Genomic DNA, 72,089 nt, shown 5'->3' with positions numbered 1-72,089 from the left:
AAAAACCATAGACTAAAGAAGCTTATTTTCTTGGAGATGATTTGTTGGTAGAGCAATATCTGACATCAGTGTAAGGCCAGGGAAACTTAGTATGCAATGCAGTGCCTACAGTACTGTACTAATTACACATTTGGCAGGATGTAACTCTGCATTTGTGAGGAGCCTGTGAAGTGCTAAGGCTTGGACAACCGGCCCAAGCCAGGGTTGACCTATAGATGAATCCTGTATATTTTATAACTGAAAACCATTGTGCTAATAGGTATTGTAGTAAGTTATAACAACCCACTTATGCTGATGTAAAAAGGGCTAAAGCATTGAAATACTGAAGCCTGAACAACAGGCCCCAAGCCGAAGCTGCTAACTTAGTATGTAATTACTCACAAAGTATGTAAACTCACTTGTGAAAGATGAGGCTTAGACAGAATATAATCAGTAGTGAGGACAAAATGCTGAGAGAATACATCCAGCTTCCCTTGTTTAGCCTTGTTCGAGGATGAGAACCCACGTATTTGGCCTTGTTAGAAACTCCCTTGGTCTCCCCCCTCGAGTCCTGGCCAGGCTTTGGGTGGAATCCAACAGGAGAACTAAACCAGAAATTTTCTGCTCAAAACAAAGGTGCCAGCTGTTCTGGCCTGTCGATCTCTGGTATGTAAGGCTGGGCCCGTTCACAGCGACTTTGGGTGCCTCACCTACGGGTGGACACACCACGTAGGATTTCCCCCTTGCCGGGACAGGCTCTGCAAACCCTCGCTGTAACCAGGGCTGCCCAGCCACTGCGGGGCTGGATGATGGTAAAGTATGCAAGTGGTGATGGATCTTTCTTAATCACTATTCTCTCTCTTGTGTAGTAATGATTTGATGCATTACCTTCTATTTTCCTGTTTTTTGCTTTAAGTGCACTATTCTGCTCTTTCTTATTGCAATTTTCTGTATTACACTGTTACATTATTTGGTTATCACCAGTAAAATATGCCTGCTCTTTTCACTCTGGTGTCTGAGTTTAATTGGTATCCTTAATCAGCAAAACAGCCTGTTAGTTGGTGTGCAAAATGTAAGGAGCACGGATCAACAAGCAAGATCAAATACCACATGAAAAAGTAAAAAAGAAACCTGTATGACTATAGCAGCAGTGGCCGAATGATCTGATCCCTCTGCATGTGGTAGAATAAAATCTGCAGAAGGCAAATCCCTTCTCATCTTTCTTGAAGCCATAAATACTAACCAGTGTTAATGTAAATGTTGTCAGACACCCAACCATTAGTTATAAAAAGAAACATTTCTGTAAGAAGTACCTTCCCCAGGTCTCCCAGCACAGTTTGTCTGTCTGTTGTGAGATTGCACACTCCTTGGGCCAGGAAGTGTCGTATTTACTGCCACTTACAGCGCTAAGCACATTATTGAAGCTTAGCATCCACAACTATGAAAAGCAAAGAAAAATCCCTCAAGTTAACTTTGATGTGGGCTGCAGATCTTAGTCCTGTTCTGACATCAGGAAACTGGACTCATGAAGGATTTGTGAAGGCTGTTAGAAAAAATGGTATTTAGGGCTCACCTACAGAGGGACAAATGGGAAAGTTAACATGTTTTACTCCAATTTATTTAACTGCATGAAACCTCTCCATGGACACTTAGCATTACAGTGTCATTAATTTGATTAAGGGAGGGTCTCTCTTCATAAGGAAGTTAGTGTACAATAAGCTGGGCTAGAAATTTCTGGATCTCTGGTTGCTCTGCACTCATTCCTCATGCAGTGACGACAGTCGAGTCCACTTATACATATACACAAATCATGCCCACGCAGGGAGTTAGCATGAGGAGGAGAAAAACAGCATGTTGTCGATTCACACTCTGCTGAACAGCACTCTGAAGTGTCAGATGATAGCGATACAAGTCAGATCTTCAGGGTGTGTGTACCTTTGTCATCAAACTTTAATCCAGGCATCCTCTGTCGCTTCTGTGCTCTCTGTTACTTCAGATGGTTTTCCTCCATGTAGCGTGGGGAACGTACAGCCTGGCATAGATGTTTTAATCTCGAGTTTCTATGGGGTGACAGTACCATACCATCTAAGAGCAGAATTAAAATGCCATCATGCTGGGTGCATGTATAATGCCATAGTAAGAAAGTCGGTCTCATCTCCTACTGTTGAATATTTATGCTGAAGTAGTGACCAGATTCCCTAATAAAGTTTGGGGTTCCACTGTGTTTGTATTTTTGTGCATGCCTGGAACAATTCAATCACAGGTCTAGAATATTTGTCTCATCTGGAGATGACAAAACCCCAGGGAACATCTACTTCACATGATCCAAACCCCACGTAACATACACTTCAGCACGACTGTATATTTCTCCTATAAATAGGTTTTAAGAGAAGCCAGGATTTTCATGTCAACTTTAACTTTTCCTAGAATACCTAAATCGCACTCCTTCTTGTCTGTATCCATTTTCAGTGCAGCTGGGAATGTTTTTAATATTGTGAAAGCTAGGACTTAAAAGATGGTAAACCATCATCTGGAAGATATCGATACCAATGTATACCTGGTGATACGGACTCTGGTACTGACTGTTGTATCAGGACTTAATCCTGACCTTCCGGAACAGGTCCACCCAGGTTTTGTCAGTGTTCTTTTAAAACATAAACCACAAAAGCCCACAGTATCAAATGCATGCTTAGCTACTTCATCTCTTTGGTGAGAGGAAACACAAATGATCTTTTCCTCTGGAGCTACATTCATAGTAGTCCTATTAAAAAGCAGAAAGACCAAACACTTTTATCGTGTTATATTACATATTCAACCATTCTATTAGAAGGAGACTGATTGGCTGTTCTCTGTCAATTCAATCCAATTCTCAAGCAATACTCTCCTTCCTTGCTATTAAGCATCTTAGCCTCCCAATCTGTAATAACCAGAATTGGAAACCTCTGTCTTTTACCACAGCATTTCCCACTGATTTAATCATTCTATTCAAATTTCTTGCTGACCTGATTTTTTTCTCCTTTCACTTTTAAATCCTCTATTGACTTGAATTAATCTTTCAGAGGACTGGTATGACTGGGAACTCACTGAGTTTTGAAAGCAAGCTCTGCTAGCTCATGAAAGGCCTTCTCACACATCTGTTTTTAGAAAAAGGTTAAATGTCTAGTGACAGAGGTAGCCAAGTGTCATTGAAAAAAACTGCAGCCCACCACATACACAAGAAGAGAATGAAAGTAATGGTTAAAGCAAATCTGTATCTGAGAAGAGGTTTCAATTCAAGTTAAAACTCATTTGGGGGAAACTGTACAATTTTGCATAGGAAGAGTAATGACAGAATTGCTACTAAAATAAAGAACCAGCCAGTTTCATGTATCCTACTTAGGTTCTGCAATTCACGCTGTGCTGTAGGTAAAATACAAATTATGCGCTGCATCCATCAAAATCTGTAACTAGCTATAGTCCTCATGCCTTAAACAACAACATGAAGCCATTTAACAGGATTTGATCCTGGGTTTATACTTTTCTCCCTGTCTTAAAACTGAAAATATTTACACAACAGCTATCTCTACCAACAAGGAGTCTTCAGTATGATATAGACTTATGCTGTGCACCCAATACAACCTCACTGAATAAAAACATATTGCAGTTATGAGACTGTGAACAGAGGGCATTTCAGGCTGCTGCAGTTTCTCGTGAAATATGCATTTATTTTTCCAGCTTAATTGCTCCTTCTTTGCTGCATTAAAGTGAGGCAAGAAAGAGGCTGTGATTTCATGATATATACTGAACCTTGCTTATATAATAATTAAGCACACTAGGAATACAAATTCAAAAATATTTTGTTATAATCTGATACAAGCTCATATATATAGTAGGAAAGAATCATCTCCTTGCAGTGAAAAGTGTGGAAACAAACATGCACTGGTGCCCAGAAAAATATGAAATAGCTCTTTCTCAGTAAAACAGTCATGCTGTGGAGTAAAATACTTATTCCGAGTACAGTGGTTGTACTTACCATTTCTACTACTGTTTTGTAGATAAGAACATTCTCTTATACTGGGATCAAGAAACAGCATGATACTACACTACTGAGCAACATAATACAGCTGTAATAGAAATTCCTACTATTATAATATTTGCATTTCATAGTTTTATGGTTTCGGGTAATGGTTCACAAAGTGTGGCCTATGGATCACGGTCATGTCAAGGGATCTATAGAGCTACTGAACATACTTGGTATTTTCAGTAAAGAATTTGACAGAAATTAAAGTATTCCTGAGAAATTTAGAGGCCTAATATTGATCCATAACTACATTCTCAACAATCAACCCCTCCTCTCAATTATAGTGGAATGTTAACAGAAAGCAGCATTCTCCATGTAAAGAACAAGGATTCAGGTTTCAGCTCAAAATAGAAAGGGTTATAAATGGCCACAAGCTAAACTTTCAGCCAGGGGAAGATACTCTTATCCAATTACAAGAAAACTTCTCGTCCCTTCCTGCGATTAAACCATTTGGCTGCACTATTAACACTACCACAGCAGTATTTTCTATCTAAAGAGGCAAAAGCCAGCACATGCAAACAGAGCAGTCATTTGTCAAGGGAAATAGTGCGAGTCTAAAGGCACAGAAGGCATCACTTCATAGCAGAAACATTAACAGATTTTTATCCCATGTTTTTTGCTAAATTTTTCTCTCCTTTGTACCGTGTTCTTGGGTTTTTTTTAATTAATTACTAAGGGCTTTGGGAGTTTCTGTCATGAAAAATATTGTGTAACTATTGTGCTAAGACAGAAACAAATGAAAACACATTTTTCCTTAGTTGCTTAGACAACCAGGAACAGGTACAGGAGAAAAGATTTTCAGCTGGAGTGACTACTGCATTTAATAAATGTGCATGTAAAAATATGATGATAAATTTCAGTTTACAACAAAAGGTACAGAATCTTTTTGCCTATATGGACAATTGTCCTCATTACAATACCAGATCTGTTGATAGCAGTTTTATGAAGGTAGGTATTACAGAAACTGAGTACATTACATCTCATTTTCCCTCTTTATGCTAGTACTGTGACCCTTGAAAATTAATGTAGATTCTTGAAGCGATTATATAGCTGTCTGTAAGTTTATGCCAGGTATCAACTGAAAATATCTGCAAATTTAAAAGAAATAATTTTCACCTTTAATTGCAGTAGCAAAACTATTATTACTATTCTTACTCACCATGAAAGTGGAAAGCTTGTGTGGGCAAATTATTCCTCTTGCTGCTAGATAGAAAACTGAACATGAAGCTGCTGAAATAATCTTGCAGTATGGGCATTTAAAAATGAAGTAAAAATGTTATTCACAGGTTCAGAGGAGGAGCAATAATGAACACTTACTGCTTTTAAAGGTATTTGGTGATTTAACTAATGCAATTTCTTTTACAAAACTATCTCATTGTTTTAAATGTCCTTGAGAGTTCCATGCCATTAGCTGTGAATTTGATAAAATGAGATGCTGTTTTCCATCAACATGTGCATTAAATCCATATCAGATTTTCCTTTAAGAAGTCTGTGTCAGTCAGTATGGGTTCTGTACATCACCCGCTGTTTTCCATACTGTACCAAATTAAAATGAATCATCTCATAAAAAGAACAAGATATGTACACATTGTTTTCAAGGACTTGACAAAGCACCATTAGCTGCATATTTTCACCGTGTCTTCACAAATCTGGGGTTAAGGAGTAAGGGGAACAAGAAGCAGAGGACAACAGAAATAAGAAGAGGAGGAAAAATGCATGTCAAAAAAAAAAAAAGATTCAACAAGGCATAAGAGAACTTAGACACCAATACCATAGCTTCCAACTCACTAGTAAACTATCCCTCAGAAGGATGCATGGGTACTCCTGGAGAAGTCTGGGAATTTATTCTCTTGAAAACTACTACTGTTGGTCAGGCAACTTGCTACTATTCTTACTTGTAGAGAGGTGGCCTTCACAAAGATCACAAGCTTTCTCTTGAGGTTCAGCCACAAGTATTCTACATGTCCAAGGGTTGCTCACCTGGAGTTTGAAGGAGTCAACCCCTTTCCATGAGTCCGAGCAAACCACAGGTCCTCTGAAAATGCTCCCCACAGAGAAGATCCTGTGTTGCCACAGCCTCCTTAAGTTTTATAGCAATGCAAGCACTGATGATTGCCTAACATGACAGTTCCAGTTTCTGGAATAGCCATATTTGACTCACCTGGCTGCCATGTTATGCTTTGCCCTTGAGACAGAAGAACACTAAGGTCAGGATCATTAGTCACCCTGTTGACTGGAGGAAAAGTCTGTCTGAATGAGCACAGTGTTAGGACCTAGTTCTATGAGAAGAGGGAGTGAAAAATAATTTCTGGTCAAGTAGATTTGCCACAATGCATGCATTGACTATTTGCCATTTAGCCTGATATAGTCTAAACAGAAGTGACAGCTAGAAAAGCTGGAGCTGGAAACTGAACCTAAAAGTGGGGGGGTGAACCACCTTTTGAACAGTGATCTTCCCATTGTACTAAAGTGATCAATTTAATATTTGCAGTGAATTACAATAATTACAGTTAACTGAAGAGCAGGATTCCTGGTTTTCCAAGTTTTGCTCAGATAAAAAGGATATCCTTCATTCTCCCATGCATTTATTACCTGAATTGTCAAGAAATCTTGGATCTATAAAAGAGGTACCCCTCCTCCAATTTCTCTTTTTATTTGAAATGTCTAACCTATTTGGTCCATACTCCATGTCACACTCAGTCAAAACAGATTAAAAAGAACTAGAGACAATAAACTTGAAAAAGGCATGTACCAAGCCTGAGACCATGAAGATCTCAGGTCTGTCAGATTTTTAACCATGATCACAATTTAATGCAGACTACAGACAAACCACCAGCTAAAAATCAAGTAGTTTAGTCTGTTAAAAGCAGTACAGAAATATATACTCAAGGATGCAGTTTCAGTATTATATTTGACTTAGTACAGTCAAACTATAACTTATTTGCAATTCCAAATCATGAAAATCACTTAGGAGCAGTTTGGTACGACATTTGGAGTCCATACAAGAGTCCTGATCACTGCAGGGATGACACAAGAAAGGAACACTCGCTGTTGTAATAATCATCTCTGGAGAACATGCGTTTCTAAAATGTACAGATCACATTATGAGAATTTTGCTTGCCACTTGTGTTTCAAAGTGAAAACTGAGCTACTGGAACATTGAAAAAAAAAGTCAGAAAGGAACCTTGTCTATTTTTCAGTTTTAGATCCCCATAAGCATTCAGATATAATTCACTTTCATATGTTAAATTGGAAAGGAGAAGATTTGAAGTTTCAAAGGCCTATTTATCTTCCTCCTAATCTAGCATGCTTGTTCCTTTTGCAATGAAACTTTTACTGTTATCTGCTCCTGTCTATTATCACATCATCCAACTTCTCTCCAGTGTTTCTGACCTTCACCTGCACTTGCTGCTTCTCTCATTCCAAGCTCCTCCAGGGGATGCCAGCTCTGAACTGAAACATAGAGCTATTTTTTTTGCAAACTCTTTTTTAAAAATGCACATCTACCGTGACACATGCAAGCTATGAGGTGACTAACAGCAGGTCTAACAGAGATAGTCTGGGAAATATTCGATAGTAAAAATAGCAATAGCAAAATTTATTCTTTTCTACTCTTAATTGATTAGTTTCTTAGGGCATGTCTGCACTGTACAATACTACAGGACACAGAGATACCTGAGCTACTACTGAATGAGCCAGCTCTGTGGGACAGAGCTAATTAGCCTAAGCACAGTGCCATGCTAGCAGTGTTACATTGCTTTAAAGAAGGAAGTTACTATGTCTTCACAATACTGCACTCTGCCCTATCATTGCACCAGCTTGCTCAGTGGTAGCCTGATGATTTCTGGATCCATCAGAATAGAGAATTTCATTAGCAATTGTGCAAATGCAAGTCCATTAGAGTCAGCAAAACTCGTATGATGACTTATTTGTAGACAGGCTTTTTCTTAAAGTCTTAGGTGTGTGCTAGCACTTTTTCTAGAAAATAACACCAGTTTTAAACTTCTGTCCATTAAATACATATACACATACCTATATAAAAGAAAAAAGGTTTCTTTGTGTGAGAAGAAAAAATATATTCAATTATAGAATCATAGAATGGCTTGGGTTGGAAGGGACCTTTTAAAGATCATCTAGTTCCAACAACCTGCCATGGGCAGGGCCACCTTCCACTAGCCCAGGTTGCCCAAAGCCCCGTCCAACCTGGCCTTGGACCCTGCCAGGGAGGGGGCAGCCACAGCTGCTCTGGGCAACACGCTCCAGTGTCTCACCACCCCCACAGGGAAGAATTTCTTCCTTAAATTTAATCTAAATCTACCCTCTTTCAGTTTAAAGCTGTTACCCCTCATCCTATCCCTACACCCCTGATCAAGAGTCCCTCCCCATCTTTCCTGTAGCCCCCTTTAAGTCCCAGGAGGCCACTCTAAGGTCTCCCTGGAGCCTTCTCTTCTCCAGCTGAACCCCCCAACCCTCTCAGCCTGTCCTCACAGGGGGTGCTCCAGCTCCTGAGCATCTTCATGGCCTCTGGACCCACTCGAGCAGGTCCGTGTCCTTCTGATATTGGGGGATCCAGAGCTGGACCCAGCATTGCAGGGCGGGGTCTCACGAGAGCAGAGTAGAGGGGGAGAATCCCCCCTCGCCCTGCTGCCCACACTGCTCTTCATGCAGCCCAGGACACGGTTGGCTTTCTGGGCTGTGAGTGCACATTGCTGGCTCACAGTCAGTTTTCCACCGACTAACACCCCCAAGTCCTTCTCCTCAGGGCTGCTCTCAATCCCCTCATGGCCCAGCCTGGATTTGTGCTGGGGATTGCCCCGACCCATGGGCAGGACCTTGCCCTTGGCCTTGTTGAACTCCATGAGGTTTGCACGGTCCCACCTCTCCAGCCTGTCCAGGTCCCTCTGGATGGCTCATCCCTTCCCTCCAGCGTGTCGACAGCACCACACAGCTCGGTGTCATCAGCAAACTTGCTGAGGGTGCCTCGATCCCACTGTCCATGTCACCAACAAAAATGTTAAACACCATCAGTCCCAACACTGACGCCTGAGAAATGTCAGTCATTAATTCTGAAGGAAATGAAGGGTATTGGTCACCCAGGAGTGGGTGACTTCGGGTACATGCATATAAACCAGCCATTTGGAAGACATGTAAAGGAACTTCTTGACATTCCTTGAAACAACTACAATGCAGAAATTATTCTCCTTTTATGCTCTTTCAATATTACAAAAATTTCAATACTGATAAATTTAATTTCCATTTACATTAAAAATATAGGAAAAAAGTGCTTCTATACATTGCAAGGTCATACTGCCTTGTGAAAATTTTTCTATATGCTAATAACAGAAGTCCACACTATGGCTTTGTACAAATACAACAGACAGAGCCAAGGAAGCTGTTCAAGAAGCACAGGCCTTAGCCAGTAAGTCTTGCTGACCACATTCTATAATTAAGATGATGACACTCAAAAAAGCCATGTTAGAAACTAGAAAAATAGAAGAAATAAACTTACAAGATGAAGGCAGCTATCAAAAGTGTTCAAAAGGCAAAAATATATGAATTAAAGTGTTTAGGACCAGCTTAGACACTGCTTAATCATATTATAATTATAATATAATTAGGAACACCTATAATCTAGAAAGGGAACAAGTGGACTAGACTAAAACAGTATGATTGACCAGTAAGATCTGTATAAAAAGTTATCAATAATGTGAGTTCTTCAAAATATAGAAAACTCCCTCAAGTCAGCCATATAGGACAAACCACAAGTAGTGACATGTAAAGTGGGAGCTCAGAAATCTAAGAATCTGAAGTCAAAATGGCAAGATTTGTAACTTAACAGATTTTGAATGTAAATCTTTCCTTCTTTCAGAGAAACGAAAACATGCTGAACTAACAGCTGAGAAAGATACAGTCATTATGTGTAATAAGGGATTTGAGATGTGTTCATATATAAAATATAGTTGTGGTTGGGACATTTTATCACACAACTGCACTCTTCCTCTCATGGCAAAACCTCTGAATTCACAGACAGCCTGATATCTCAGTTTAAACCAAACTTAGTTAAGCCAAGTTTAAACCTAGGCACTGGAAGCAAGGCACCAGAGGTCAGTCTGACACAGACTGTCCCTCAGCGCTGCCAGGGAGGCCAACAACCTGCAGAGCACAGGGCAGCCAGGACATGGCCCTAATGTCTCTTTATTCTATAAGAGCACCCTGCTAGGTACTAAGGATTGTTCTTATTGATAAACTGCTATTGGCCAGCTCACATAAAGATAGCTCGACCCGTTATCTGGATGTAGTAATAATCAGTGGGACAGATTTCTGTTTCCACCCTGGGGCACGCCAGAGTAGAGCAGCTAGAGGTCTTTTCCAGCCATCCAGGCAGATGTCTCCCATCTGCAGAACAGAAAACCTCCCAAGCTCAGCCACTCCATTTGCTCACAGCTAATCCACTGAGTTCTGAAATGCCACTTCCCACCTAGTGAGGCAGAACATGCACCTCCTGGTGCACTTCAAGGCACTCCCTCCCTCCCTCCATGGGAAGCTGCTGGTGCATGTGACCACTATCACAGGCTCCATTGTGTGGACAGCTCTGCACTATCACTATCTTTGAAAATGTAAACCTCCTAAACTAACAGGTTTATATGTAATGCAGCGTAGTGAAAATCACAAAATGAATTTTGACTAACTGCATGTCTTGAATTTTGTCAGGCTAGCCAGTTCCATAAATGACATTTTTAGAACGTGCTCATCCTTGGCATTTTTGCTCCTATTTTTCCCAGGTGGGTTGCTTAACGACCAATTTCCAACATGCTCCAAAGTGACTCAGGCATCATTTCTGCACTAGTCTGATCACCCTGTCACAAGTTTTCGCTCACACAGTTCACTACACCCACCTTCCATCTCAGAATGAGGGCCGTATCTTATTAGTGAACAGCAAGAAAGCATTAACAGTAATTACAGAAATGTTTTTCCTCTGCTCTAATTACAGTGACATCAGCATTCTATTAACCTTTAAATGACTGATATTTTTCCAGGAGAGACCTGTAATGAATAGCAGTTAAGAAAGAAGCGCCACAATTTCAGTGCAGAGAAAATGAGCAAGAAACAAAGCAGAGGGAGCCTGGTGCAGTAAAAATGCCTCCTAACAGAGCTCTTGTCCTGATGGACACCACTGCCTCTTATAGGCCAGATCCTCAGCTTTTATATATTGGAATAGCTTCACTGATTCTGGTAGCCCAGTAGCTATAAAGCAGTTTTATTTTTTGCCTTTGGATCTCTTGAGAAAAAAACACTTGGAATTCAAAGTGCTAAATGTGGTGGGGTAGGTACTTAGCAGCTGAAAACAAAGAGAAGTTACTGTCTTGCAGATGGTCCTGGACAGACAGAAATAAACATGGTTCTGAATTCACCTTAATAGCAATAAACAATGAAACACTGACAAACTCAAAAGAGAAATGGTTTTCTTTCTTCTGTACTAGTCTAATTTCATCTGTTATAAAATGGGTATTTTTTTTTATTCCACTGATGGGATTCCTTAATTTTTCTGCAACTGACCTCAGGATAGAAATATCTTTTTCAGAGAAGCTAAGGAAAGAACAGGTTGGCAGAAAAAAAATACTTCATGGAACAAGTCAAAAGAAGTAGCTGATATTTTTGTACATTCTGAAAATGATGTTTAACAATATAGGAATGCTTAGTTAGAGGAAATGGTTTTTGTCCTTCTAGGCTTTCCTCTAAAGGAATTCTGTGGAAATGCTTCACACGAGAATATGAATATTCAGGAAAAATAAGGAACCATTTCTGCTGATACATATTTTTTTGCTCAGTTGCTTCTGGCAGAGGTGCTTGTTCCCCAGATATACCTAAGCAGCCAGACATACAATGGCAAGCACTTCTACAGTGATATAACAAAAATTTCTGTTTACAGTAGCATATGCAGAGGCTTGGCATAGTAAGAACACAGGAGAACTAGTAATGGAATAAAACAACCTTACTACTTCATGCACAATTAGAAAAGAACCCAATGCGGATGATTCTTCATGGAAACAATATTGTTCTCTTCTTCTAATGACAAGAATAGCTTTCACAGACATGGTTCTTAACTCAGTCTAGAATTCTGCTGTATGTCCTTTGTAAATGTGTTTAGGACTATCATCTTAGGTTAAGCTTTCTCTGTTTTTTCTGGCTAACATATTTATGTGTGTGCACTGTGAACTTCACTCAGTCTGCCCCTGCAGAGTGAGGATTTGGGTAAAAAGAGTTCCCACTCAAAGGATTTTTTAAAATGAAAAGTTAATCCTCATTTCCTTTTTTCAGTGTCGTTCCTAAGGACTGTTCTAGTTCATGTAAATATTAAAAAAAAAAAAATTGGACCAGGTGAAGTGAGTGCTATGGCAAAACAGTCTCAACTGAGACTCAAATCCTTGATCTGAACCAGGCAGAGAAGGGACTTAAGCCAGCTTTCTTCTCTTGCTGTGTGACAGAGCCACCACACCATGGGTAATACTGGACTGATTTGCTATGTGTTTGAAATTTCAGGAAGGATTTCAGGGAAACCTTCTCTGACCGAGAACAACTGAAACTGCCCTTCTCAAAGGAGAAGTTTCAGCATTTCCTCACAACAGTTTCCTCAACTGAACAAAGTATCATGACCAGCAGACTTGACCATTTTCTAAAACAGCCAAGAGGCTTCAGGACTATGAGATTCATTTTCAAAACTTTATACCCTTAGAAGCCTTAATCTCCCTTCATTTCCTTGAGGGTAAGAACAGTCAGCATAGATTTACCACAGGTCAGATGTAGATTATAGAAAGCCAAAGGCATAGTGGAGCATGTAACAGCAGTCTAACCCCAGCGGCATTAGGAACGTAGTGCTTTCTGAGCCTTGGCAGAGGTGACTGACTCCAATACAGGAGCTCTTAAATCAGCACACACGTTTATTGAAAATGCATCTACAAAGAATTCAGTTCTAATGAAGCAAATAAAAAGAAATGAAATTGCTTAGTATATGCCTTTACAAAATCTTACTCATCTTAATATATTGGCACTGCTACAATTAATAGCCTGTTCGAATTTCCCTTACAGTTTCTATTAGAGGAGGTTTATAATTCAGGCATAAAAATCTTACTCTGGGCTGAAACTTGTTATTTAATGCCTTAACTCACTTCATGCAGCTTTTCTGCACAACTGAGCTCACCTCCCGCCCCCAAACAGTAACAGAAGCTGCTATGAGGCGTTCCTCGACCTAACGTGCTGCTAAGGGGTCAGCAGGCTCTGCTTGCCGTCTGGTGTAAGGTTTGCAAGAATATATTTTTAAAAGAAACACCTAGGTCTGTCCTAGACTAGGTGGGGAAAGAGCTCAGAAAGTAGCTCTTCTGGCTAAACCTTTAAACACAATCAGAGAATGTCCCTAGCAATTTACTCACTTCTTATTTGCCTATCACCAATATAAGGAATTTGAATCTTCCTGTCACCTTGCATAAGGATCCTACTTGCATACAGGCTTTTGAGAGGGAATGGTCTTACACTGGAGGCAGAATGAATATGAAATCTTATCCATTGAGAAAAGCAAGAACAGACCAACGACTGGAACAGACAGCTGCCTAGATGGCCTAAGAGAACCAACGGATATATAAAAAAAAAAAAAAAAGTTCATGGACAGGTCAAAGAAATGAGCCAGAAAGGGAATAGAAACAGAAGCGTGTCTGGATGAGACTTCCACCATGTAAAAGAAGTGATGACATTGGGATGCTTTCCAGATTGGTCATTACTGTTCACTCTGACCCCAGCTGTGACTCTACAAACACCAGAGCAGTACACTATCAAATCATTTTGCCATTTAAATCTGATCCACATCAGCCACACTGCAATTCTGTTGAATTACCCAGACCAATGATAATGTTCATGATAGTTTTCTACTAAGACATGAAAACAGGCAGCATCTTAACTAGCAAATGCAGTTTATGAAAGATGGCGGTTTGCAGCTGGAACACAAGACTTCTTTTCCAATCTGGCATTAGGAGTTCAAAATCCTCATTTACTACACCATTAAATCATCATCCCAAAGGAAAGGTGTTGTGTTACACACCATCACAACTCCTCTACACATTTTCTTTCCTTTAAGACATTACAGGCTGTCTACCCTCTCACTTTAATAACAATTTATTTGAATATTTTTGATAATTTACTGAATTCTGTATGTGTCCATTTCTTGGAGTCTCTTCTAATTTTTGAAAATTCAAAAGAAAAAGAATTAAGATCTGCATTTTTTGTTTTCTCCAAAACACTGCCAAAGTTATCACCTTCTACTATTTTGCAATAAAACTGCATGAAACTGCTAAACGTGACTTAATGCATTGCTTATCATACTATCTGAGAAAAACCACAAGGATAGTGACTTTAAAAATAAAAATAATTACTGAAAAATAAGGAATAGTAGGGAAGGGTTATACTGGGACCCTGCATCATCCAGTGCTTTTAAGCAAATCTATTTGGACTTTCTTATTACAGCTAGTCCAGTGTGCTGTAGAGCTCTGGGATAGGACAGGGTCATGCAGCTGAACTGGAAGCATATAGTTCTCAATATCTGTGGAAAAAGATGATGCTCGACATTGACTGGAGTAGGGGGAAAAACAGGATGGTAGGAAAGATACGGACTAGAACAGGCACCTACAGACTGGAACTGGAAGTTACATAAGCATCCTTAGTTTGTCATTTCATATCTTGTGAATGCTCGATTTTGCTCTGCTGAAGTTGTTTTTATGCAGCTCTGTGTGGGGATGGGGGGAACAGTGGTCTCCATCGATTAGAGTGGAACTAGCAATAAAGATTTCTGGTTTCTATTCCCAGCCTTGCCACTGACAGTACCACTCACCATGAGAGTCACTTTCCTTCTCTGTTCTTCAGCTTCCCCATTCATAAATCATGAATATCGTTATTCGCTTACTTCACAGAAAGTCTTAAGTGATTCATTTAATCAAAATGCTTAACTGAAAAATAATATATATATATATATATATATGAACTTCCTCAAGGAACAGAAAATAAAACCTGCAGTTAGCATAGTACCTGTCAAAAGGAATCACAAGAAGAAGAAAATGAGTAGCAAAATGGTAATTTTTAAGAACTTTACCAAACTGTAAAGGCTATCACCCATGACAGCATGCTAGAACAGAGTTCATATGAAAGTACAACCCTACAGATAATCGTAGATGAGTACTGAACAGGCAGCCACCAAGGAAGTTATGTTTATACTGAAGCATTTGATCAGAAAATTTTTCAATTTTATGCACAGAGATTCTATCACTTCTTGTGCACTGGTGCAGATTTCTCATAAACAGGAAAAACTCCCAGGTTAAAACCATATATTTTAAGTCAGAGGTTGGTAGAGTTTTTCATTAGACTTAAGACTATCTTGTTGTGTAGGGTCTTATACATATTCTCTCACAAGGGAGACAATAACCTCTCACCTGTACTGTATTTTTTTTCTAATGAGATCCACTGAGCCTGGAATCCAGATTCATACAGTATAGGTTATCAACTTCAGCCTGGAGTTCCCATTAAAGCATGGATGCTTTCTCACTTTGCTCTACGCTGACATTTTAATTTTGAAGACAGAACTAGTATGAAAGAATGTACAAAATTCAACTAATGAGGTACTCCAAAATTTGGTTTGGATTAATACAGATGTTTTGGTAGTATGTACTTGGATTAGAGTTGGATGGTGTATCACTGATATTCGAAGAGAGAGAAAAAAACCCCATCTGAACTAGAAAGGTTTATAAATTCTCAGATAAAATGATATATGATTCATTTGAAGGCATCTCTCTACAGCTCAGAAGCTGTCCTCTACTGTGACAGATTGAAAAACTCCAGTACAATTTGTCTTTTCAGGCTGTCCCTGAAAGAAGATTCTGGGGGAAGTTTTTCAAGTGCAGAAACATGTGCTGTCTTCTTAGCTTTTAGTTTATATCCAAGCTACTGAACTGGGAACATTTTATATTCTGTCAGTTTTAATGTTTGTCAGTCTACTTTTATAATTGTGCCACTTGTGAGATTTTGTTAGAACAGAGACTGGGGTTTGTAAAAATGTGAGGTGTGAAAGTAACACAGTAATTCACAGAGAGCTTTGTTTACATAAACATTCAAAAACAGAGGACTTGCAAACTCTCTGATTCTCCTAGACAGCTTTGTAAACTCCGGCTTTCTCCTGTCTCTCATGTGGAAAGTGGAATCAGTTCCTTATTCCAGAGCAGTGAATTCTGCCCAGTACTCACTATCAAGGCACATTTTTTCATTATTGTGGCACATGTCCCTTGATTCCCTTGGTGAAAAACTTATTTATTTGCCAAAATACTGGACAGAACCAAAGGTTTTTGTGATTTCAAGCCTAATTCTGTCTAGGTGTGTCTAAAAAAAATGGCAGGTAATGAGAGAAGTCAACACGTTTTGGAATAGTAGAAACATTCTGTGTCTGTTATACAATTCCTTAATTTTGGTTTTACATTAGGAAACATTTTAGAAGTAATTTTAAATTTTTTTTTTTTAAAAAAGAAAAAGAAAAAAGGTGAAATCATGTAACTTGATTATAGAAAAAAAAGTGAAACATTTCTATGGTGGGTCAAGCTGATGGCTCATCTGAGACAACTCAGCTAGTTTGGGAGGCAGTTTTCCTGGAAGATGGGGTATTTCTGAGCCAGTTGTTAGAAAAGTCAGGCAACAACATATCATCTTGCGAGGAATTTTTCTGATTGCCAGTCCACTGATCTCGCAGTGCTGAAGTTCTCTTCTCATGGTCACGTATCAGTTGCTTATCAGTGTTGCTGGAATAAGATTGCAGCTCTGCCACTCAGCCAGAACCCAAGTTATTCCTGGTCTTACAGCACAGAGGCAAATAGAGCAGTCAGCTTTTTCTGGATAATAAACATGCATATGGAAAATCCTGTCACACAACTTGTGTTCTTTCTTGGTAGTCTCGTCTCTGTATGTACTCACATGTGCTTCAGCTTTCACCTCCTTTAGGGAGCAAACACTGGGACACTTTTGCCCACACAACTCTCAGTAATATTTAAGCTAAGCATTTTACTTCCTGCCTTTTGTCTGTTTTCTCTGCATTGAACTGCAATGTCTGCTTTCTCAGATAGTGTCTGCCTATTCTGTTTCCCAGTTCCTTTACCTTGAACATCTGTATTTCTTCTGCATTAATGACTATTAATGTTTTGATCCTTTTTATTCTACAGCCTCATTCTATTTCAGGTCACAGTTCTCATCACACACTTATTACCCATTCCAGTATTTCGGGAGTTATTCCTAATAACAGTGTCAATCATTTTATGTCCTTGCTTCCCAGTGGGAAAGCATTGAAAGAAAAAAAGAAAAAAAAAACCCAAACCAACCCAGTTTTATCTTTATAATTTCATCATCATTTTAAAGGTTTATGGTAAGATTTAATTCTTGTTTCTGATATCATGCAAGTACTTTTTGGTCTGGATATCCAGGTGACCAGATGGCCGGTCTGTAGATGTTGCATTTTTGCCTTGATAACTGCATTTCCTGCCATGTTCTGGTGCCATGAATCTGTTCGATGACATCAAATTTCATCCAGGGAGTGCTTTACTCTCTCTTTAGGGAGAGTTCAAGCTTTATAGTCTTTGTTCTTTATCTACTACTTACAGAAATCCTAGAATTGTGGCAAACATCTGAGCCATGCGCATATAGATTTGTGCCGTCTCATCTATACTTGTCTCTCTTGCAACTTGTACTTCTCATCTAAGTGCTATTCAATTTATTACTTGCATGAAAGATTCCTTATAGCATATGAATTGGAAAAGCTTGAAATGCTTCAGGTTTTCAGCCATTATTGCTGCTCAACTTAAGCCTTATCTTCATGGCTAGTACTAACACCTTTCTTAATTTGCTTTTTTTCAGGTAAGACACAACAGTCAGCAACAGCACAGAAATGGGCCCTACACTTCAAAGGTTTCCTGGGTCTAGAAAGAGCTAATTAAGCCTTTATTAACCAACATGCCATACTGTATAATTGCAACTTTGCTATGAACTAAAATGTTGTAATATGAGGAGTACAGATTCTTCTCTTTCAGCGTTGTCCCTAACCGCTCCCAGGAACCATTCTGGCAGTTCTGTACCCTGAAGTCCTGGGGTCAGGTCCTCAGAGGCATCCCTTATCTGTATAAATGTGTTTGCACAAACCTCCACTCTTCTTGCATACTTTTTCTGAAAGTCCTGTTGTGTATTTGTACCGTATTATTCGGTGCACAGAGAGAAGAGCAAGTAATATTGACCATTCAATAACTGAAATACTCTGATAAAGAGGCTAACTGAATGTAAACCGCTGTTTTCTATTTATTTCAAAGAAAAATATTGATAGACTTATCTTTTTAAATAAGCCAGCAGAAATACAATGTCACCATCCACATTTTTCATAAGTAAATATATTTGCCACTGATGAGGAACCCTCATGAACTAGTTGAGTTTTTAAGTTCCTCTTGTGCCTGTTCATTTAAGTAAAAAAAAGTCAAATTCCCAAGCTTGGGTAAAAGCATTTGAGACAAGGTGCACACACTTACGAGATAAGACCTATTCACCTCTATGCACATGAGTAGTCAAGAAACTAAAAGCAAGTGAAAGGTAATATTGAGATAAACAGTTGGCAAGTACAAGGGCATTCTTTCCTTTGACTGGAAAAGTGATCATGCTGTTAATATCTGGGATATGCTAAGGAAAACAAGTCTTTGAAATTATTTTTCTTCATCATATCTTGGATAATTACTTAAAGTTTGCCTAGAATGAGCTTTCATGTCAGAGATTTTGAAAGTTAATTTAGAAGCAGATAGTACTGATGGAGTAAAAGCACAGTTAGTTCTCTGCTAAATTCAGGGCTCAGTGTTCAGTCTTTCCTTGGACTGAGGGCATGCAGTCCTGAGCTCACAAGGGTAGAAGCTAGGGATGCCAGAGTGAGTTTAGGGATGCCACTAGTGAGTTTAGATAGGACCATGTGTCTCGAAAACTAGTAGTTGGAAGTATTTAGAGGGTGTAGATCTTTATGTTAGGCATCAGAAGGCGAGAACTTACAAATTTCTATTAAAGGCAGAAGTAGATTCTTTACAATAGAACTGCTTCCTAGAGAGATGGCTTTTTTGCAGATGGATACACAGACATTTCTTAAAACTGTGGGCAAGCATTTAAAACATACTAAAAGCATTGCAGTATTCATTCTGGCACCAGCTCCAATTTCTCTTGATATTGAACTTCCTCCTGGATCAAATATTTGCCTTCACCGCCTAAAAATGTTCTTTATCTGCACGCGTGTACGAGTACAGTACACCTGGTGAAAAACTCTTGTCATTAGCTTTAGGTTTTCTTTAGGCTTTCTGCTTTCTCGGACTCATCTATGGAAGTTATTTCTATAGACAAAGATTTCCCTCACTTTCTATGCAGCTGTTCAAAGATATCATACCAACACTAAATTTCCCCCACTGTTCTAGGCTTTGAGTTAGCCTGTAACTCCAAGGTATTAACATATGTGTAAGGTCTTTTCCTTCCATAAAATCTTTGAAATAAAAATTGATGTACTTATTATCAATATAGGATTTTGGTGAAGTGTTACAAGACTTGACATAAGAATTATCTAATGAAAATCTGCAGACTGTATTCTGCAGGTTAATCCTATTTATTTTTCCTTTTCTTAACTTGGATAGACAAGGTCTTTGCTCAGGACCAGAAGAAACACTTTGGAAAGCATCTACTTTTATAGGTTTCTTTATATTAAGCAAAACATGCCATCATAAAACGTTTTCAGCATAGGTGACAGGCATATTTTCTTTTAAATTGTAGATGGAAGGTTTTCCTCTAGTGTGTTTTGAGCTGTTTGTTTTGCTTTTTTTCCCCATTGACGCAAACTAACCACTTGCATACAGGTTCTCGAAAGAGGCTTCAGAGAAACCACACTGACAATAGTATGTAGAAAAAATTAATCTCAGTAATGGTTGATGAAGCTTTGTCAACAAAGACTGATCAAAGTACTAAAACTAAATCATTCTCTATCCAGACGTTATGGAATTTATAGACTCCTTCATAGAGTACTGGATGAAAAATTAGAGCAGATTTCTAGAACAACAGAATACCAAAGCTACAAATCAAAAGTACTTCAAAGGCGCTTTGATTAACTGGAGTTATGTATTGTGCCAATTGATCTCTGTTTCCTTCTTGCCAGGTATTGTTTCTTGCCTCTCAAAATAAACCGACTGTATTCAGCAGTAACCTCAAAATTATCATTAGAGAGATATGACTCAGAGAACCTTGGATGGCCTCAAGCTATTCTATGTTTATGAGATCACGGCTTCCTTTGAATCTCTTCATTTTGAGGAAATGCTGATGTTTTCTGTTGTCTTAAAGCTTGCAGGACCAAACATGTTTTAAATGACAAATCTGATCTTTGTGTTCTTAGAAGACATTTTTTAGAGTTTCAGCCATGATTGCCAATGACTTTGAGATAACACACTTCATCTTCAAGTTTTTGTTGGCACTTAAAGGCAGTTCAAGGTAGTTACCCAGAATGAACATATTTAACTTTTTTCTTTTTAATTAACTACCATATATGCTTGTAAAACCACCTTGAAATACTAAAATTCAAAGGACATATAACATTCCAATTATGCAACAACTGAAGGGCAAGCTATCTGTCTGGTCTGGTAGCTATCTGGTCTTTATCACCAGGACTCACTAAGGAACTATTATTTACATTTTATGAATTTAAATACAGCATGTTGCAATTGTTCCACAGTGAATTTCTGCTTTTTAGAAATGACCATTACTGAGCCAACTTCTATACCACTACGGATAATTCTGTTGAAATCAATAGAGATACTCAGGCATAAAACAGCCACATGAAAAGATCAGATTCTAAATTTCAAGTATTTAATGCAAAGTAGTTGAAGTATAAAACAAGAAAGAGTCAAAAGAAATTAAGCGACTCAACTTCGAGTTGCAAGAAAATCGGGCTGTTAATATATGTATAGGAAAACCATGGAAAAATCTTTTTTAATGAATAGATACAGAATGAAACCTGCATGCAAATATGCTGTATCATGATGTATAATTACTGAAAATCTCACATCTTTCCAAATCAATGGTGTCAATAGACTGTTTTTTTAAAAAAAGAAGCTACTTTCACCTTTTGATAAAAGTGGGATTTTGACTTTGTCTAAGTGTAATGTGCATGAGAGTTTACTGTATAATTTTCTTCACCAATTAGCATTTGTGTTATGTAAATTTGGTAAAGCGGTTGAAAGCTAAAATCTCAAATGAAGTTTGCATCCAATTACATCTTTGCAAAACGATTCTAACAGTTTTATCACTTTATATTTCTTATACCAGAGAAAATCTGACTCAGAAGACCGTTATCTGTCTTAATCTACCTTTTCCTGACCAGCAGTTTTAAGCTATCTGCAGAGAAAGAATATTCATCTGAGCTTTTCCTCTAGGAATAGGATACTTCCATGCTGGTCTCTCAAATCCCACAGCAAAAAGAAGCCGTTCAGCTTATGAATGATAATATGTCTTGAGACACAAAATGCTTGCCAGCAAGGAGAAAGGAACTAGATGAAAACATCAACAGTGCAAAATCTGTGCTAATGAGAACTGCAGTACTTAAAGCACACACTGATCTGTAAAAAGGTGTTAAATCTAAATAGATGCCAAAATAAATAAAAATAGATAAGAAACCCTTGTATTGCCTTAAAATGAAAAAGTTAGCCATGTCAAAATTTCAAATATCAAGCATCTATTAGAAATCAACACTGGGCTGTTCTGTGTTCTCCACTTGGTATTTAGCATTTGCACTGGTATCCTTCCAATAATCCTGAAAGGTGTTTGATTTTTTTTACAGAATTTTTTTCTGGAATTCAGCATATGCTATATATCCTAACTTCTATTCCTAGCAAACAGTGAATCATTTATTGTGAAAATCTCCGCTATTTCTTGGAGATGAAAATCAGCGAGCCTGTATCTTTTCAGCAAAACTCAGGAACCATTCCACTTAGAAGATTTTCCAATAGAAACTCATACTTATTGCACAGGTTATGTTACTTTGACTACTGTTATACACATATATTATTATAGCTTATTATCTAGTGCACATGGTCCAGCACACTTTCAAATTAACTTTACTTGAAGGATAGCTGCAACATTACATTTTAACTGCTTAGACTTTATGAAGACTAGATCATGAAGTGCTAAGGCTTGGACAACCGGCCCAAGCCAGATTTGACCTATAGATGAATCCTGTGTATTTTATAACTGATAACCATTGTGCTAATAAGTATTATACTAAGTTATAACAAACCACCTGTTCTGATGTAAAAGGTGGGAGTACTGAAGCCTGAGCAACAGGCCCCAAGCTGAAGCTGCTAACTTAATGTGTAGTCATTAACGAAATATGTATGCTCATTAATGAAAGATGTAGCTTAGATATCATATACTCATTACTGGTGATGGGTGCAATGAAAACATGTCTGTCCCGAATGTATCTTTCTTCTTCTCTGTGTAGGGGTAAGTTAACAAAGCTGTAAAGCCAGCTGTCTGGCCTTGGGACAGACGTATGGCCTTGTTTTAAAAAGAACATAAATAAATCAGATAAGGAGGGAAACTCCCTTAGCTTCTCCCTTGAGCCCTGGCCAGGCTCTGGGGGGAACCTAATGAGACTGAAACCAGATGTTCCGCTCAAAACAAAGGTGCCAGCTATTCTGGCCTGTCGATCTCTGGTATGTAAGGCTGGGCCCACTTGCAGCGACTTTGGGTGCCTCACCTACGGGTGGACACACCACGTAGGATTTCCCCCTTGCCGGGACAGGCTCTGCAAACCCTCGCTGTAACCGGGGCTGCCCAGCCACTGCGGGGCTGGATGATGGTAAAGTATGCAAGTGGTGATGGATCTTTCTTAATCACTATTCTCTCTCTCTCAGGTAGTAATGATTTGATGCATTACCCTTTATTTTCCTATTTGATTAAGTGCACTATTCTGTCTTTTCTCACTGTATGTTTTCTGTATTATTCTGTTATATTATTTAGTTATTTTGAGTAAAATACGCCTGCTCTTTTCACTCTGGTGTCTGAGTTTAATTGATATCCCTGATCAGCAGAACAGATCAATAATAGCTACGGTGTTGAATAAAATTGTGGGAATTATGATTTTGGGGGGATGGTGAAATTGAAAAATTAGAAAAAACAGCCAGCAGAATGCTTGCATTTATCAGTAAAAAATATGAAAAACCAAAAGGAATTTATGGTCAAACAAACATGCTGTTTGATATACAGTAAAAGCCTGTTTCATTTAATTAACCATCTGAATGTATAGAGGTCAACTTCACTATAAAACATGAAAGCATGAGCTTTCAATTTAATATTTCTCCTCAAATCCATTTTTTCCATATGTATTATTTCCTACAAAAATGTGCATAACAGGGAAAAAGAAGAGAGTAAGAAAAATACAAGAATTTTTTTGTGAAATACGCAGAATTGAACAAAATAGGCACTTGCATGTGAACCTCATAGATCCATGGGTAAATTACATCAATTGTGCGAAAATCAGTAAATATCCAGTTACTTGTCCTGTATATTTGGAAGGTGTAAAAATAGGCCTTTGCTGAAATGACAGTGCTGGTTTATTTCAGTCATTATTCAAAGCTATACATTTAGTTGTTCCATGCTAAAAATGTTAGAGGTTCATAAAGTATGACAGCTTAGTCCTATAAAGCGCTAAATTAGAAGGAATATTGGGTATTTACTATGCATAGAGACAACTGAGCCACATCCTGTCATGAAACTCGAGAGAACTGGGAGATTATTGATGTTGAAAAGTACTCTTGTGAGGAGTATAATTAAGGATTTTGTTTATCAGCGAGGAAGCAGGAGGCCATGTCAAGAGGCAACACCTCAGAATCTCAAACCCAAAAAGGATAATAAAGTTTGAAACAATTTCTCTTCCTTACGTTCTGAATTGAGGTGTGGTTTTCCCCTTCTAAATGTACCTTAGCAAGTTGATCTTCTTTCAGTGAAGAATCTATTGATACTTCTGTGGATCTATTTGTATTCTCTCTGCGACAACTGAATTATATGCAGATGCTGGTTTTACCTGAATTTATAAATTATGATGTTTGGGGCCCACATAAAATTCAGAACTTCGTGGTTGTTCTTTCCTCTATGAAAGTGATTTTTAAAGGCATTTTAAGAGTTACTTGGTATTGAAATGAGGAAAGACTCTGCATTTGGCTTCATTATCAAATTTATGAGTATAAGCCACAAAGCAAAATTTGCTCTTTATTGTTGCTTTCTGGTATGAAAAGTAGCTTGCACACTCTCTGAAACAAAAATTCTGTAGAAGAATATGCCGCTTTGCGTTTCATTGCTTTTTGGAGAGCAGAAGGAAGTAGAGGAGGAAAGATTCAGCATCATGTTTAAAAATACAGAATTTGATTTTACTTCTCGTTGGGAAAGAAGAGGAATGGTGATTTGCAAAGAACTTAAAACAGGCTTTCTCCTCCGTTAGCAAGATCTGAAAAGAATATTGCATTCACAAAAATAAAATCATCTTTCCCACTTGAGACTATTACAAAAATTTTACCATATCCAGGAATGTATTTAGTTTCCACTTTACAGCCTGGGAAACTATACTTCTACAGAAATCTGAACAAAGCACAAAGGCTGTTGTAGTTCTTGTTTTTAATTGTATACACAGTCAGCAGTACAGATTTCTCTATTTAGACTGCCTATCACTTCCCATTATGAAAAAAAATCTCATCATACACGTGTGTGGGGGGAGAAAGGGTTGTTTGATTTGAAAGATCTGTAAACGTGTCATGATTGCAGCAAGGAACATGAACTTGGAAGCAGCAGTAGCTGTCAGGTATGTGTCTTCTTGAGCACATCAAATAACAGCACTGGTTTGCCATCTTATTTGTGATCCTCAATGACACAGCAATGGCAGTGAAGAGAGGGTACGGTAGAAAGAACCGGGGACACAGCGCACAGTTATAGTCACAGTTACGGAGTTCTAGAAAATATGAATGAATTCAATAACTTATACATGCATGAAGGAAAAATAAGGAAAAAAGTGGAAGATTTGTAGGGATAGATAACTGAATCTGGGAATTTTCTGGACAAGAAACTGGTGATAACGTGTTAGAGAACACTGAGGAGGAACTAACCAAAGATGGGTGGCAATTCGCAGCCCGCCATTCTGCAGAGAACTTAATGTCATGTAGTGCTGCAACCAGTCACCACTGACTTTTCTGTCATTGTGCATTAAAGAAATATCCATAGCAAATGGATGTATCCATATCCATATCATACCTGCTCTGAAGTCCTTACTATCTATTTTAAGAGGTAACAGTGAATAGATCAAATACAGAAACTGAAGGAAAGGAACATGACAATACAAAGCAAATTCTATTTAATAATTCTTTTTTAACGCTATTACTATATAAACTTCCCTTGAACTCAAATGTGTTGTAAAGCTGACTAAAACTGTATGGGAAACATTTGGCTGTCTTGTGAAAGTTAGAAAACTCAAATGTTTTCACATTTCACATTTTGCATGAAAATCCTTTAAGTGTTTATTTATTTGTTTTTGATGAAAGAAGAAAGGGAAGCTCACACAGAACAGCTGCTGAGCTCAGGCACAGACTGGAAGTTGCAAGTTCATGCCTCTGCTAAAATTAATGTTTGTTTATACAAAGTATAAACAGGGAAACAGAGGGAAGATTCCAACTGAGTGTCAGCCAGTAGTTTAGTGGTTAAGATCTTATGTGTGACGTGAAAGACAGGAGACCAAAACTCTCCCTGAATCAGGAAAAAGAGACTTGAATCTGACCCACCCAACACCGGTAGGCTCTTTGCTACAACCACCGGAATACTGTTTATTCATACAATCTCACCCTCCTCCCTCAGAAGAAACTGCATCTTTGCTAAAACCTTTCTGCCAAAAGTAGCGTATACTTTACAGTGAAGAGTGCTGGTTTCAAAACATTGACCTTTTCAAGTGAAGACCCATTCTGTTAAAACATTACTGAATCATTTTAGGGCTGTATCACTAACTTGTAAGAAATGAGTTGTTTACTGCAGCTTAACAGGTTTAATTATTTTCCTTTTCAGGAAGAAAATCTAGACGGAAACTATAAAAAGAAGTTAAGGTGGAAAAGTCAATCTAAATTGGGTAATGCCTTAATACCCTAGAAATTCTAATTCCAAAAAGCAATGCAAATTCCAAAGTTTTAGTCACCATATTATAAAGCCACTATATTATAAAAAGACAAAAAACTTCCCTGCTGAAATTTTGTACACTTTCAAAACTGTCCACAAAATTGTTACTTACACCAGGCTTTGCATTTACTTAATTCAAAATCACCCATACATCTTGGCAGTGCATTTGCAATGTTGTCTGTTTGCTCTTTTAAAAGTAAATAGGGTAGAATAAAATATTATGGATTTATCATGATTCCACTAGAAAGTGCTCTCATTTGGATAATGGACAGGAAAGAAAAATAGAAAGTATGTGACACTAACATGATCTTGGGTGTTTGCCATTATTTTTTCTACCATAAGTTTATAACAATTATTAACTTGATTTAAAAAAATAGATGAAATTAATATTCTTGTCTTGCATTTCTTTTAAAAAGCTTATTTTAGTGATACAACCCTGTTGTGAATCTTGAAAACATTGCAGCAATGTGCTTACACACATATGTGTGTGTGTATAATGCTTCCTTCACCAAAAAGATCTCAAAGAGGCTTACAATGAATCTGTAATCAGAATATATTATTTTGCCATTGAAATGTGGCTACCTGTTGGGTGGAGAATGTCTTCCACTTGTAACTTCATCTTGAAAATCATTTAAATGCACATTTACATACACAACTACTTCCTTTAAGCCTGTGGGACTGCTCATATGCTTAATACTGAAAACAATCTGTTTTACATGATCTGAGAGTTAACATCATCCTATACAGCAGCTGAATTCAGACAGTTCACCTCAATATCACAAAACAAGAGTGAGGAAATCTGGTCAATAACCTAGAATAAAATCTCTTTCAAACAGCAGCACAGGAAATCTGGTGTTTAATATACAGCGGACAGAATTTGTATTTTGAAGAGTTTATCTAAGGTGAAAGTCCCAACAGCCTGAAACTTGATCACCCTGGAAGGAGGAAAGACTGCATTGCCTGTTCAGACTAGAGCACTTAAAATCTCCAAATACTAATCCTTTTATAACGGTATGTTAATGTGCTTCCCTATTCTATCTAGGAGCATTCTTAAGCAAAATTATTCTGTAAAGAAACCCCTAAGAATTGTGAGGTAAGGTGTTTGGAAAAGTCAGCCCTCGAGAAGGGATCCAGACTGACTGTAGCAGAGGAATATTATCACTTGGACTAGATGATCGTTGCAGGTCCCTTCCAACTGAAATTATTCCTCCTCCTCCTCCCCCTCTCCTTCTCCCTCTCTTCTCCTTCTCTTTTTTTCTGATTTCCCAATGAAGGATAGCACTACCACAGTGCAGCGGTGTCCTAGTTTTGGCTGGGGTAGAGTTAATTTTCTTCCTTTCAGCTGGTACAGTGCTGTGTTTTGGATTTAGTGTGAGAATAATGTTGAAATATTGCTCTGTCCCAGTGGAAGTTGGGAGGAAAGAACATCTACAACAGTGTTTTTCTTCTTTGGGCTTTAATCTCTTTTTAGACAGTAAAGTAACAGCACCTTTCCCTGAAAAGCTTTGAAAAGTATAAATACCCCCAAGTTTCTGACAGAAAGTAGTGTATATTGTAAGTGTGTACTACTATGGGGCCTCCAGCCTGGTATGAGAAAGTACAATCCAGGGAATTCACTCTGGACCCAGAAAAGTTTGGTCATCCCTCTGGTCTCTGCCAGAATCTTTGCTCTGCAAGTGTGTTTAATCATTTCACTCCGTCTTGTTTTTCTCTACCATTTTCTGTCCTGTCTAATTAGATTACAAACTCTGTTTGTCTCATATGTTTTGTAAAATATCTGGCATAAAGGGCCACTTATCTCAACTGACCCACTAAGTGCTGCCATAATGCAAATAATACTGATCCATCCTGGCGTGACAGTATTTCACCTTAATGTGACACCAGAGGCTGGTGCTATGTGGTGCACTTTAATTTAGTGCTGAGGAGAAACAAATACAGGTACAAAAATGGGAATCTAAGGGGAAATAGGAGGGAATGGGACTGAGCAGTGGGTGAAAAGTACTGGAAAATAAATTAAACTTCTGATAAAACCAACTGGAGACTCCAGATCTGGAAAGCACTAGTTGCTTTGCTTAGCAACCATTTACACACCCTTCTGTGGCATTTGCCCACACACGCAAGAATATTATGGATCTGAGGGTGAGCAAAAAAACTTTTCAGCCCAAGGGATGCATGAGCTGTAATCTCACCTTTTGTCTGCTGACAAATACGCATATGTTTTTCACGGCTTCTGTTAATGATCCATCTTTGCAGGCTTTCTCTAAAGTGGGATTTAAGGGAGATGGTAGTTACTATATACAAAGATTCACTTGGCTCACTGCTTCTCCTGTGCGCTGTTACTCTATTTAAATCGTAAGATTCCCATTACCATCTCTTCAGTTACGAGTAGGAATGCACCTGATCTCCAGTAGCAGAGACTGAATTCTCTTGTGAAAGAGTGGACATTTTTCACTCCCTGCTTGCTAGAGTGTCTCCAAGCACTGAACTATTCAGCTCACAATACCAAGAGTCCTGATAGTCTACTGGTGTCTCATACAACCAACCAAGGTTTTCTTCTAAGGAATGGGACATCTAAGGGTAACAGCTCGGTCCTCCTCCAAACATCCTGTTCAGCTAAATGGAGTAAGTCCTGGCTGTAGCTGTAAAGATATTTCCTACAAGGACTGGTATGGAAGACTAAAACCAAACAAAAACTGCTGAGCCTTTTGAAAACACAATGCAATGTTGGTCAGGTTTCTGAAATAGTTCTGAGTGAACTAGTGATATCAAAAGCAGTATGGCCCTGCCACCGCAGTTTTTCTCTGCAGGATAAATTACCCAGGGCACTGTGCCTCCTCACTAATGCAGTCGTATTGATTTTGAGACCTGGCTGGCTTGGGTATCCTTACGCAGCACAATGCTGTGTGTATGTATTCTTAAGGCTCATTCTCAAGGGAGACAATTAAGGTGTCACTGAGTCTTAATTGTCTCCATAGATGGTATGTTCCTTAAAGACCTGGCCCTTAGAAAAAGAAAATAAATCGCTTAACTTTTATTTCCAAGCCTCCACAAAGAAGCTTGCAGTACTGTATACAGAATTTAGTTATAACACCATTCATTTTTAGAAGCAGCTAGGAAGGTGTGTCGATGATTTAGAGGAATTAATTCCACCAAGGTGGAAAGAAACAGATCTGAGCGACAACTGTTGGGTGGCGAACACCTGTGGGAGGGCACTGGAGCACCCCAGGCAGGGAGGTTTTCGGGGAAGGACTCGGAGCCCGCGGCAGGGACAGAGCGAGGAGCCGATCTGTGCTTCAGGTAAGATGCTGAGAAAACCCACCTCAGCACTGTCCGTGGGGCGCGGCGGCTGGGGGCTGGTTCTCGCCAGCACCCGGTAGCAGGTGGAGCTCACGAGTGTCGTTCCCAGGTTAACTTCGTCTGGGGAAAAATAAATAAAATAAGAAAGAGCCCTCACAACACCGAGGTCCGCCCCGCAGAGGAACCAGCCGGCGACCGGGGGTGACAACCGGGCACTTCCCTCAGGGAGGGCTCCCGGCCCCACCCAGGGCGGCACCGCCCGGCCCGGCCCGGCCCGGCCCTGCCCTCACCCGGGGCCTTCCCCGAGGCGCCCCGCCGCCTCCCGCAGCGCCGCGGGGGCCCGGGGGTGGTGGCCGCCCGCCCCCTGCGCCGCCCGGCCCCGCCCCCCTGCGCCGCCCGGCCCCGCCCCCGCCAGCGGCCGGTGCCGCGCCCCGCCCCGGGCGCCGCGGGGGAGGGGGCGTGGCCGCGCGCGAGGGCCCGGATGGAAGCGGCGCGGCGCGCGGCGTGACCCCTCCCTGCCCGGAAGTGGCGGCGGCGGCGGCGGGGCCGCACGGGAGCCGCGAGGTGCCGAGCGCGGGGAGGGAGGGAGGGAGGGGCGGCAGCGGGTCTACGGCGCGGGCAGCGATGCGGCTCCGCCACCGCCCGGCCTCGCCGCTTCCGCCTCCCGCCGGGCACCGGTGACCGTCACACCTTCCCTCGCCCCGGCAGTATGAGACCCGCCGCGCCGCCCAGCCCGCGCCGCGCTCCGGTACGTACCGCCCCGGCCCCCGGGGGGGAGCGCGCTGCCGCCGGGCGGGGCGCGGGGGAGGGGGGCGGGCGGCCTTTGTTGTGCTCTCCGCTGCCCATCGCCCGCGCCGGCGGGGCGCGGCGGGCCCGGGTCCCCCCGCCCGGGGCAGCGGCCTGCGGGGCCCTTCTCTGGGGAGGCGGGCGGCGAACCGCGGTGCTGCCGGCAGGGCCGCGCCCGCCCGCCGCGTCGCCTCTGCTCCGGCGGAGCCGCAGCTGGCCCGGCGCGCCCCCGGGCCCGGGGGTGTTTCCCGTCTGTGTAACCAGCACGGCGGGCTGGACGCGCTCGGTGCCGGTGCAGGCCCCGGCGTGAGCGCTGTCAGCAGCGCGGCTGCGGGGGGCGTTCGTGCGAGGCAGCCTTCAACATTTTTATTTTCCGCCTGTGCTCGTTGTTACCCGAAACTGTGAGGTGACAGTTTGTTCCGGGAAGTTCTCCTCTTAGAAGGAAAAAAAAAAAAAATAAATTTTTGGGGTTTGGCTGCTTCCTTTGGGCCGTGGCAAACTTTTCGGGGACGCTGTGGCAGCAAGTGAATAATGTTGAAAAGCTGCGGGTTGATTCATCTCTGCTGCGCGCACCATTTTATACGTGGTCAGGAAGTGGAGTTGACTAACACTGGTTTTCACCTGATGATGTCACTCCTGAAATTCACTGGAGTCCGGTGAAATTTGCATCACATGAAGGCAGCTCCGGAGCAGAAGTAGTTGAGGAGGAGCGTAAAAAACTGAAAAAAAAAAAACAAACCAAAGAAAACAGCATGAGAGCTGTCGATGCGTTCACGATATTTTATTTTAAAACGTAGCTTTGCTTTGTGAAGATCTTCTTAACGTGTTGTCTAAAATGGTGTTAAGAGTTATAAAAATCGTAGGTGTTATACTAAAGGATAACAAAAGGATTGTTTCTAACCTCCTGGCAGGAAGAACAAGCTGTGAGAGTCAAGCTGGGTCGTTCCTTATTCTTATCAGTTCTGCAGAACGCATTATTTTGATAGCTATCCCATATGGTTAGAGGAATTTGTACCACAGTGGTGCTGAAGCTGAGCCATTTGTATGACTGCCAAAGCGTTTTAACTGTTTAAAAGTTTTCTTTTTTTGTTGTTGTTTTTACTAAAAAATCTATTGTTTCTGGAAGTAAAAATCCATTCTTAGAGGGACACTTACCAGTCACTGTCATTTCTGAAAGTATTTTACCTGGCTTTTCTATCTTGGCCTTCTGGGATGTGTGACTAGGACAAACATAAATGTTTGTGAAGGATTTCCAGGGTGTGTTGACTGCACAGTATTTCCCCCTCTGCTCTGTCAATGGGTATTTGCTCAGGAAAGAGAAAATAATTTTTTTAACAATATGCCTTTTGTATATAAAGCCGCAAACATGGTAGGGTTTGGTACATCACCAGAAACAACTATTAACTCTCTTCTGGAAACGTGAGATTTTAAATATCCAGAAATATCCTTGGTGTTACATTGCCTTGAAACAGCTTTCTGCCAAACTTTTAACTTTGGTACTTTGTGGTCTGCTTGTAAACTGTCACTGAAAATACAGAATTTCATTCTGAACTTGCACAGGCTTTGTAAGCTACCTGTTGCTATTAAAAACTTGTATACGCTATAGACAAATATAAAATGAATTTGAAAAGCCACCGAGTTTTTTCTGGCCTACTGATTTCAGCTGTCAGTGCACACTGCTTGCAGTTCTTGGATGTTCAGTTGAAATATAAAACTACCTTTTTCTCTTTGTTTTTTTCTATATATATTATGTTTATCTGTTAATTTTTGTGCCTTTGAAAGCACCTAAACATAAATATACAGGAGAGATAATGAAACCAGTTGTCATTAACAGTCTAAGTGGAAAAGAAATAGCTGAGGGCAGTAATAGGTAGTGTAGTTAAAACTTGCCTGTAGATCTTGTTGTCGTCTCTTTTTATTAATTCTTCCTCGGTTTTCTGTCTGCCTTTGTTGTTTTCCCACTCTTTCATATACAATCTCTTCACAGCTCTACCTTATCTGTTCACTTTTTTTCTCTTTACCTCTTATGCCCTGTAGAAAAGATGGTAGATAGATATTTGTCCTGTTGAATTTGTTTTTAGGTTCTGGGGTATGCTCAGAAGCAGGCTTCTGTGTGTCTTGCATTACAAAACTACCCCATCCTATTTTGGTTTGGGCTTTTTGTGGGTTGTTTCGCCCCCCCTCCTGCTGATGCGAAGTGGATATTTGTGTGGGGTTTTTTTTCTGGCAGTTTTTTGTGGCAGGCTTATATGCTCCTTACAGGCATTTCTGTCTCTTTGTAAAAAGCAGTCTGCAACATGCTTCCCTTTCTGCTTCCAGTGTATTTGGCAAAATGTGGTTAAGAGTAAGGAAATCTAAATGAGATTGTTACACTCATCAAAAGCAGTAATCTAACACTCGTAATCATGAATTCCTGTGATCTTTAAAACACAGTGCCCTGGATCAAAACATGAAGACTCTGAAAAGTGTCAGCGTTGTTCCCTTCCCACTTTTTTATTTTACATCTTCCCTCACTACCTATGTTAGTTAAAACATTTTGCCCTCTGAAGAATCACAGTTAGCGTTTCCTTAACCATCTCCATCAAATCACCTAATATGCCACACAGCCCAACTAATGATAGGGCAGGAAAATTATGTACTTGAGGATATATTCACTTGTGTGAATTATGTAGTTTCAGAAGTCTGTTAGCATAGTGAAGTTGGAGGGACACGCAGCCCTCCTCTGAATCTGCGGAGGTCATCGGGCTGAGGAGGAAGAGCAGTTGGGTAGGCAGAAGGCTCTGTGTTTTGTCATGTGTGTCCCGGGCCCTGCATTTTGTAGGGTAAAATAGAAGGCCCTTGCCTCAGTGATTGTCTAATTCGGGCTCCATCACGTCAGAGATGTGCTCCTCAAGAGGTTTTCATACCTTGGCTCTTGGTTCCCTTTCCTCTCTCTGCAAAATGCATGCATATTAACAAGAGACTTCTTCCTTGCTTTGATTTCTTGAGAAGCTTCCAGTTAATGTCCATATGGTCCCTTGTTTCTCTGTCTTCTTGTCCCACCCATATCAAAAGGACTCCTATTGAAACTGTCCCTTCAAATGGAGATAAGAAATCTCTCCTTTCAGTTTTTGTTCAGTGCTTAGGGGGGAATTGTTGTGACTGGGTGAGGGCTGGAGACATTTTCATAGTGGCAATTTAGGTGTTGTAGTTGTTACTGAGAGGAGATGGTCACTTGCCTTAGTTTGGTGGGTTTCTTAAGTAGAATGTATACTGTGTTATAGGATGTGTATTGCTTTGCATAAATGTTTTAGTTTTTTTGGTAATGTTTTAGCTGTTCCACTTCTAGGGCAGAATTTTGGCAGGAGTATGTGTTCAGTATTGGAGTTAGCTTAAACAGAAAAAAACCTCAACACTCTTGATTCCATTTTACCCGAGTTGGAACAGCTTTCCAGTGTGGTTTTTGGTAACCTGGTTTAAAATTATTCTTTGTCAGCTATAAAGGGTTTTTTACGTTCTTTACAAGGAACCACTTTGCAAGCATGCATGTATCTGTCAACGTTGTTGTGATCAGTGTTTGCATATAGCGTTTTGGAAATGTAGTGGAAATGAGATACTCTTTCAGCTGATTCAGAAGCTCAGTGGCATGGAATAATGTAGAGAGCTCACAGGTACAAATTCCCTGAATTAGGTTACTTATCCTTAATGCTGCGTGGTATCTCCCATAAGCTTTTTTTTTTTTTGGTGAAAAATATTACACTTGCCACTTTAGTTACTTGTCTTTTTCTTTCTGTGGAAATCATCAAAAATAGGTGACATAAGCCAAATGTAATATGTTATTTCCAGAATTTGACGGTTGCTGTAGTGTGAAAAGCTAGTTTCTTTTCCATGCTGCTGCTTCAGGGATTAAAGATGGTCTGTGATTTCAAAGTGGACTTCATGTGAAGTTGAATGCTGGGTGAATGGGGAGAAGAATTTCTATGTTGAGCTCTCATCTTTATAAAAGAGGCTGTTGTATGCATTCATAACCTTTTTTTTTTTAAGCATTAGGAATGTCTAGTGTGCTCTCCCTTGATTTCATTGCTAAATATATGGAATGAAGCTGGTGGGTTTTGTGAGCACTTGCAAGATGGTAGTTTACTACTTGTGTGTCTGTGAAGGTTTTCTTGAGACAAGTTTTTTTTGAATTAAACTTCAGATCTCAGCTCACTTAGCTGGTAAGCATTATTGGAAGCTCTAGTTTGGTTGTACTCTTGCTGTAGGATTACTTTAGTATAGACATCTGCTTAGCCTTTAATTAGTAGTACTTTTATCAATTGAGTGGTGAACAGTCTGTGCCAGTTCCATCCACCTTAGTTTGTGTGACATTTGCTCTTTGCACTATATTGTGACTTGACTCCTTAAGTAGTTCAAAGGTGAATTATCACTTGATGTGTAATTTAACTGGCAGCTTTATAGAAAGAAAAAGTAATTGTGTGCCAGGGAGACTGCAGCCGAGTAGCTCTTGGCGTAGGCAGTGCTGCTGCTCATGGAGTAAATGTCTCCAGCAGTTGGGAAACTTCCAAAGTTCATGGGGTGGGAACCTCTTATTGTCATACCTGCCTCTGTTGTGCAGTGGAGAGGATCACTGGGTGAAACTTGGGAGCCAAGATTTCTCTTGGCCTCCTTCCTGGTTGTTCCTTTAATGTTTATCCCCTCCCAAGGCTCACTTACCAGTTGGTCAGGTCACTTGCAAAATCAGTTCGTAAGTAGAGTTACGAATGGAGATGAAGGGAATGAGGGGGAGTGGTGACTTACACTTGATTTCTTTCAAATGGCTGGTTTCCTTCTGTATTAAATGTTTGGAAAACTAGACTTGGGTGTTTCTAAAAGGGTTTGGAGTTAGTTGCATCAGCTCTTGCTTCCTGAACAACTGAGATGACGTGTAGGTACAGAGCTCATTATGGCCTGAGGAATTAGCTGGTATAACTTTCTCCTCTGGTGTCATACTTTCTAGTTCTCTGTTCCATGTTGACTTTTTTCTTTGGAAAACTACTTTTCCCAAAAGTTAATTTTCCTGGCTTGCTTTATTCATATTCAGTTTCTAATTGATGGACCTGTTTTCTCCATCAGCATGGTCTGTAGCCTGTGAAGGACAGCCGTTTTCAATATATGGAGCTGAAGTAAAAAAATCATTGGTGTAAGTTGAAATAAAACCTAAACACAAGTCATTTGATGTTTTGAGCGCTTAATGTATTAATCTAATGATTCAGATTAATTAGCTAATAATTTCTTAAAGTTCTTCAGAGGAGGTACTTGTTTACTGTCTGCAGCATTTAACACAATAGGGCTATGAATTACTTAATCCATAGACATTACCTCAGCAACAAAACAGCACGCTTTGGTGGCAATTTTTCTTAAACAGATGGATTCCTTGTTAACTGAGTTTAATTTCAGAGTCACTTGTTTGTTCATAATCGAAACTCTTGGAGGTAAAATCAGAACAGTTTTGTAATGAAATTAGATAACAAGTTCTTAATATAGTTTGCTTCAGCTTCTGGGATGGAGCAATATATCACGAAAATATTAAACTTTTAACTCCTTTTTATGAGCATCCTATGTACCAGTGCTCACACCGATATTTACATATCCTCTTGTAACGGAGGACAAAATACAGTCATTTCAACTAATATGTTGTCTGTGGTGTGTGAGAAGTTAATTGCAGCAATTATTTGCATGTATCTGGATTTGTACCTATTTTTAGGTGTTTTTTCACTCTTTCGGAAAGTTCTGCTTACAGTCTGTATGAACTAATTTAAAGACTTGAGTCATACTACTTCAGTTCTGGAACTGTTATATTACAAACCAAATTGTCTGAAATATCTAGTTTCTTTGGGTAACTGTAGGTTAGTATAATACACTGCTGTACTGGCTGTCAAAGTTGGTGCAATCTTGCCCTTAGGTCTGGGACTCCTTTTGGCATATGGTGGTTTTTGGAGAAATAGAATCTACGAAATCTAATTTAGATGTTTTTTTGATCTCCCTGCAGAATATGTCAAGGTAGATTTTCCTTGTTACTTATGTGCATATAGCATAAAACCCTTTTTAAATTAAAAATGGCAACAGAATAATATTTGTGTTCCAACAGGCGATATAATTTATAAAAAAACTGAAACGTCTTATGCTGAAGAATTTTGCATGTGTGTTTTCAGAATACACTGGTCAGGTGGTTAATCTGAGGAAAAAAAATACAGTAAATGCACCTGGAACACTTGAATTAATACTATTGTGTCACACGAGAGGCTTCTGATTAGGGCAGTTCCTGTCTTGCTTATGGCAAAAGATGTCTTATCAATAATGTTCTGCCAAAGTGTGCTAGCTCTCTTCTTAGGGGAAAAAAAAAAGTGGGAAGGGGAAAGAAAGCATGATATAAGTGGAAGAAAAGCTTACACAGGCAGTAGTCTGCTCAAAATCTGTATGTGGTAAACTTTGTATCCAGAGTTAGTTGCTATGATTACTTATGTTACTAAGATTATCGAGCAAAATCAACCTTTATTCTGTAGTCACTAGTTTTGAATATCGTTTTACAGACCAGGCGTAGTTTTTAATAATTCAAATACCAGTTGCGTTCGGAAATGTGCCGTCCCCTCCAACAGTTGTGAAACTCAGGTCACCTAGTGATGAGAGGAAAAATATATGGCAGTAGCATCATCAAATGCTAGTCTGGGTAACTAATAAATTATAGTGTCTAAGACTTCACAGAGTTTTTCAGTGTCACTTGTAAAGATGGGCTCATCACTTGGTGTTAGCTGACTTCTTGACTTCCTGATATTAAATTGCATTTTTTCCTTCTGTTTGTTTTTCTTTTTTGTGAAAGCAATTTTCTGTGGCGGCACCGCAGGCGTTGCCCTGCGCGACGTTTACCGTGGCGGCCTCCTCAGGATGATTCACACCGGGGTTACGTCTCACGTGGATTGAGGCAAAAAGCAGCAGGCTTGCGTCTGCCTTTGGTCTGTGTTATTTGACAGCACTGAAGATGAAACCAAATCTATTTACTTGCCATAGCCAGTGGAGGAGCTGGCAAGCCCGACTGTGCTAGGGCATCGGCAAAGCGTGGACAGATATTTGGCTTATTCCAGCGCAGATGTCAGCGGGCAGCACGGTTTCTGGAGGCCGGGCTCTGGTGATTAGGACTGAACCACTGGTTGCGGTAGTTGTTCATGGTGTAGTGGTTTGTGGAGCATGTTGCTAGCAGGGGAATCTTGAAGGCAACTGAAGCAGCTTGTGAAAAGAGAGTTTGGTCTGATGGAACTTAATGCCTTTTATCAACCTTATTGCTTTTGTCAAGCTGAAATTTGCTTAACCGTGCCTGGATTAGCCAGGCCACCCTGACAGCCCTACACCAGCCTGTTTGTGTTGTTTGCCTTGCTGTTGTTTTTAAACTTCAGTAAAGCAATCAACTTGTAGAAGAACAAACTGATGACATAAGGAGACTGTGCTGAGGAGAGGAGGGGGGGGGAAGCGAGCAAACATCCTGTTCAACAGGGTGTGAGTAAGGTTTTACATACTCATACCTTGGTAACTAGGGCTTTTAGCAAGACAGCATTTTACGTGTAGTTTTGAATGTGGTCTTAGGCCTCAGTTCTAACCCTCAAAGAGTTTTCACGGGTTTTGTCAATTTGAGTAGGTGACATGTTAGCCTTTTGGAGAAAGACCTCTAGCAGGGGAACCTGATGTGGCGTAAGCTGCGCCATCCCCTTTCCTTCTCACCCTGGGTACGCAGTCCGAGGTTGCAAATCAGAGCAGTGAGTTCCACAGTCTTGACTGCGGGAGAAGCGATGGGGCTTGGTGTTGCAGAGCAAAAAGTGGTTATTGCTGAATGGTTTTTACTTGTGAGGCATTAAATGGTTCTGTGGAAATGGAAAGCTATAGAAATCTTTCAATGCTCAAATTAATTTTAAAGAAATAACCTTTGTGAGGAAAAAATGTGAATACTACTTCTGGTCTCAGGACTTACTCTTTCTAATCCATAACTTTAAAATTTATGGCTGCTGAGTGATTTCAACTTTTCTGTCTAGAGAGATAAAAGATACTTTGAAAACACTTCTGTCTTGAGAAAGTAAGACTGCTGCAAGTGGGAAAAGTCATAGAAAACTGCAAAGGTTTGAATCACTTTTGTTGTAGAAAAACGGACAAGCAGAATATTTTAGAATTGTTCTTCAATCTAAAACTATGAACAAAATTATTGATATCCAGATGATTTTGAAACAAAATAGGAGAGATTGTGTACTTGTCTTTGAACTTCAGAAACCTGTCTCTGTTGGACTAAAGTTGGGAGCTGGACTCAATGATCCTTATGGATTCCTTCCAACTCGAGATGTTTTATGATTCTGTGAACTTTCAGGATTTTTTCTTTTCCCTCAGTGGGTGTGAACCTGTTTAGCTATAGTCCCAGACTGAGATGTCAAGTTTTGCTTGCTTTGATGGCTTTCATCAGGGCTTCACATAACTATGCTTTTAGAGATTCCAACTCCATACTGACCAAAGCAAGTGAGCATAAATCTCTACCTCTTGACCTACCTGTCTTTCCTAGGATGTTGTCTAACCAGTTGTTGTAGATGAAATTTAATCCAGTCCATTGATATTAGTTCAGTTTCGTGACTGTTTGGGTCAACTACCATCAAATGCAGGTTGGGCCACTGGCAGAATTGAGTTTTGGGGTTTGGAAATCATGTGTAGGTGTTTTCCTAGCTTCTAAACATCAGTTGTTTTTTTGCAGAGAGTATTAATACACTCTGTGACTGTTCTGGTATGAGGTGTAGAACAGGCCTGAGATGAGCTGTAACTCTAGCAAAATTTCTGTGAAGGTGCACCTGTGTGCACAAATGTGTCAACTGTTTGAAGTTATAGGTAACAAGGCAACAAATGAATGATCAGAACCCCCTCCTGATAACATCTGTGGGTATGAGTTTTTGGCTGCTGAAAGCCAAAATGAACCGTTTCAGTGTGAACTTTCCAGGTGATAACAATCTGCAGAGGTGACTGAGGAGAGCGGTGTGCTGCTGTTGCTCTGTACAGTCTCTCTGCAGCAAATGAAAGCATCTGTTTCCAGAGAGTATAGTCCAGTGCTTTCCACAAATCTGAACGAGTTTAAAAAGAAAATCAAAATGAAACACCCCAAACTAACTGTGAATCTGCTGGAGAAAGGTACTTTTTTTGTTACAATTGAAGTCAACTTTCTGTTGGCCAGTATGGGTATTTCTGTTTCATGTGCAAAAACGAAAGTCAAGATTAGCAATTTTAATTTGGTGATCTCTTGATTGTGTGTAACTGAAGTATTTAGGGAAAAAATGTCTTCATTTAATACACTTTCACATGTCAATGATCTGTTTGAGTAAGAATAATGGAGTGAAACTAAGGAGGGGAAAAGATCACTTTGGCTGTATACCAGGGAAAAAACCCAACAGCAATAGATTATTTGAAGAGAATAGCTTCCCAAGAGGAATTGTGGTGGAAATACCCATCTTCAGGGTCCCATAAAACTAGACTGGGCAATGAAATTGAAATACGCTGTAAGAAATAATCTTGCATTTCTTCTCCAGGGAAATGCATAGATGATTCGTGTAGCGAATGGTCTAGGTTATCTAATAAGGAGTGCAATGGTTTCCTATATTACAGAATGATAATGCAAGGCTGATGCTGAGGGATTTTTTTATTAATAAGCTTGACTGGTGTAAACTAGACAGTTATGGTTCAAGCTGTGCTGGGCACTAGGTTTTCTCTCACCTGTGGTAAAATTCAATGTTGTTTTTCAAAGATAGGAAAGAAAAAGCCTGAGAGCTACATGTACTCAGTGTTACAGCTTTTACAGCTGAAAGTATAATCTTGCTTAATTTTGATTGCTGACTTCAGTGTTATCAGTTATAGCAACAAACACCATCCTTATGAAAAGTTGGGCATTTGACATGTGCTGAGTTTTGCCTTGCTGGGACTCTTCTGCTGGAACCACCTCAAGGATGTGCTTTAGAATCCTGGAGTCTTAGTTGCAGCTATTTTAAGATGTCTCTGACCCCAGCAGCCTGCCCTATCTCTGTTGGAATTTTACTGTCCCCGGTGCAGGGGTGACAGGGGATGTATACGTAGTTTCTCAGCTGTCACGGTCCAGTCCAGGGTAGTAATTTTTTTTTCTCACTAGAAAACTGTGGAGAGGGGTTATGAATTGCCTCGTGGTGTGGGTGCTGAAGTGTGTGTGTTTCTTCTGGCTGGGCAGTAGCTTCCAGTGGAGCTGGTGGATGGCAAGGGTGAGATGTTAAGCTTGAAGCAGGTAGGAACAGCCAGAGTTTATGATTTAAGCCTAAAGCTGGTTTAGGTTTGTGTAAACTTGGTTAAATTGTGTGGTTCCAGAGCAAACAGATACTTCAATAAGCTTTTTTTTTTTTATATTACGTTCTTAAAAAAACCCAGCCCCTTCCTTTTGGCTATTGTAGACCTCTCGCTTCTTCAGTATCAAGTGTCATGCACAGGGAAACCTTAACTGCCCTGAAAAGGAAACATTTTGTATGTTCGAAGTACTCCTAATAATGTAAAATGTAGTACATCCTCAACCTGTAGTTTTTTAACTTAGTGAGGTGGATATATATGACTGCAATTGCTTAAGTATTAGTAATACTGCTCACTCAAATGTTGCAGTGATAGACAGGAATTGAATTCAATAAATACTGAACACTGTATTAAATTTTCTAGGTATATCTTGAGTCTGTTCTCAGAGAAGCAAATGATGATACTGAACAAATTGGAAAATTGTCTAAGCTTTATAGACCTTTCAAATGTCTGTCACTGTGTTGTGTATCATCCAGCAGAAAATTTAGTTTACTAGTTAGCCATATAGGAAATATGCAGCAATTCTTTCAAAAAGATCAATTGTGAAGAGATGCAAATCCTACTAATTATAACCAATCCCATCTTTTACAAAGTTCAGATTATTTTTTTCTACTACTAATGTCTTACAGATTTTTGTAAGCATAATTAACTTACAAGACAAAGTCCTAAACAGAAAAAAAACAGTAAATTTCTCTCTTTACCTTTCTCACCAAATCTGAGAGACTTAAAAAAAATATCCAGGTAATGTCTCTTGTGTGGATTTGAGCAACATTCAAGCCAGTTCAGTCGGCCATGGGATTTTCATGCTGCTGGATAAGCAGGACCCAGATGCTGTGTGGCTCTTAGACAAGTCCTGTGACCAAGGAGGAAGGGGCTTTCTTGGCTTTTAAACAGTTTGGCCTTTGAAAGTTGATGCTACCTAGAACTGTACAAGTCAACTGGAGCATTGCTTCTGATGGGGAGGGTGCAAAAGTAACTTAGTCTTGGGCCTTAAAATGTCTTTCACTTCAGACTTAACAGTTTTTATCTGGTTTGTTTGTTTCCTTTGTCTTAAGCTTCGTACATGTATTCTCATTCACCCAAGAACTGATAAGAGAGTGAACCTTAAAGCAATTCAATATTATTCCCAAGAATTTACTTCCTTGATAATTTGAAAACCAAAACTGATTTCTTGAATAACAAGTAGTGATAGGCAGTATTATAATACTTAATCACTGGTGATCATTTAGTGAGAGAAAATGACATCAGTATCACTGTAGCTAGAGCTTGTTTATTTTGAATGGGTTTTTGGAAACTGATTTTGTTGAACAGAAGGCTTATTCACTTCAGATTTTTTTAAAAACCCAAAGTTTTGGCTGTACAATTAGACAAACTGTGGTTAGTTTCTGAATTATGTATTTACTAGGAATAACAAGTTTGGAAGAACAGGGTGTTATTTGCCAGTTAACCTTGAGAAGTTCATCTTTTATTTCAGCTAGTCATGAAATATCAGTACTTCCAAAGGTGGTGGTGGTGGAAATCATAACAAGTTTGCATTTCTTGGAATGTTCAGCCCTATTCAGGAAAAGACTATCACCATTCAAATGGAATATACGATAGGTGCATATGCGATTTACTGGCATGGTTATGTACTAGGCTTTCATTAGAGACTGCTAAATGGCATTAATGTTGGTCGCTCTTAGTAAGTTACTCTCACTTTTACATTAGCTGTTAAATGCTTGAAGTAGTTTGTTGGATAGATGTTTCAGGCAGGACGGGCTCCTTAGCCCCTTTCTGGGGCATTGTGGAGACTGTGCTGTCCTGGTTTAGAAGCGCACCATGACATTACTGTTGCTTTCTTACTCAGTTTCTGGACAGGACTTGAGGATAAGCCCATGCTGTGCCTGATTCACCCATGTTCAGTTATATCGTGTAGTGAGATGCTGGAAGTCCTATGATGTGCCAAAATACAGCCAGCCCGGCCAGGAAACAGTTTGATCCTGGAGGCTCAAACCCTGTAAAGAAGGGATAATAGAGGAGAGGGTCCGCAGGGCCTGATCATCTGGGTCACAACCTGCTTTGCTTCTTGCTCTTGAGGGAGCAGCACAGTGTCACTCTTTTGCTTGGTGAACTGATCTGTGGGTTAGGTTCTGGCAGGCTGGATTTGGCTTTCAGGCTGTCCTGGATGCCCTGCAGAAGGCAGTTTCTGTAGCCATTCCTGCCAGTAGTTTGTTGACTGTAATATGTTATTGAAATACAAAGATAAGACATTGCTATGGTCACTGGTGAACATGCACACCTGCTTGTATGCACGTCTTACACCATTATTACTCTGAAATAACTATTAGGATATAGTTGTTTTACTGAGCTTCCACTCTTAGACATGAGAGCTGGCAAAAGATCACGTTAACGCTTAAGGCAGTTCTTCAACTAGATTTATGAAATGTTTTGCAGGTTTATTATTGGGGGGGTAGAAAATTCCTCTTTATGTGTTTATATGCACATGGTACTTTCTTAATGAGCTAATCGTTTTTTCAGTGAAAGAGTTGAGATGATTCCAACACAAGATGTAAGAGACTGGGAATGTATTCTTGTCTAGATTGAGGAGGTTGAAAAGTAACTTTATTTAGAATAATGTTGACAAATATTCAATTTCTGGGAAGGGAAACAAGATAACATATTTGATTTAATTCATGGTATATTGGTATATGAATTAGCTTTGAATCTTAAGATCTGTGAAAAGTCAGGAAAATAGAGAGGTGATACAGCTTTTGATGAAATTTAGTGTAAATCTGTTTTATGGAGCGTTGTGATTTGAGTGCAGAGGGCAACTGAGCACCACGCAGTGCTTCACTCACCCCTGACCCCACCGCACTGGGAGGGAGAGAAAATGAATCGAATAGCTCAGGGATGGAGATAAGGACAGGGAGGGGTGGCTCACTCATTAATGGTCACAGGTGAAAGACAGGCTCCTTAGGGGAAGAAAAAAGATGTCACTTGAGTTTAAAACACTAAGAATAACAGCACTTGACAGACTGCAGCAGTGAGAAGCATTACCATATCTTAAAAACACCTCCCCCTACCCCTCCCTTCTTTCTTGGCTCAGTTTTGTTCCCGATTTCTTTACCTCCTCGCCCAGTGGCATGGGGGCAGGAGATGGGGGGGCTTTCAGCCAGGCTGCTGCTTCTTCCTCCAAGGTGGGGGGTTGGGGAAAGCACTCTTCTGTATTCTTCCCCCCTCTTCACGTGGTGTCCCTCCCATGGGAGACAGTCCTCTACAGATGCTCTCTCCTTTGAGTCCTCCCCATGGGATGCATTCTTCTTGAGATGCTCTGGCGTGGGTCACCTCTGCGTGTTGCAGTGCTCCCAGCACTGAACTACAACAGGGGATGGTCGTCTTCCCACAGAATCCCAGGGGTCCTCCCCAGGCTGCAGGCAGATCTCTGCTCCTCCTCCGGTGACCTCCATGGGTGCAGGGGGGCAGCCCTGCCATCCCACCACAGGATACAGGGGGGTCTGCTCCAGCACACATCCCCCCCTTCCTCCTCCTTCCTTCCACTGACCTCAGTGCTCGCAGAGGTGTCCTTCTCATCACTCCTCCTCACAAGTCCCCCCAACCCTGTCCCAGATCCCCTTCCTAAATACGTTATCACAGAGGCACGGCCACCATCACTAATGGGCTCGGCCTTGGCCAGAGGCAGGTCCGACTTGGAGCTGGGGGAGCTCACAGGGGGCCACCGCTATAGCCCCCTCCTCTGCTACCAAAAACCCCACCACACAAACCCAGCACATGGAAGTTAGCCCATGCTTTCTTTATGCTCCATGTGCAAGTAATCAGAGATAATCCACTTCAGATGGCTTGAAGTTTAACACAAGTATTCGTTTGAGTAGGAAGGTACTTAAGTTGACTCCTAAATAAAATGTGTTTGAGGAATCACTTTTTTTCATGTTATCTCTACCTGCTTGCCCACTACTGCTTTGCAAGTAGCACTCAGCTCCGTGAAGATTCTGATTTAACAGACTGGGCTCTTTGACAGTGATTAGTAGGTGAAACCAGTACCTTCCTTAAGACGTGTAGAAGTGCTAAACCCATCATGTTTGGGGTCTGGGAGTACAGGTTAGGTAAAATACTTTTGAACTTTTCTTTCCTCTTTTGAAGTAAGACAATGAAAGTAAACTCTGAGCGTAAAATCATCACCAGCCCCTGCACTGCATTCAGTATGAGTTTATCACTTCATGAAAAAACCCAGACAAACAACAAAAGGTACTTGACACACTTTAAAAACAAATCTTTAACCACCATTTTGGAAGCCAGAAACTTCTTTTGCCCTCATACATTAAAACGGTTTAGCTTTCTCTGATGGTCAGAGACTTCTGCCTGGTGAAATGGTCACACTGACTGCTTTAAGCCATGTCCTGGCAGGCGTGGCATTGCCTGAAAACTCAGAGGTATTACCTGATAATGTCCTGTCACCTCTGATGATTTGTTCATGATAGCTTCCAGAGGAGTAAATGCAGGTTCTAGCATGAAAATTGTCCCTCTAAGTTGTTTAGTTCCGCAGATAGCAGGCCTCTCTTCCTTCACTTCATTCATTTAATTCTGCCCAGTCATTATCCGGTTTTCTGTGAACTGCGGCTCTGTCTGTTCCCAACCACTTGATCTAATCGGCTGTGATGAGGGTTTGGTACTTGAAAAACCTTTTTGTCAGGGCTGATGACTGTGGCTAATCAATGATTCATAAACACTTTCTTCAAAGTAGTGTTTAGCCTTCTCCCCAGGCAGAGTACCCTGTGTAGAACAAAGGGTGAGTGTGTAGGTGCGTCTTTATTCTCACCTCCAGTCTGCCCTTGAGAGGTCCCCTTTGCCCAGGTAGCCATCAGTGGCCGCATGAAGCGGGTAAGATGTGCAGTGGCCCGTTCGGTCTGGGTGTCAGCCTGGGGACTGAAAAAATCCGTCCTTCCTCAAATACCTCTACACGTCATAACATCCTTGAAGCTTGTGTTCTCCTTGGCTTTGTAGTTTTGGTAAATATCCCCATGTCCCCATCCAAATCCTGATTACTGGATTAAATATAAAGTGAGGGGCAGATCAGCAGTACTGCTAAACTGTTGCCCTGCTGTTCTCAGGCAGTCTCTCAAGACATGCCGAAGCATCAGATGCTGTGTTTATTTGTTCTCCATTGGTCAGCTTGCTGTTGGTTGGTTTCTTACTTTTAAAAAAATTATCCATCCAGGCATATTAAAAAAGACTGCTTCTCAGTGCAGGCTCGTTCCCAGTATGATACCAAACTGTTCAAATTGCTTCCTCCCAGTTTCTCAATCTAAACTTTTGCTTGGCTTAGTAAATACATGCCAGAAAGAGAGATACAAATCTGTTCCTCAAAGATGTATCAGGAGCTCATGAAAATCAGTTGTCTGATCCTAATGCTGCAATGGGAAACTTTACAAAAAGCTGAAACTATTCAGAAGGATCTGAAAAGTGTACTTATGTAAAATCATGGCTTCTGTCAGAACCTGAAATAAATAATAAAAGCCACGCAGCAGGTGGAAGCAGCCTCTGAAGTACAAATGCCCTGGGTAGAACAGAGACAAGGCAGCAGACAGACCTGAAAATAATTGAAAATAACCACCTTTGCTTAGAGTTAAATTCTCAGTGAATCAGGCTGATTTAACTGTGAGGCAGGAGGGCGCAGATAACTACTGGTGGCTACCACAAGGTCACTAGACACTTTCCAAAGAGGATGCTAAACAGCAGTTATTTCCAGCCTTTTAAAATTTAGAGACCCCTTCAGAGCAAACTTGGCTCAGATCTGCTGTTCCTTTGTGGTTACTAGGAGCTGACTGGTCTAACAGACAGAAAGAATTGAGGAACAGATGAGAGCTGAGACAGTCCTGTGCATCTCATGCCAATGACAGAATAAGGAATGGGCTGTATTTCTTCTTGATTTTTAGCTTTGGAGAATTGAAGATGAGCAAACAGGTTCAGTAAGGCTGATGTAGGCTCATCTAAACACTTCCAGGATACGGTTCTATGTAAAATCCATCATGTATTTGCCTAAGATCTTCAGTTGTTACCATTGAATAGGATGTGCTTCCAGAGGTAATAGAAATATAAATACTAGTATTTGCTTTGTGAAAGATGGGTGTTCACATGTATCCTTCACAGGAATTTTGCTATGGTTGGTACAAACAAATTGTAAACCTGTAAACACAGCTTCTGCAGCATATGCAACTCCCGCTTAAAAAGAAATGGGCCAAACAACTTGCATTATCTTAAATTTAGGGCAGCTGTTTGTTACTAGTTTTCATTTATGGAAAGTGCTAATTAAGTACTGAAGATTGTCATAAATAAATACTTAAGTTTTATTTGGAAAGAAAAGTTGCATATGAGAGGCAGCTGAATTGTATTTGTGATTGCACTTGAATGTCTCAATGATCAACATCTTGCAGGAGAGCTATTCAATCATTTTTTTTAAGTGTCATAGTAGATCTCTTAGTAGAGATCCATTAAGGGATCTGATTGTATGCCTCCTTATCTGATAAAACCTGAGAATTAGTTTTGTTTTCAAGGTTTTAAACATTAGTGATTCAGAGTGATTCCTGTGTCAGCAGTCTTTAATGTGGGAGGGCTAATTCATATTGTGAGTGAGAAGAGTTACCAGAAGGACAGGAGAGAAGGGGATGTGGTGTCGTTGGGAACTGTCAATGTTAGGTTAATGGTTGGACTGAATGATCTTCAAGGTCTTTTCCAACCTAGACAATTCTGTGAGAGAAAGCATCCACCATGGACCATAGTGATTCTCGGAGAGTTTTTCTTTCCATAGAAGCAATAACCTTGTTCACATTGTGACTGAACTGGATGTGGTCTTGCAGTGTCATCTTACCAATGTTTGCATAAAACCTTGTTTCTAAGTGTTGCCCATCCCTTAAGGAAGAGTTCCAACGTGATTAGTGATGTGCAGTCACATCTTCTGAGTAAGACAATTAATGCTGTTCTATCACACAAGCACTCAAATGTTGCAGAAAGACTGTAGTTGTCTTATCTTGCTCTAGTAATAGCAGGGTATGTTTAAAGAAACTTTCTGTACTAAGAGAAAATGTTTTGTGGCAGAAACAATTGTGACTTTCATCTGGTTTGTTCAGGGTTCATTTCACTTCTTTTTAGCGACTTAATGGAGCTGCTTACATGAGAACCTGTGCTTCTGCACGAACCTGTCTAAAGATGATGGCAAACCCTACCTAAAGAAGAGTCAGCCAGAGCTACCCTCTGACAGGCCCACCTTCTTTCATTAGCTGTGTACAAAGGCGGGTGCAAGTAGGCTGTCTAATTACTCCAGCTAGTGTCTGTAGCCAGATGTGATGAATCTGGGCATGTGACTCAAATTTCCAATGGGCAGGAGAAATTGTAGTGCTCTGTTAGGTGATAAGCTGTTACAAAATTTTATTTGCTATTAGGAATTTCTTAAGAGTTGGTGAGTTAGTTGACTTAAACTGTTTTTAAGCTTTGTGCTTCAGTAGGGAACAAGCGCATGATTGTGGTGATTATAGTTCTTCAGGCGAATCCCTTGGTGTTGGGTACAAGGCAACCATGAAAGATGTGTGAAGAAAATGCTACTTTAAATGCAGGTTTAATTTCTTACCCTCCCTTGAGAAATCCCAGGGTTGTTTGAACCTGTTCTACTCTCCCGGGTGGCTAAGTGCTCTTTCAGGACTGAATTATGCCTGTGTGGACAACTGGTGCATTGGTACTAATAACTGAGTGCTCACAAGGCCCTAGTTACTCTCCCAAACAAAGGAGAAGATCTTGAAGAAAGTTATAACATGACTGGAGTGATCAAGGTGGTAATTTGCAAAGGTGATGTTGAAATAATGTCATTGTTGAAAAAATGTCATGTGGTATTGTATGATGTGTAGGCGCTTGCTTTTATAAAGTACTGCATGAGGATTCATCCTGCAGATTTTAGTGACATGTGGTCGTTAATCTGTGACATCTAGCTTTTTTAAATAGCAGAGCCATTGTCTTCTTTCCACGTTTAATTTTCAGATGCATCATCTAGTAAACACAGTAATATGGGTATCAAAATATGGATTTTTTTCACACTTAAAAGGGGTGAACAAAATATATTATTTTTTTTTCTTAGGAGAATTACTGAAGTTTGGATTGCTATCTTGATACTACAAACCTGCAATAAGTGGCAATGTCAAGGGTTCCAACCCCACCTCCTCCCGGGGAGATGTCCAGTGGACCTGTGGCTGAAAGCTGGTGTTATACACAGGTAATCTACATAAATTCCAATGGCTTTATTTTCTAGTCATAATTAAAAAAAAACAACCTAAAATTACTGAGTTGTGCTGTCAGTCTCTAGTTCTCATAGTTAATGCTTGATATGTAAGTTACATTTTATTGACACTTTCTACATTTTTTGTTCAGGTTAAAGTAGTAAAATTTTCCTACATGTGGACCATTAATAACTTCAGTTTTTGCCGAGAAGAAATGGGTGAAGTTTTAAAGAGTTCTACCTTTTCATCAGGGCCAAATGACAAAATGAAGTGGTAAGGTCTTTATTCTAGCAACTGCTTTGATTTTTTTTTTTTTTTTTTTTCCTACTCACAAAAGTTGCAAAGTTAAATTGCAAATAAATACTAAACCAGACATTTCTTGAAATTTTACTGCAGGTATCAATTTGTTCTAATGTCAAAGTTTCAACAGTCGTAAGGGAAACATCTGTTTCAGTAGCATATATTATTGTATCTTATAAAAGTATTTCTGAATTTATTCTGGGTATGATTTGTCAATTATATGAATGTCCAATTTCTGCATTTCTTTCAGGTGCCTGAGAGTGAATCCAAAGGGATTAGATGATGAAAGCAAAGACTACCTGTCATTATACTTGCTTTTAGTCAGTTGTCCAAAAAGTGAAGTCAGAGCAAAATTCAAATTTTCCCTGCTGAATGCTAAAAGAGAAGAAACAAAAGCAATGGGTAAGGGAATCTTAATGTATTGCATGTGGATTTGTAAGAACATCCCAAAGAAAATCAGCATTGTAATTTTTTTGAGTTGAGAACAGAAATTAATGTTGAGATCAATTTTAAAATATCTTTTTTAATATCCTTTTCCAAACTTAAAGTATCTTCTTCGTGTTTCACACATTTCATTGCTGAGCTATGTTAATTCTGTCATGAGCAGTATAAATTACAGCACTCTACTAACTCCAGATTCTTGTCACTCAGCTTTTCTAGCAGATTATTCTTGCTTCCTATTAGTAGGGGTGTATTTGATTGTTTCTAGCTACAGTGGAAATGTTTGATTTCCATAGTTAATTAGGATAAGCATGCATGGGGTTTTTCTAGATACTCCTTCACAATGTTTTGGTCTGTTTCCGCTGATTTACACTCTAATCAGTTTAAAAACATGAGCCATGCACCCAAGGAGTTAGAAGACTTTGAAATAATTGGTGATTTGATTTAATTGCCTTCTGGGTATGAAAAATATATGGCTTTTCATTTCAAACTTATAAGCACAGCTCTCACTGAAAACGCTTTCTGGTAAAGCTAGAATTCTCATGAAAATGTGTCATTTAATGCTGGTCTGCACTGACTTTGTGCTGTTGCTAGTCCTGTATGTAAAGAATCTGTCTACTTTTCTTCCCTCCTTCTACACCAGGACTTAATACATCTTGCAGGGTCTGTTCTGTTGCAAGTTAAGAATTGGAAAACTCTATAGTTCTCCAGTACTCATACCCAAAGTTCATGCTACTTTCTTCTCATATTACTAGGCCCACTTGTAATCTTTAAAATAAATCCACAAAACTGAGTTCAGATGTAAAAATTAAATGGTTGGACTTCTTGGAAGGAAAGTAAATATGTTTTTTTTCACTCTGTCCTCTTCTACTGATGGAGTTGTTTGCTTCAGTCCCTGTAAGCCTCCCGTTTCTGGAGCTTATATGAACAAAGCTACACTTTTACAAATTTGGTAGATTGTGGCTTTTGGCATGAGACAGTCTTCCAGTCCAGTAGTGGGTTGGTGTATGAAATTAAATGAAACTGCAGTGTGTGCATCAAAAAATATTTTTGAGGTAATCCTTGAATCACAGAATTGTTGAGGCTGCAAGGAACCTCTGGAGGTTGTCTAGTCCAAACCCATTGCTGAAAGCAGAATCACAGAATCATCTAGGTTGGAAAAGACCTTGAAGATCATCCAGTCCAACCACTGACCTAACTAACACTGACAGTTCCCAACTCCACCAGATCCCTCAGTGCTGTGTTGACCCGACTCTTAAACTCCTCCAGGGATGGGGACTCCACCACCTCCCTGGCAGCCCATTCCAACGCCCAACAACCCCTTCTGGAAAGAAATGCTTCCTAATATCCAGTCTAAACCTTCCCTGGCACACCTTGAGGCCATTCCCTCTTGTTCTATCGCTTATTACTTGGTTAAAGAGACTCATCCCCCCCTCTCTGCACGCTCCTTTCAGGGAGCTGTAGAGGGCGATGAGGTCTCCCCTCAGCCTCCTCTTCTCCAGACTAAACACCCCCAGTTCCCTCAGCCGCCCCCTGTACGACCTGTGCTCCAGACCCTGCCCCAGCTCCGCTGCCCTTCTCTGGACATGCTCGAGTCATTCATTGGCCCTTTTGTAGTGAAGGGCCCAAAACTGAACAGAGAGTCAGCTAGAGCAGTTTGCTTGGGACCTGTCATGCTTTGAATATCTCCCAGGGATGGAGACCCTACAACTTATCTGGGCAACCTGTTCTAGTGTTTATCTAGATGCTGCTGGTCCTTTTTTGCCTTGAGGGTCCAAGGCTCACTCTCGTTCGTTCATCCACCAGGACCCCAATCATCAGTCACCTTTTTCTTCCTGATCATTAAGTCTGTAGCAGACACTGAGCACAACACTGCTCATGTTGGCCTGCCCTCTAATCCTGACCCAGAAACTCTCAGCTGGCTCATCGTGCATCACAAGGCAGAGCTCTGCACGTTCCTGCGGCTCTCGAGTACGGGGCAGCTCCCCAGCCTCACCTTCCTGGCCTGTTCTCCCCAGGGAGCCTGTACCCATCCACTGCAGCTCTCCAGTTGTGGGAGCTGCCCCCTTGTCCCTGTGAGGCCAAGGAGATCTGAGCCCTGCCACTTCACACAGAATTCTAATTTCTCCTGTTTCTTATCCATGCCGTGTACAAGAGTTTGAGCGCTTCAGAGAGTCACTCTTAAAGATTACTTGCCAAGTGTTACTTTTAAAAGCTAGAAATCACAAGGTGCTAAAACTCCAAAATCCTATGAGTAGAAGTGTCTTCAGTTTTTTCAATAGTAGCTGTCCTGTATTTGGCACCACAGGAATTATAAACATCTTTTCATTTTGGGAAATTACCAACAGAAATCTTTATTTCTTGGACTTTCCAGCCATTTACCATCTGCTTCTGGAGATGCTCTGTTTTTATTTATACAGTATAATGATGCCTGACTTTAGATGTCCTTTGTAAATTGATAATTCATGCATAGGCTGCTGCTTCAAGCGATGAAGCTGTGTATTAAAGAGGTAACAAACTAACATTTTAACTTTATTAGAAAGAAGAAAAATACATTTACACTTTTATGCTGCTTTATTTTTGTGGTTTTGTATAGTTAAATTGCTACTGATCACTTAATTTTGGAGGGTTCACACTGGTTCTTGCTGATAATGGTAAAATTTAAGTCTGCAGAATAAAGAATTAGGTTGGATCTAGAGAAGAAATTTTTAATGTGATTTTCAGATTTTTATTTTTCATTCAATTTCATGAGATTTGCTGTGAGTTTTTGGCAAGTTGGTAAAAATGTGAAAACGCTTATCCAGATGCCAAAAAACCTAAACAATGTTTTTTAAAATGGTAATTTTTCTCCTTTGGCATACAGGCTTAAAAATATGAACAGTATTTTCTGTGTGTTCTGTCACCCTCAGAGCCTACACTGCACTTCAGTAAACGCATTTTCCTCTGCTTCTGCGCCCTGCGTGGATTTATTTTTTTGTTTTGTTTCAAGATGTGAGTGTGAAAAGGTGACGGGGATAGACACACCTCCTGCATTGTGAATTCCCGGGTTGTTCTTCATTTTATTCAAATATATTTAAAACCTGTACAACATACTTTGCTTGATCTAATCCTAGTGAAAAACTGTTGTGAATATAATTTTTCCAGATATTGGCAGTGAGGACAGTGTATTACACATGTACATTTTCTAACGTGCGTGGTGTGTTATATGGTCAAGTGTGTTTCAGTGATACTAGCAAGTTATGTAAGTGTAGAGAAGTCTGACTCTCCTGATGTCTTTTGTTTTGGATGTTGGAGAAGAAATTATATTTTAACAGCTTTTGTCATGAAAAATACTTCACTTTTATAAAAAAATCTTATGACTTAAACTTCTAAATTGCTCTCCAGAAGGCTAAAGTATCTATCCATGCAGCAAGTGAAATGGTGACGTGTTTCTTGCCCAGCTGTTTTGGAATGAAAATGAAGTTCTGTCTTTAGAAAACTCTTCTTGAGATTCCCCCCCTACCCCCCCAACCTCTGGTGGTATTCACAAGTATTCTTGCTTTCTTCATTTTGAATGATCTTTCTAAATATGGTTTTAAATAAATAAATATGGTCTAAATAAATATGGTTTATTCTACATATATTCTCAAAGCCATTCCCAAATAACCTCTTTCCATGTAAAACTATATGGTGCTCTTTCCTGGGGTTCAGTTTGTGGAACAAGTGGCCACCTTACAGTGAATGTGCTATGTGAAATAGCTAATCTCACTGAATTATACATGTATTTGCACTAATATGACCTTGGGAACCCTTTTGCTGGCTGTGAACATCAGAACTGGAAAAAAAGGGTTCCCTGGTCACAGCAAGTCTGAGGAATTAAAAATATTCTCATAACTATGACTGAAAGGTAACTATAAACAGTATCTACTTATGACCAAAAAACCAGTTTGTTCCTTGACAGCTTTTATTTCTGTTTTACTTTTTTAATGCTTTTACTGTATTTCAAAATAAGTGCAACCTGTGAAACAAGATTTTCCCTTTCAGGAAGAAGTCAAAACAGATTGTTATGACAACTGCAGAAGTGTTGTCAGAATGCATTTGCGATGACAAACTCATTGTAATGGTACTTCCCTGTGAACAACTTCTGTTTTGACACATTGGCATTCTTAAACATTAACTGAAAAACTCCTCTCTTGCTGGATGGTGCCTGAGATAACATCTAAGGAGATGATATGGTTTGCATTGCAAATTGTGCTTTACTAAATTCTATCAAGTGTTTTATAAAATAACACAATTACAACATTAAAGAAAGTTTTAATCAGTTGTGAGTTTTCTAAAAATGTGACATGTGATCCCGATGTGTTAAATTGATTCATTTTTTTGATTAACACATAGCCTTAATATAGAATATAGGTGTTGTTTTTTGTCAATATTTTTATTTAACTTCCTTTATTTGTACATTTTTTTTTTTTTAATCAGAAAGCCAAAGAGCATATCGATTTGTGCAAGGCAAAGACTGGGGTTTTAAGAAATTTATCCGAAGAGATTTTTTACTAGATGAAGCTAATGGCCTTCTACCAGATGACAAGCTTACATTATTTTGTGAGGTGGGTATAGGTTTTTTAAGTGGTAAACTTTTAAATAAAATGTTTTCTGCTCTAATAAATGAGGCTATGTTGATTTAAACAGTAATACGCTATAAACGTTGTGTTCTATAAACTAGAAATACGGTAAAATACCCATTTACTTGTTTTGTCTGCGTTGTATTTTGTTTTCTTTTTTGATATGTGTATACTGAAGTGTAGAATGAGTCTGAACTGATCACTTGTAAACTGTTGGGCTTCTCCATGACTCTGCCAGGATTACATTAGAATTGACTGTAGAGTTATCTATGCAAAAGGTGGCTGATAATGTGCTGTCTGTAGAAGTACTGTTTACTGAGGTCAGTTTTATTTAAAAAAGTCATCTTTAGAATTATAGGATTGTTTTTCACTGGATAAGCAAAAGGAATGTCTACATGCTGGTTCTCATTATTAAAAAACCCCAACTAATTGGTAGAATCTATATTCCTGGAATATCATAATTGATGGCTTTAACCAATGAACAGGTCTTACCAGAAAATGAAACACTTTACAGTAATTGCTCCATTTTGTTTTCTGAACAAATGCAAGTATCCTGTTGGAGGACTGCTTAATACTGAGAATTAACATTGAGAGCCGAGGTACAAATTTAACTTCATGATGCATTACGGGTCACTTTTATAATATCGGTTATGTTGGTAACCTAAATTGTCATATTAAAATTCAGTAAAAAGCTTACTCAGTGTTAAAAATGGAAACTAGAGAAAGTTGCAGTGTAAGTACAGTGTATGTTAAATATACATTGACTGGTTATCTTTGCTGCCGTAAAGTGATTAGTGACTTAGGAGGATGATAGATGCTCTAACTGCTAATAAGTTTGCTTTGATCTGTGTATTTACAGGAAATGCGTAAAATTGTCTTGGCAAGATTACAATTTAATTATATGTCATTATGCTATGTAGGAAGAATAATTGAAATGTGGCCCCTGAGACTAGATATTGCAAATATAGTGCATCTTATTTTCACTTAGACAAGTTGAATTAGCTGCATGATAAATTTGTTACGAATACAATTATTTGGGTGATAAAAGCAGATGTAACAAGTGTTTTATGGTTCTGTTAAGATACTTTTGAGTATTTTCTTATTTTAAGTTTTCCTTGTAATGACTACTTTGATGTAAATGAACAGCTTTAAATATAGTGTTTGATTTTGGAAGTAGGTCAATATCTAGTTTTAAAGATAAACTTTGAAAAAAAAAATAGAACAAACGTTTAATTTTTCAGAGAGAAATAATGTTATTTTGATTTTTATGCTAATCTTTAAATACAACTATTTCCCTACAAAGTATCTTGGTGTTTTAATGTGAGTGGTTTTTGTGAAGTTTTTGACATAGCCTAATTACAGATTATGAAGAAAGTATATTTAATTGTGCACAGCGAGCATGTTAAAATAAATTCTGGCTTGTTTTTTGCTAAAGCAAAAAAACTGGAAATCCATATAATTTCAGAGTTTGTTTAGTCTGATGTGTTCTTCTAGCTCTTCAATTGTCACTAGAAATAACAGGTGTCGTTTGAAAGATCTATTTCCATAGACAAGCTTGAAGTTTTCGTCCTTTTAAAACTTTCAAGTTCTAATTTCTGTGTTTGCCTTCCTACTTGTATCCTAATTGGAAAACTGACCACTTCTTAAAAAAATATAGTGCTTGGCTTGATAAAACTTACCAGATATAGCATGTATTCCACAAAGGTCACTGAGTACCAACAGAGTTGGTTCTTTTTTTTTTTTTTTTTCCCCCTGAAGGGTTGCAGAAAGATCATTTGGTCTTTATTGTCAGCAAAGATACTCTGTGTTGCAGGATGTTCTTAAGATCGGTTGGATATGTCCTTGGATTGGAAACTGAAGGCTTGTTAGGTTTAAATACTTTGCAAAGTCTAGTGTTGCCACTGACAAGCCACCTACTGATTAACTACAACTTCCATGATTTTATTTTTTTAAGCAAACTGATCTCTGTTTCACTTGGTTCTCACTTTCCACATAATCTGAAATTACTGAAGCTTTGCAAGTATTTTAATTTGCTAATAGAGTAGTAGATTCTCTGCAGGGATGGTTTTCCTAGCAAGTGCTTTCACAGATTTCTTACCTAGCTTAGGTTGAGAGAGGAGTATAGAGTTACTACTTACATCACCTTTACTATTAGACCTTCACAGATTCAAACCCAATAAAATAATACGCTTTATCAGTTGACTGTCATCACTCACAGAACTTGTTTAAGTCCTAGTCTATACATTTTTATATACCCTTACATATGAGGGTATGCAGTGCAAACCGGACCTGTGCCCCTAAAGTATGTATGCCATGCAAAAGCTGCATGCTGGATAGCTGCTTCAGAAGTAAAGTAAATCAGACCCTGTGGAGTGCCTGTAAGTCCTGGCTGGATTGCTACTACTCTTCGAGATGGGTTGTTTGCTATTAGTTCTAGCATCTTCTCCTCATCCTGCAGTTTAGTGAAGAAATACCTTCACTTCTGTGAGGGATTTTATAAACCCAGCTTTCAGGTGCCTGAAGTAAGGATTTGCATCAGGTGTTGAGGCAATCATAAAACAGTCCCTTTTAGCCTAAGATGAGTTTTCAGTGGTTATGGGATTAGCTTGATTGGATTTCAGCTTGATTTAAATAAATTAAAAAAAAAGTATGCGCTTGATTTTAAGCATACCATCTGGACAAGTGAGATATGAAATACCGGACCCCTGTGTTTGTATTTAGAATGTTTACAAGTTGTTAACTATCTACAGACAATGCATGCCAGGCCACTCAGATGTAGGAAAGACTTGAATTAAAGTTTTGCTTGGGTTGTATCTGAAAAGGATGGCTCATAGCAAGTTATGGTGTTGCACTACTATCAATATATATAAGAAACCATTCTAAAATAGAAACTTGGAACATCAGAGATCAGTTTAAGTGCACATACAAAACGTGCAGATGACCTTCCTAGGCACTGTCTGTAGCTAACGAGAGGATGCCGTGAGGACAACTCAGATCATGAACTTGAAGTCAAGTTTCTGGAGAAGCAGAACTCTCCTTTGGTAACAGAAGACTAGCTTTGCTAAGCTAAAACTCCGTTTGTGTGTATGTGTATCTCCTGAAATCACTCTGTATGTATGAAAACTGTAAAACAGAGTACACAATAGCTCTATAGCTTTTTTTCAATGTTATAAATATATAGTCTCACTGTGAAAGGGAAATTTTGCAGTGCCTTGGGGTATTTTTTTTTCCTTTAAAAGGTAGAAGAATATAAAAGAATCCCTTATAGTCACAAGGGGGTATGGAATGAAACAGAGAATTAGGCAATGATTCAAATCCCTAAGCTGCTGTTTTAATTGGATCATCCTCCTCTTCTGATCTGGAGTTTGGTTTGCAGTGCTCTGACTTTCTGTGAAGCTTAGCTGTGCTATTTTTGCTTTATGCCAGATTTATTCCAGATGCTGTGCCTCTGGAAATCAAGCAAAACGCTGATCTTAACAGTATCAGCATTTTCTCTCAATACATAATCCTAATTTTCTGTCTGTGGGACATGCAGCGATCAAAATCTTGTAGTATGGCTCTCTTCTTTATGAAGGTTTTCTTCTCAGGCGTGTGCTCTCAGACAACAGAAGTGAAACCTGCTGAGCTCTTCTGTTTTCCTGACATTCTCATTAAAAGGACTTAGTATGTAAAGATTTCTGAAAAAAGCAAGTAAGAATGCTACTGTCCTGTTTGCTACTTACGCAAAAGACTTTAAATGTGGGGAACAGCAGCAATATATTCACTTCAGATGCACTTAATTCACAGCTTTCTTAACTAGTTCTCTACAGAAATTACATCGTGTGAGCATGCATTTCATTGTTGAAGCTACTTACCTACTACATCTTGTTTTTCACTGACATATTTCTAAAGTAATGGCTTTTAATCTTATTTGGAAGACAATCCTCACGATTCCTGACTCAGCTGGACACATCAAAATGAAATAATGAAGGAGCTATGTTACTTGCACTTAGTTTGCATTATCACACTGCAGGTTAAGTATGAACTTACTGTAATTAAAATTAAGAATATCATACTATTCTGAATTTCTGTGGATTATTCTTTTCTGTGACCTCGTGATCCTGATGATCTTTTTTGAATTTTATATTGTATACATCTTACTTAAATGTGTGAAGTGTGTCGAACTCTTTATCTCTGAAATAACGTTAACCTTTTTATTTTTTGATCCCACTGGTATCTGAAGAACCATATCTGTCCTTATTTACTTTGGCATTTTTATCAGGTGGCATGTGGTATTGTGTTCTTTCTTTTTGTTTTGGTTGGATGAATACACAATGTTAGAGTCTCTTAAGTAAAGCCCTGTTTGTTTTATGTTACTTACCAGTAAACTGTAAAACATTAGTTTCTAGTTCTGGCCTGATGCCAGAAACACCACTGTTTTTGCCAAAGTTCTAGCAATAGGTACTGTAATTTAATTACTATTGGCATTCAGTTATGAAGGAGTTGTCTTGCTGTGATTTTCTGTTAGGTAAGCGTGGTCCAAGACTCAGTAAATATATCAGGACAGTCTAATACAAACACTTTGAAGGTACCTGAATGTCGCCTAGCAGAAGATTTAGGGAATCTCTGGGAAACAACAAGATTTACAGATTGCAGTTTTTATGTAGGAGGACAAGAATTCAAAGCTCATAAATCTGTCCTTGCAGGTACTTTCTACTTTTGTATTGCTATTATTTTGTAACTAAATTTTTGCTAAAAGTTGAAAATATGATTATATTTAATATTTACTTTTCTTGCTACAGCACGCTCTCCAGTTTTTAATGCAATGTTTGAACATGAAATGGAGGAAAGCAAAAAGGTAAGCCTTTGTGAAAACTTTACATGTGAAAAATTGTACATTGTGAAGTGGGGAGAGGTTGCGAAAAACTTGAAGGGTTGCAAATTGAGGAAGATAAGTACTGTGTGCGTGAGTGGAGGAGGTACCACTGAACCATGCTCTCCTGGTGAGTTCTGTAAGAGTTTCTTTATGTAGATAGAGTAGATAGGGCTGACTGTGGAGAGGTTCTGGAGGATTTGTTCTTTCAAGTACTTAAATCTGCCCTAGATCAGTCTGGATTTGTTTTCAACATTAGCTGTGATGTGATTGACCTAGTAATCTCTGCCACTTTTTGCTTTAGTTTATACCTTCACGTAAGGTGGTTGACCTCACTAAGGCTATAGTGTATTAAAACATTTTATGTGGTAGCTAGGACACAAAGAAACAACAGGTGAATTATGACTGAAATTAAGCCCTGAGGCAGTGAAGCACTCCTTTTCATTCACAGTTTCTGCAGGCACTTGACCTGTGTAAGTGTTTTGGATGGATAGGTACTTCATCAGCACAGATTGCTGCTTCTGCTTTTACGCACTTGCTGTCTCCCACAGTGAGGAGTTGTTTGTGTCTTCTATGAAGATGACTATCTAAAATGGGTTAGTTACAGGCAGAATCCATGAAAAGGAAAGGAACCGCTCAGCTCACTATGGGATAGTAATAGATGATCATGACTTCGTCTTGGAGGCTGCAAGGATGCCACTTGCGTAAACAAATGCATCAGGTAGATATGGTGCTCTAGTACAGTTGAGTTTCACAAACGTGGCATTTTTCTTCCCAATCTGGAAACTTTTACAGGTAGAATTGGAATAATGGAAGCATTTTATTGGGATTTCTGGACTGAAAGAAACCCAGAGATGTCTCAGCTTCAGTAATGTGCCATGCCGGGGGCCTTCACCTTCATGTTAGTAGTAAATGTCCAGTGCAGAACTGCTACTGAAAACCATGTGTGGTTCAGGGGATAGGAAACCAGAATGTGTACATCTCATCTGCTGATAGCCTGTAATTTTTGTACTTCATTCACAAGTCTGGTGCTTGCTTCTACATCTTTGACGTAGTTTCCTACAGTTAGTTGCTTATAGAGAATACTATTAGGGGATGGGGCCAAGCATGCAATACCACAGTTTTGTTAGGATAGTCTTCAGCTACATGATGTCAGTTAGATGTGCTTCTTTGTTTGCTTTTTGGATTCTGAGAACAAAACGTAGGCAGTGTTGACTCAATTTAAGTCGAGCCAAAAATGGCTCGCTTTGTTCTGTCTGCCACTGCTGATATTCCAAGCACATCATTGTCTGGTTGGAAACTCAGCAGCACTTTGAAATATTCCTGAAACTCTGCCTTGATTTTTATGTACAGCCTGTGCAATAGAGTCCAGAGTTAGACATTGCTAGAAAAAAACTTGCAATTACTTTTTATTGCCGAAGCTTTTCCAGCTGATTTCTACCTGACTTTTAAGAGCTACTGATTTTGATTACTTTATGCTTAATATTGTTGAACACTAACCTAAATTTGTAAGAATGTTGTGTGATGGATGGCAAATGAAAATGTGTAGTGTACGTGCAGATGGCATTTGATTATGTTCACTTTAAAGTTGCAGCTAAATTCCAGAGGCTTTTATTGATTCTTCTTCTTTACCAGAATCGTGTAGAAATAAATGATGTAGACCCTGAAGTTTTTAAAGAAATGATGAGATTCATTTACACAGGAAAAGCACCAAACCTTGAAAAAATGGCCGACAATTTGTTGGCAGCTGCAGACAAAGTAAGTAATTGACTCCTAAATTCTTAAACCTGATGCTTTTTTCTGGAATGTTCTTCTAAAAAAAGAAAAACAACAGTTTTTCAGATTGATCTCTATTTTCTCCTTTTTTTAAATATGAGAAACTTATTCAAAATGAAGAAAGATGGGAAATAGACTTCTTTGTAGCAGTAGAAGGCTGATATATCTGAAACTTCTGGTCAAGAAAGATTTTAATTATATTTATTATTGAAATTTTTTAGAAATTGGGGACCTTTTAATATGATCTGTAATATTAGTCTTAAGTGTGCCCTAGATCTTTTTATTCCTAAAGAGGATTTATACAAGTGTTTGAATTAACTGTGTGCCCTAAAGTACTGCTGCTTCAGAACATTCATCTTTTTGTCTTCCCTACAAACAGAATGGTTCTTTCACCACTGCTGTATTGGGATCTTGTCTACTCTTTAAATTGTTGCTCTGCGAAATACTTTGAGATAAGGGGGATTTATAGCAGCACATCAATTAAAGTGAGATTATTCTCTTTCATGTAATTTACAGTTTTCTAAATTTTTTAAAACTTGACCCAATACATTGTTTTTTCTTTGCTGTTTTACAGCTTGAGTTTTAATTTTAGTTAGTTAGCTATCCTCAGAGGACACAGTTGTCTCTCCCTGAGGAGACATAAGTAGTTTAGAATCCAGAAAATACTCACTTTCAGCGTGTATGATCTGAGACTTTTTTTACTCTCAGCTGAGAGTGTGGCAATTTCTTAAACTACCTTTGCAATTTCTGAATTGGTTGTGCAATCATATCCATAAAACATTAGTGTGAAAGCTGCTTGTTCTCATCATCAATCCTAATACAAGTCATTTAAGATCGTATAAGTCATCCCAGTAATTAATTTTGAGAAACAATTATAAATTTTTTTCTGGCAAGTTAATATGTTCTAGTTTTTCAAGATCTCTTGACCTGTCCTTCCTTGACTTTGGTGACTTAGCGCTCTTATTCTTTTCACCTCTCACTGCCAGCATCTCATCTTCCAAAACTGATAGTGTTTTGTCAAGTTTCAGTACACCCAAGCAGGAAGGTGAAAATGGTGTTACTCTATGAATGCTGGCCTGTATTTAGGACGTAATGGATAAATGTGGTGAATATTATAAGATACAATTGTATGGTTGTCTGCAACACCAGGAAATAAAAATGGTGAGCTAGGAGGTCCGTATAGCTTTTTGTACCAGCTAAACTGCTAGAAACTTTCTGCTGTTCCTTCTGAATGTGAAATAATAATCTAAAAATGAGTGTTCTGCATATTACCAAAGGCATTACACTGCTGTAATACCTGGGAGGTATAGATTTCTTGTAATTAATATTTATTTACTCTAAATAGAGGTATCCTGAGGAGTACTATTGTAATAAATTGAAATAAAAATGCATAGGTCTAGAAACATAGAAGTTAGCCTAATAATTTGACTTAAGTGGCACTTCTTCGTTGCATGGAGCAGTTGCTAATACAAATGTATGAGTGGCAACTTGAGTATATATGCCACTTATGTATCTAAAATTCTTTTCAGACTTGAAAACTGTATCTTAAGGGTGCTAAACTAAATTGGACGGATAAGATCTCAGTAAAAATGTATACAGCAGAATGAAACCTGTTCAGAGTATCACATCCTTCAAAAAAGCAGCACAGTTTAATACAAAATATAATGCAGGAATGCAGTTATTTTATATCAGGTTTATGGTAGTCTGTGTCAAAGTTGTGGAAAAAATGAAGTAATTTAGAGATGGGGTGGGGCTTTGGAACAAGCTGGTTTTAGACAGGCTAATTTATTTTCCCTTGGTCAGTTTCATGAAACTTTCCATTGTATCATTTCTTGCCCCTCACTTTGAGATGTAAACCTGTCTAATGATGATTTTGATGAAGAGCCCATGTCTGTTCCTTGTTCTTCCTCCCTTACCAAACTGAAGGAGAACAAACTTCTGAATGAGCTTTGGTTTTTCTGCTGTTTTAATAAAAGTTCTCCCAGTAAAGTGTTTGATCAGTTTGTGTCAAACCTAATGCATGTCTTACTATCTGAGGACTCTTCAGTGCAGCGTATTGAATTTTGAGTTGCCTGTTTGGAAGCAGTTTGATGTTAAGCTTGGAAGGCACCAAGCATTTTCATGACTGAAATGGCCTTTAAAACTGTAGCGATAACGGTAGAAAGAATGAGTTTGAAGAATGATTAGTGTAGTTTTTTCTTTTATCAGTATGCACTGGAACGGCTGAAGGTCATGTGTGAGGAAGCACTCTGTAGTAACCTCTCGGTAGAAAATGTTGCTGACATTCTTATCCTCGCAGATTTGCACAGCGCTGAACAGTTAAAAGCACAAGCAATAGACTTCATTAACAGGCAAGTAATCTTTGTAAGACTCTAAATGTATTTGTATTTATGCCTGGTGTACCTTTTCAATATTAGCGCAGTTCTCTCTTTCAGGTGCAGTGTTCTTAGACAGCTCGGGTGTAAAGATGGGAAAAACTGGAATAGCAAGTAAGTTTCCCTGCCTCACGATGTTCTGTACAAACACTGCTAAATAGACTGCAGATCCTAAGAACTGTTGCTTCATTTCCACACTACTGAGGCCAGTCACTGACTGTAAGTAAAGTAGGATTTAGCAGATGCTACCCCAGTTATGATTGTGACTTCCCCTCTAACTGATAGGGAGAGTTAACTGCCCTCCAGTGTGAGATCAGTTTGACAATATCTGGGTTTCATTCCTCTTCTCCTAGGGACATATCAGTGCTGTGAGATGGTGGCCACAACCTTTATAAAAGAAACCATTCTCTTGACTAACCAGGTTTGTGCCTGGAGGAGCGACAACCCCAGTGTGGTTTCAAGACTTGTTTAGGTTGGCAGGTGCTCTTCTTGCCTTCGGTGACATGTTTGTGCACCCTCCCACATGCCAATGTAGTGTTCTTGAGGCCACACAACTAGTTAGTCAGGTCCCTCTGATCTGATTCTGTAAGGGCTCGTGCCTACGCTGGAAACAGGTTGAGAATACGTGGCTTGGGCTGTAGGACTGATTGCAGCATCTGTTTAGAAGAGCTCAAGTGAATCGTGGAATAGAAGACAGCCAGCTTCACAACAGCCAGTGGTAGGCTGAAGCAGTAAAAGGACAGCAGAGCACTTCTCTGGATATTCTGACAGTGGGAAATCTGTGTTGTACCAGTTACTTTAAAATTTTAGTGTTTCTCCTTTAAAAAAATAAAAAGTCTTCAAAGGCCTAATGATTGAATGTGATGTGGGAAAGGAAGAGGGGGGTAGAAAAACTAATGAAGATAAGTCAGAATACGTAACAAACTAGTTGATGTGTTCCTTCTCAAGCGATTTGGAATTTACTTAGCTCACTTCTGTCTTAGTTAATTGCTAGTAAAGATACTGGTCATTTTTGCTTCAGCTAAAGCATCTGTGATAAATCAGGGAAATAACGTGAGAGGGCCTGGCTTAATTTACTGGCTGGGCACCAGGGAGTCTGAAGTTTGGTATTGTTTCTCAAGGCACTTACCTTTACTGACTTGCAGCAGAAGATTAAAGGCTTGCGTTAGAAATCCTGTAGTGTAGAGCTCAGCTGCTAACTTTGTGCTTGACAATGTTCCTGAGACGGTATGAGGGTGCTCATGAAAGGCTTTTGAAAATGCGGGGCAGTCGAAACTTGGGATTGATGCATAAACTGTTGGTTCCAAATTACAAATTTATCCTGTGTCAGCGTGGCATGCATCCCAACTGGTGTAATATTCTTCATGTGCAGAGTGAATTTTATGCTTTTCTTTTATACTATTTCACAAAAAAAGTAAAAATATACATTGAGTAAATACGTAGTTTTTAATCTCCTGGATGTCAGTGTGATACTTGCTGAAATCTGTTGTTGCTTCTGTGTTAGAAATCAGCAGTGGCCCCTAAAAGCCATTCTGAATGTAGTCCATGATCTTGTACTGAAGAAAGAGTGAATATTCTCAAATACGCTCCACTGGTACTGAAACTGCGAGCTCCCAGTGAAGGGTTCTGTATTCCGCCAGCTAATCTGTCTTCATGACTTTTTCTAGTATATGAACTACATCATTTTGCTGCAGTTTCAGCTGATTCTTTTTGTCATCCTTCTCTCTCGTCAAACTGAGCATGCCCTTCTGTGTAATGAGATTATCATGTCTTCCCTTGCTTTTCCTCTCTGCACTAGATCTCATTTTCTTCTAGTTTTCCTCTTGTTTTTACTGTTTTTCCTGAGCAGTGGCAAGGTGGTTGTGATAACATGGTGCCCAGCATTGGACACAGTTCTCTAGCTGAGGTGTCACTGGTATGAGTAGAGCAGAATAGGTACCCTCTGCCCTATATGTGATGATATTAATGTACCCAAATAGCAATTTGCTATTTCCGGTGGCATCCTTACTGGCATTCATAAAGTCTGTTGTGTCGTAATGCTCAGCTGCTCTTCTGTAGTAGTTCTACCTTGCCTGCTCTTCTCCACTGTGCATTTGTGCATTTGGTTTGTAAAATTGTGTGACTATTCTTAATACTTCTGTTTTCAGCCAAGCAACAGACATAATGGAAACAGCAGGCTGGAAGTCCATGATCCACTCCCACCCTCACTTAGTAGCAGAGGCCTTTCGCGCACTAGCGTCTGCACAGTGTCCACAGTTTGGCATTCCACGCAAACGGCTAAAACAGTCATGAAATCTTCCATGAACTTTAGAGAAATCGAATTGACTCTGCTCCTCCATGTCCAGAGGTGTTTTCACAAACCATAACAAGAGTTTTTGTTATCCTTGTCCACAGAACAGAAGCTGAAAAAGCCTATTGTTTGCTTTTCAGATGGATAATTTATGGTTTAATCCTCAGCTTTAAATTAGACTGATTACTCTAATTCACTGAAAGGCCTTAAATTATCTTCAATGACTCTCTAGTCCATATAGTCTAATGTATCTTGATTTTTTTAATATTATTTTTTAATGTGCCTTGTCTTTTTGACTAGGCTCTGCAGGATTGCACTAGCTCCATAATGCAGTAAAGTTGATAACTGAAGATTAATTTTTGAAAGGGATCTTCCATTATTTTCAGAAGAAAAAGAAAAAAAAAGATTATAGTTTGGTCCTGTGCTAACTGGAAGGTTTTAACTAGCCTCTCATTAAAAGCGCTTGAACCAGAGGCACATAATGTACCCTAGACAAGTGCTAAATATAGGGAGAGCCTGTTTACCTTCAGCGGATGCTTACAGGCTATTTATGGCAATATACTGCTTTGAACATAATTTATTTTTCATTGTGGGGGCAAATATGCAATGGTTTGGCCCGAAAATGTATTTTCATTACAGTTTGTAATGCTTATTGTGTGTGTGTCAAAGCTGTCCAAACGGTAAAAAGAAACACAGAATAAACCTCTTGCTTGTGTTTCTTTACGGTCCATCATTAGTTTACATTTAATGCAGAACTGAACGAGAGGTAAAGAGTTCAATGTGAAAACAGAATAGTATTGTATATGGAAAAAATATATCCCAACGTGTATGGTTACATAGTAAAGTAAAGGATGCATAGAATGACCAAATGTAAATTGAAGAAATGGGCCAAATGGATTCTGAATATGCACTTTTAATGTGTAACTTTTGTATGTTGTGTGGTACATATATATTTTGCTTTTGATGAATTAATGAGGTACAGGTAATTGTGGCTTAACTTTTTAGATACATTTTAAGATGCCCACAGCCACATGGGATTTAGTTTTGTTAGAAAAGAAAGGCATGTCTTTTTAAGACTCAATTGAAGGTGGCTATTGCAAGCTTTCATATTTAAGTAACAGAATATTTTTGCTTATTTGAAAAAGGCATGTGAATGATAAAATTTTGAAGGGATTTTTTTCCCATCTTGAAGTATGTGCACAGCTTCCATTAACACCTCTGGAGGTTATGTACACATCAAGAGGAATATTTCCCTGAAATGTCAGATGGTATTTGCAAGCAGAGACTTGCTCAGTCTTGCATTTCAGTTATTGTACTAGCATTGTGGATGGTATTGAAATTCTGCATAATGTGAAAAGGATGAAACATTTGTAAACTGCTTGTCATGGGCCAGTTCTTTATTATATGAACCTTAGCTTTAATATCAACATCCTCAGTGTTTGATAGCTTTGTTTACAATTGGGAGGAAAAGTCTGCAGTAGTGCACACTCTAAATGTTTCCTGAGTTATTGCATTGAGTTTACTGTAATAGTGATAATATGCTATATTTCTCTTTTAGCAAGACTTGGGTTTAGCAGTGGGGAACGGGAGGAGATCTCACCTAATTTATAAACATTTGCATAAGGGTTTTAGTTTGACTATTAAAAAAAAGTTATGCAGGGAGGAGAGAGGAAGAATGTCAGATTGTTAAAATCTATCTCCATCCTCATTTCATTAAGATTCATCTGAATTGCTCTGAAGGAAATTTTAAGAGGAAAGAGTATATAGTTTTATACTTTTGACATCTAGTAAACCATTAGCAAAGGTAAATTGGAAAAAAATGCCCAGTCCAATTCTGAAGAAAAAAAAAACCTCTAAACATGCATTTTCTTACCTTCTAACTAAATCTTTATGATGGATAAAGTGTAAAATCGAAAAATTTAGTAGTACGTAAGGCATCAAATTATATATTTACAGAGATTTATCCTCTTATCATTTTTAAAATATTTATCTAAAATAAGATCTCATAAGCATTCTTCACAATAAGATGTAAAGGTAATTGTTCCCTCCAAAATAACGATGATTTTGCTGCACTGTGTAATGCGTTAGGACTATATATCGTCATACTCATCACTGGTAAAACTTGCAGCTCTAATATACAAAGTGACTTGAATATTTAATGCTGTAATGATTGTCCAGTTCAGCTTGTTCTAAAGTAACACCATACAGTAATCAAATGGGAAGCTTAAGGACTTTTATGAAATTTTTTTTTAGAAGCTTAATAGCACACTTTGTACCAAAAAATGTCAGACACTGTGCTGTAATATTATCTACATTGTAGAGTGTCCATTTTTCAAGTCAGGCAGTGTATACCATACATTACACTAACAGGAAAAAAAAAAAAACAAAATGATAAGTGATCTGTTTAGATTTGACTTTATTTATTATGTATGTTTTCAAGTTTTGTCAGCTCTTAAGAAAAAGGTAAAACAGTTGCTGTATTTTTAAGTGAGTGCACTAATTATTCACCTCTTCTGTTCTTTAATTAACTACATGCAGTGTTCTCACTGGAATGGGATAGCTGGTAATTACAACCTTCTCCTTCAGATTCAGTAGCTCGTTTTTGATTCCCCATGTCTCAAGAGCTTGCCCTTCAAAACCTCAGTCGTCAGTTCAAAGTGCAGCAGGTATAAAACTATCTAATACAGTGGACAGTTTTTTCAGGCTGAAATCTTAGGGGTTTTTTTCTTAGTTTTATATACAGATTAGGAATATAACGTATGAAGGTGCCATGTTTTGGCTTGCCAACAGTACTCCCTCAGATATATGTGAACCATCGCTTCCATACTTTTCTGGGGAGAACCCTGCATGTGTCCTGTGTGTGTGTGGGCGTGTGTGTATGACTGTGCGGTGTTTTTTGTCAAGAATGACTTTCTAAAAAATAAGGACTCAATTTGCTGTTAAAATGCTATTGTGTATTTTTTTTTTTTTCCATTTGAACCTCTCCTAAGGAGATGCTTTGGGTGGAAGATGCTTCAATAAATAATCCTTATTTCCTAGTCCATTTACTGCATGCAGAAGTATGAACACATGTGCCTTTTTTAGGAAACTGTTGTAATGAAGGGATGATTTAACAGGATACAAGATCTTTTTAAAAGGTATTTTTAAAGGTAAAGGAGAATGCTATTTCATACACGATTGAGACGGAAAAGTTACAAATTAGCCATTTGAGTTCTGTTGCATGTTGATTCTTGCTTCCTAAATTCATTTTCACTGAGGTAGAAACCACACAAAAAAGGTGGAGTAAGTATTACAGATACAAGTTGAGTAATGGTATATTTTTGTGACAATATCTGCTGTTACAGGATAAGTGTATGCCAAAATGTGGTAATCACGGATTCAAAGTTAGTTTTACAAGGTACTCTAACTCTGATGTTTTTCTAAATGTTGAGTATTTAGCATAAAATTCACCTTTGTACAGAAGGTCAGTAGATGATCTACATGGAGATTATGTTCCTTTTAAATCCTCATGGCAAGGTTTCTCCCTTGGGAGAATAAAACGATGTGCAGTACTTGAAACTGTGTTTCATAAAAGACTGAGTTGCAAATGTGAGGTATTGCTACCTGAAATATTGTTGGATTTCACAGTTGGTTAAAGTTCCTAAGCTTAATTGATTTTTTTTTTTTTTTTTTTGTAATTGACAAATGGAATGTTAACTGTCCTCTTTTGTCTGGTGTTGATAGCATATTTAGTGGAGAGTTTAGCTCCTTAGCTAGTAAGACACTGACTTAGTCTCATAAATTGGCTTCTGCTTACAGTAAATGGACTACGTTTGTAAAGGGAATTCACGATTTCAAGTGTTTTGGAAGGAACTTCACCATATTTGCAACCTGGTTTTTGAAGGTTTAAGATCAATGAGTCCTATTTTAGAAATTAAACCAGTGAAATGACTTAGACCTGTTTTGGGGTGGAAATGATTAAGAGAATTCAAGAGTAAACAGTTGTATCAAACCATCCAGCCTTTTTTTATCAGCTGATGTTAATGGTGAAATACTTTTTGTACCTTGTTGCTGAAAATATTTTTGCGTTTCAGCACATCAAGTTACAATAAAGTTGTTACTTATACAGAATGTGTCTGTGTGGCTTGTATTTGTCTTTTTTTGCCCTGTATACGTTCGCAATGGCTATCTTCCTTCTCCCCTTTGAGAAAGGTATTTTACAAGTCAGTCTGTTGTAAAATATACTGCTGTCCTTTTGGAAACCTGTTTGGGAGAGGATCGTATTGCAGTCTTGCTCTGATCTCCACTAACTTAGTTATTGTTCCATTTTGACACTTTCAAATAACTTTAGATCTCTGAACAGCTTATAACTTGCCTACCTGAGAAATGACTGCTGGTGCAAACGCTCTGTCAGAACCGATACTCGGTGGGAAGAAGAGCTGATCCAGTGGTAATGAAGATCGGCTGTGTGATTTCTAAGAGATTTGGTTTCTTTTTGTACCTACCGTTGAAAACTGTTGGGTTTTTTTTTCCTGTCAAGGATTATATGCTTATAATAACCACATACAACAGGAATGTTGTTTGTATTTCTTGTGGGAGCAAGTGGAATGTAAGAATAATCTATATTGGGTAGTTCATGGGGTTTGGTATATTTAAAGACATTTTGCAAAGATCCATAGGACTGTTGATATGCTACTTGGTGTATTTGACTTTGGACACACTGAACTCCAGGAAACGGTGATATCAAGGTAAGTTACTTTTTATAAAGTGACACAGGCCATGTGAACACACACAGTTCGCTGTCTTGTGTTATCTAGGCAAGAATGTGGCACAGTTGGCCATTGCAGTTCATCCTAAGGTGGCCTGGGTAACCAATAAGGATGCAGAGCTGTCATCACAGGGCTGTCATGAGTATCTCAGCATAGCACATTGCTGTTCTGTGTGTAGGTACATGCAGAGTTCTCCATGTTTGCTTAAAATATACCTCCCTTGAGGAACTCCACAGTGATTCAGCTTAAAGTTCCTCGTGGGGCTTATATCAGCGATGTAATTTACACCTTCACAAGCAGTTTCTGTAACCTCCAAGGTAAATGCGACTGGTTACCACTGAGTGGTAATCAAAATTATTTGTGCAAGTCCAGATTTTTGAACTGAGCCTCAACTTTTAGGTAAGGAATATTAAACTTCATTATTTCTTTTTTTAGAAGGCTATATTTTTATCCTTAGTCTTTCTGAAGTAATTTTTCTTCTGAGATGTTTATCTTGTCATCATACAAAAGTTTTCTTTGTTATTCAGCAGTTAGCTTTGATTTTAAAAAAGCACCTATTTTCCTTCTAAAATTAATTCTAATAGTCTTTTTTATGGAAACTGGGTGCAAATAAAAGCTTTTCCTCCTTTTAGTTGAATGCTGCTGTTTTAAAAAAAATAGTATTTTACGGTGTCAATCTATCTTGGTTTAACTAAAGTATTACTGGTAACTAACAGCTCTCTGAGAATTCTCATTTGAAGTCCAATGTATGTCCTTCCTTTTCTTTAAAAGGGGAAAGCTTGAATAATGAATCTCCATTGGTAAGATATGCTGTTAGAGTAAAAAGCATCTCTCGCTGTACAGCCCTGCCCTACGCTGAAGGCGTGGTTTGATGTCCTACTGAGTAGTGCCAGCTTAAGCAGTCCCCGTTACTGCCACTAGAAGAAAAGTATTTCAAAGTGCTGCCCGAGCAGTCGCAGGTGAGAAATACTGATAACAGTGTGCCTGTGCCACTTCTCCAGACTTACATAGTTGTTGTTGACTAATCATTGACAACTTGCATCTTAACTTTACCATGAGAAATTCTGGCTTTTGCTAGGATCTTCCCTAACTTAGTTTTGTTTAATAAAGAATTCACTAACTTCAGTTGTGTTCTATATGGAAGAATATAACCTTTCAATATAAATGTTTTTCTATGTTTTAGATTACTTCTGTTACTATTTAAGTTAGAGTATTACCCATTCCACTACAAATTTTACGTGCCATGTTTATTAAGTAAATTATATTAATGATCAAACTACTTCCATTATACACAAATAACTGCACTTTGCTTTGTCATAGTATGGTAATAGAGGTAATGCTGTTAATTGCTGTTAAAATTAGAGTAGTTCTGAACAGTTTATCTTTCTGCAAACTTCTCAGTAATTTTCCACTAGAGGAACGTTTTTTTATTGCCATCAATTTTGAAGACTCCTTCTTTGTTCTCTCAGAGAAAGCTGGAAGAAATACAAGCACAGAAGCCAAATAAAGCATTTCGGATGTGCGATGCAGAGGACTTGCTTTTTCTACTGCATCTAGGCAAAAAAACCCCAAGATTCAGCTGTGACAATTCATGAGTGCTTTGGAATAGAGATGGCATCCCAATGGTTCTCAAATAAGTTATATTTTAAACAGTATGTGAAGTTGATGCTTTAAGTGTAAAATTGGGTTTCTTATAAGTCAAGGATAAAT

At 39.0% G+C, this 72,089-nt stretch overlaps 1 protein-coding gene across 2 annotated transcripts; it reads left to right on the top strand.

Annotated features, from left to right (window-relative positions):
* The first annotated feature begins 30,204 nt into the window (after window positions 1-30,204).
* On the top strand, window positions 30,205-69,729 carry SPOPL (speckle type BTB/POZ protein like). Of its 2 annotated transcripts, none has more exons than XR_012633967.1 (11): window positions 30,205-30,362; window positions 48,858-48,992; window positions 49,148-49,269; window positions 49,547-49,698; window positions 54,196-54,323; window positions 58,846-59,023; window positions 59,120-59,175; window positions 60,826-60,948; window positions 63,175-63,317; window positions 63,402-63,560; window positions 65,489-65,617. XR_012633967.1 is itself a non-coding variant. In XM_074910929.1 (11 exons), the coding sequence occupies exons 2-11, from the start codon at window positions 48,915-48,917 to the stop codon at window positions 65,631-65,633; spliced, it is 1,179 nt and encodes a 392-aa protein (XP_074767030.1). In that variant the 5' UTR covers window positions 30,205-30,362; window positions 48,858-48,914; the 3' UTR covers window positions 65,634-69,729. The 2 variants fall into 2 exon arrangements, 1 of the variants encoding a protein (XP_074767030.1); XM_074910929.1 differs by having other exon boundaries at window positions 63,402-63,455; window positions 65,489-69,729.
* Window positions 69,730-72,089: the final 2,360 nt, after the last annotated feature.

The sequence above is a fragment of the Athene noctua genome, chromosome 7 (genome assembly GCF_965140245.1).
Source record: "Athene noctua chromosome 7, bAthNoc1.hap1.1, whole genome shotgun sequence".
Classification (NCBI taxonomy): domain Eukaryota; kingdom Metazoa; phylum Chordata; class Aves; order Strigiformes; family Strigidae; genus Athene; species Athene noctua.
This window is presented reverse-complemented; position numbering and strand designations above follow the sequence as displayed.

Coding starts and splice junctions, on each gene's coding strand:
- SPOPL (XM_074910929.1), top strand. CDS start 48,915: ATGTCAAGGGTTCCAACCCCACCTCCTCCCGGGGAGATGTCCAGTGGA. Junction 59,176..60,825: donor AAATGGAGGAAAGCAAAAAG/GTAAGCCTTTGT, acceptor CTTCTTTACCAG/AATCGTGTAGAAATAAATGA. Junction 63,318..63,401: donor GCAATAGACTTCATTAACAG/GCAAGTAATCTT, acceptor TCTCTCTTTCAG/GTGCAGTGTTCTTAGACAGC.